Source organism: Melanotaenia boesemani, chromosome 18 (assembly GCF_017639745.1).
Source record: "Melanotaenia boesemani isolate fMelBoe1 chromosome 18, fMelBoe1.pri, whole genome shotgun sequence".
Classification (NCBI taxonomy): Eukaryota; Metazoa; Chordata; class Actinopteri; order Atheriniformes; family Melanotaeniidae; genus Melanotaenia; species Melanotaenia boesemani.
This window is the reverse complement of record NC_055699.1, coordinates 26,602,167-26,674,255: the sequence shown is the minus strand read 5'-3', so window position 1 is coordinate 26,674,255 and position 72,089 is coordinate 26,602,167. Positions and strand designations below refer to the sequence as shown.

The window sequence follows — 72,089 nt, the reverse complement described above, 5'->3', positions numbered from 1 at the left end:
TCTGTGTCCACAGCAGTCACACACCCACACACACACACACACACACACACACACACACACACACACACACACACACACAGGTTTCCGTCAGGACAGAGTGCACGCGTCGGAAAACATGGCAGCCAGCTGGAAATCAGACAGAAATGTGAGAGTTTTCTAGCTTCTCTCAGGCAGGTAGAGATGGAAAAATTTCTGAGTCATATTACGGCTTTAAATGGATCCAATATTCTTTGTAGGTTTTTTTAGCATCAACACGTTTTCTGACATCCGAACTTAAAGAATATTTAGAGCAACTGAATGAAACGCTTTCATCAGGACATTTAAAAAGTCCTGAGTGTTTCCATCACAGCGTTTCTGGCTGGGAATCTGGGAAACACTGGATTGTAGATGTCTCAGATCAGTTTACAGTAATCTGATTACTCCCAGATAACAATTTTGATTGTCGAGTGAATGCACTCAGTGTTTTATAAAAAAAACAACAACAAAAAACAGTTATCTGAGAATGTCTTTAATATTCAAGAAAAATAGGTGGTATTACATAATTAACTGTAAAGGAATCGATATCAAATCAAATCGATTTAATCGAAATTTAAACGAAATAGGTTGTTGTGAATCAAATCGAATCGATTCAGGAAATTAGTGATAATATCCAGCCCTAAACACTGTAGCATTCATATTAATGGTTCTTTTTGTTGGAAAAAAATAAATCTGCATTTCTATAAATACTTAAATATTCATTTATTTATTTTTGCCAACAATCAATTTTATGTTGCACAAATTATTTGGACCTGTTAAACAACAACACTTGGACACATACTATGCACAACATGCACAAACCATTTTATCAGTTTCCTTCACAAGGAACCACCCTGCTTAGTGCTTCTGTCCTATCGCGAAGTCCAACCCCTTCTCACCCTGCGTTGGCTGGTCTCCCCACATCCATGGCATCAAGCTGACAGCATCCTCCAGTGAAAGCAGGACTCTCAGTCCAGCAGTGTCTCTGGTATCAAACCCGCCCTCTGCTAACACCAAATCATCTGGTAAAAGTTTCTTTAGGGCTGTCAAATGATTAAAATGTTTAATCAGATCAATCCATCCATCCATTGTCTGCCACTTATCCAGGGTTGGGTCGTGGGGGCAACTGCCTAAGCAGGGAAGCCCAGACTTCCCTCTCCCCACCCACATTAACCAGCTTGTCTGGGGGGGATCCTGAAGCGTTCCCAGGCCAGCCGAGAGAGGTAGTCATTCCAGTGTGTCCTGGGTCTTCCCCGGAGTCTCCTCCTGGTGGGACATGCTCGGAACACCTCACCAGGGAGGCATCTAGGAGGCATCCTGACCAGATACCTGAGCCACCTCATCTGGCTCCTCTCAATGTGGACTAACTCGACTCGGATGACTGAACTTCTTATCTCTAAAAGAAGAGCCCGGCCACCCTGCAGAGAAAACTCATTTTGACCGCTTGTATTCGTAATCTCGTTCTTTCCTTCACTGCCCACAGCTCGTGACCATAGGTTATCTCATGATGAAGCAAATCAATTTAAAACTTTAAATGAAGAACTTGACAAAATGTAAATAAATTTAGCTAAAGTTGCTTTTATTAGGTCCAGAGCCAAATGGTTAGAAGAAGGTGAAAGTAACGCCAGCTTTTTTTGTGGACTGGAAAAAAGAAATGCAAAGACAACAATCTTTAAGCACAGATGGCAACATTACTTCTGATCACAGTCATCTTTCAATTTGTTCCTTCTATCTCAAATAACACACATCTGAATTTAATCAAACAAACTGTTCTGTGTTTGTAGGGCACATACAGCAGTTTGTTCCGCTGATTTTTGAAGACTCTAACATACTCTGTGATAATGACGTCTCATATTCAGAAGTTAATGATGCTGTTCATTCACCGAAGCTAATAAAATCGCCTGGAGGTGACGGCACTTCCAGCAGAGTTTTACTTTTATTTTTGGGACCTTATGAAAGAAAATCTGCTGCTTATGCATAATGAATGTCTTAAAAAAAGAGGACATGTCAATAACCATGAAACTAGGCTTAATAACACCAATGCCCAAACCACTAATGCCCACTATCTTAAAACAGCCTAGAAAGAAGTGAAGGGGGGCCTGAAAGACGTTTTCCACCTTAGCTCCACATTTAAAATGAAATGTCTTTAAAAAATGAATTGGCAGGAGTTTTTGATGGGATGCAATTACACAGTTTCAAAGCTACCAATAAAACTATCCATGTTTCATCTGCAAGCCTTAAAGGCCTGGAAATTGTGTTTTGTCCACAACTTTTCACCCCACAGATATACAGCTTGGAACAATGTCGATATTACTATTAAAAACAAAAGTTTACAAAATAAAAATTAGATTGATGGATGTATAATTAAATCAAAGATATATTTGATAATGGATATATATATACATATGAAATTTTTTTTAAAGAAAAATGATTTCCTGTTAAATACAGAGAATTTATTTCTGTAAGAAATTCCATCCCTACAGGTGTAACTGAGCCGATGAAAGGCCACAAATAAGTACCGAGAAACATAAGTAAGACTTTGCCCAAAGAAAAATCCTTCTGGAATTCACAATTCAGGAATATTGATTGGTGGAAATCCTGGCTAACGCCTTCAGTTCTGTAACTCTAATAAGATAAGTGCACTTCAAAATTCTACACATTTACCCCCTTAATGCCACCATCTCCAGGATGACAAGTATTAACTCTGCCCGTTCATTTTGCAAATCTGAACCAGAAACTATTTTACACGTGTTTTGCCGCTGCTCTCATTCTAATATGTTTGGGAAGGATTTCGAGAAATTTATTTTGAATCAAAGTGGTCTCTCTGTTTCGATCTCCCCCAAAGACATTATCTACATGATAAACTTCTAAACCACATTGTCAACATACTAATATTGATTGGGAAACTTCCTCCCCAAACATCCCAACATACATATCTTTCTCATTGAGCTTAATGTTTATCTAGCATTATTGGATATAAAGGTAAGTTCAAGTCACTCAACAAATTCAAAAGACAACTTGTTCTTAAATACTGAAAGTGTAAGTACACTTTTTTTGTCAGTTGCGATACTTAAAGTACAGCACTTTAACTGCCAATGCATTGTCCTCTATTAATTCATTTATTTTTCATTTTATATGATTATGTTTGTGCACCTTTCCTCCTGACTTGCTGTCATTTATGTTTGCATACGCTGTCAATTTTGTTGTTTACAATAAAGTTTCATAAAAAAAATATTAAGCTTGTTATTGCTAACAAGTCCAAAAAAGATACACACTCATTATATACAAAGTGAGATATTTCAAGCATTTATTTGTTATAATTTTGATGATCATGGCTTACAGCTTATAAAAACCCAAAAATCTGAATCTCAGAAAATTAGAATAGTGTGAAAAGGTTCAGTGTTGTAGCCTCCAAGAGCCACACTCAAATCAGCAAATTAATATGCAAAGGAGCATTTAAATGGTCTCTCTGACTGATGACAGTCAGTGTACAGGTAGGTGACGCTGGTGGCAGGTAAGTGACGCTAATGCTGTAGGTGACGTAGTTCCGGGGAGACGGCAGATTCAAACTAGGCGCGCCCAAACATTTATACTTTCATTCAATTGTATTTTGTGCCAGCCTAATCAAAATATTCTTTAAAGTAGGAAAATAGTGTCTTTAAAAGGTACACTCTGGAGCACAGCGAGGAGGATTTGGCCAGCCTGACAGATTTTATAGATCGTTGTTACGACAGAATCGTCATGGGGAAACCAAACAACACGTCCACCCCCTCCACCGCATCTAAGTCCAAGAGACAGCGAAATGAGGATTCACCTGGAGCTGTTTCACCACCGGGGAACGACTCAACAGATGTTCTGATCTCTATAGATAAGAAACTCAGTAGTTTTGATGCGCGTTTGAGCCTGGTAGCAATTCTCCACAAGGAGTTCCAGGCGCTACGTGAATCACTAGAATTCAGCCAGAAGCAGGTGGAAACTCTGGCTGTAGAAAATGCTGGTCTCAGAGAGTCGGTAAAATCCCTCACCGAGGGCTTGACCCGTCTCTCGGAGGAAAATAAGAAGATGAAGGAAACGGTGATCGATCTGCAGGCGCGTAGCATGAGAGAGAACCTGGTATTTGCAGGGATTCCAGAGCAGACGGAGGAGGACCCCGAGACCACGGTGAAAAACTTCATCAAAACCCACCTGAAGCTCCCGGAGGAAACGGTGAAAAACATCTCCTTTCACAGAGTCCATCGGCTCGGCGGGAGGAAACCCGGGTCCAGCAGACCAAGACCTATTGTAGCGAAGTTCGTCAGCTTCAAACAGAAGGAGCAGGTGAAGAACCAGGGCCGCGAACTGAAGGGAACGAACTTTGGAGTAAACGACCAATATCCGAGAGAGATTCTGGACCGACGGAGAGTCCTGTTTCCCATCAGGAGGAAATCCATCACGCAAGGTGCTCGCACTGTCATCGCGGTGGATAAATTATTTATTAATGGACAGCTGAACCGCGACCCGGACATCACTCCGTGGCTCTACTGACTTGGTATGTGCTTTAATTTTCCTGTTTTCTCACTAGATCATGTTATATCCATAAAACTGCCATAAAAGATAATTTAGTTAACAGTAAATCCACTGCCCTTCTCCACTACACTGTTCTCAGCACAGATGAGTTTTTTAAATTACTTTTTTTCTTTGGCACTGTCGCCCTTTTCACTCTTTACACTTCTTCTCTCCGACCCTTTAAGGGTTAACGGTAACACTTGTCATTATATTATATACACATCAGCACTTTTCATGATTCGCAGGAACGCACACAGAACAGCACAAGTGCACATACATCACTGTCACAACCAACAGGCACATACACATGCACGCAGAGAAGCAGTGGGATGCACGCACACACGCTTCAGTAATATGCATATAGCCCTCATTTCTGCGGTTGGTTCATGAACGAACTCACATTTGTCACTTGGAATGTGCGTAGAGCTGGCACAGGGGAAAAGAGGTTAAAAATTTTTAATCGTTTGCAAGAAATGAAAGCAGATATAATATTACTCCAAGAGAGTAATATTATCAAACTCAACAATAGATCTTCTCTCAACAACCCAGTTTCCACACGTGTATTCAGCTTGTTATAATTCTAGGCAGAGAGGAGTAGCAACTCTTATTAATAGAAGGTTAAATTTTGATATAGATAATACAATCATAGATCCAGAAGGCAGATTTATAATAATTACATTATCTATTAAAAATGTTAAGTTATGTATTGCAAATATATATGGTCCAAATGTAGATGATCCCTCCTTCTTTCACTCCCTCTTCGCCTCACTCTATGGTCACTCAGATAACACACTAATTGTAGGAGGTGATTTTAACATTATACTGGAGAAAAAAAGTACCACAGGAGCTCATCGAGTCTGGAAATCCTCAGAAACTATAAAACAGTACATGAAGGATTTTGGTCTCTGTGATGCTTGGCGCTCTCACCATCCCACACTAAGAGAATACACTTTCTTCTCTTCAGTTCACCATTCCTATTCTAGATTAGATTATTTCTTAACTAGCAGCTCGCTGATGAATGACATGTCAGAAATCAAGATCCATCCTATTAGCATTAGTGATCACGCACCACTATCATTCACTCTGAGAAGTAAGAGCAATACACCAGCAACTAGAAACTGGAGATTTAAAACGTCATTACTTAAAGATCCTGAGTTTATCAGCTATTTCAAAAGAGAATGGTCCTTATATCTGGAAAATAACGACTTGCCAGAAACTTCAGCAAGTGTTCTTTGGGAAGCAGGAAAAGCAGTAATGAGAGGGAAAATTATTTCCTTTTCTTCTCATAAGAAAAAGAAGGAAACTTTGAGAATTTCAGAGTTAGAACTCAGAATTAAATCCTTAGAGGACGCTTACCATGTCTCCCCAGAAGAACACACACTAAATGCTATAAGGAAAGCTAAACTTGAATTTAATGAAATAATAGATAAAAAGACGCAGTTCTTGGTGCAAAGACTTCGCTTGGAGAATTTTGAGCATGGAAATAAATCTGGAAGGTTCCTGGCTAATCAGTTAAAAACAAACAAGGAGAAAACAACCATCTCCTCTGTCAGAGATCCAGAAGGAAACATCAGCCACGACCCTGACAAGATAAATAACACTTTCAAAGACTTCTATAAAACATATATACATCACAACTAACTACAACAGATGACAATATTGATAAATTTCTTAGTAACATTAATCTTCCACAATTAAAACATGAAGATAAAATGGTCTTGGATTCCCCCCTTTCAGTCGGTGAACTCCATGAAGCTCTCCAGCATATGCCCAATAATAAAGCTCCAGGTCCAGATGGTTACCCAGCAGAATTCTACCAAGAATTCTGGACAACGTTGGCACCCACTTTCTACAATATGATATTAGAAATAAAGGAAAAACAAAAAATACCTTCAAATATGAACCTAGCCAATATTACTCTACTATTAAAACCAGGTAAAGACCTGACACTTCCATCCAGTTACCGTCCAATTTCATTAATAAATGTAGATCTCAAAATAATTAGCAAAGCTTTGGCCAGAAGAACAGAAAAAATAACCCCTCTAATAATACATCCTGACCAAACAGGCTTTATTAAAGGTAGACATTCCTCTACTAACATGCGTAGATTAATTAACATCATAGATTATTCTACTCTACATAATCTGGAATCCACAGTAATTTCTTTAGACGCAGAAAAAGCGTTTGACCGAGTAAACTGGAAATTTTTATTTGCAACGTTGAACAAATTTGGGTTTGGGTCATCTTACATAGATTGGATAAAGATATTATATAACAACCCAAATGCATGTGTGAAGACCAATGATCAAACCTCTCCAAGCTTCTGTTTGCAGAGAGGCACTAGACAGGGCTGCCCACTTTCTCCATCACTCTTTGCTATTTTTATTGAACCCCTAGCTGCTGCCATAAGACAAAATAAAGAGATTAAAGGAATCCATGCCAAAAATATAGAACACAAGATAAGTCTTTATGCTGATGACGTATTACTCTTTCTCCAGAACTCACCGATGTCTCTCCCCCAGACAATCACACTTATTAACACATTCTCATCAATATCTGAATACTCTATTAACTGGTCTAAGACTATTATTATGCCCATCAACTGTGACCTACAAAACATACCCAATACTACAATACAGTCTGGAAACATTAGATATCTAGGCATAAACATTTCCCCCAGGCTTTCAGAACTAACAAAGCTAAATTATGTCCAGCTACTTAAAGCAATAGAGGATGATCTCTCACGGTGGAGGCGCTTACCCATATCACTCATGGGGAGGGTTGCCACAGTTAAAATGATGGTTCTATCTAAAGTAAACTACCTGTTTTCAATGATACCCACTAAACCATCCTCCAGTTGGTTTAAGTCACTGGACTCACATATATCTAAATTTTTATGGAAAAATAAGCCTTCACGTATCAGTCTAAAAACTTTACAACAGACTAAAGATAGAGGCGGATTGGAGCTACCCGACTTTAATCATGTTTTCTTAGCTAACAAGCTGCAGTATATCTCCAAATGGCTTAAACCTAGCAGTCTGGATGAAACATGGTTAGATGTAGAGCAAGCATTGTGTGAGGATGTGTTTATCTCTGATCTGCCATTCATCAGCTCAACCATCAAAACACATAAGTGTTTTAAAAGCATCAATATCAGTTCCTCCTTAGTGGCTTGGTGGGATTTTCTAAAAATAACCAAATCCTCACTTTTTCCATGTAAGTTTACACCCCTCTACACAATATGGAATCAGTAGCAAAACATTCTTAGAATATCACCAGCTTAAATCTATTATATGTAAAAAATATACCATTAATCAATTAAACTTACAGCTACCTATTAGGGTGGCAGAATTCATGAATCTCAATGCCCCAAAGCTATTATCAAAAACATATAGACTATTATCTAAACTAGAAGACTCAATCTGTCTTCCAACTTCAAAATGGGAGGGTGACTTATCCAGTAACTTTAATAAAGATAAATGGTCACAAATATGTTTAAACACCTTTAAAATGACTAAAAAGGACAAAGGATGTTCAGGATGGGTCTGTCACAATCAAACATCTGCACACACTGCAATGAAAACACACCAGATAACTACCTCCATGCCTTGTGGTCCTGCACACCTGTCCGCAGGTTCTGGCTTCAGGTATGTGTGGACATGTCAACATGGTTTAAATGTAATATTCCTACAATCCCCGCACCATGTCTACTAGGTGACTTGGGTGACATTAATATGGCAATTAACTCTGCACACATGATACGCACAGCATTATGCATCGCAAAGAAAACTATCCTTGTGAACTGGAAAAACAAAAATAATCTGTGTATTCAGCAGTTTAGGAATCTCTTAGTTGACCACATCAGTAATGAGACAATGTCTGCCTCCTTAAATAACTATTCGGCTGAATCTCATTCCTTCTGGTCCCCTGTGCTTAGTTCCATCACTTAGTGTAGGTGGAGGACTGTGACCTCGTTGTTATGGGGGTTTGAGAAATGGCCAGGAGTGACTGGTGGTTGCGGGTTCTTTGTGGTTGCCCGTGATGCGGGACCGGGCTGCTCTGCGGTGGGGGTAGCTCTGAGTCTGTCCCCGTCGGGGGCTGTGGGGGCCAGCGGTTGGAGTCGCCTCGTGGCGGGGGGTGAGGCCACTGGTGGTGCCTGGGTTGGTGGGCGTCGGTCCTGAGCCGGGTGGCCGGGCTATTCTGGGGCGGGCTGGGCGGGGGTTCTGGGCTCTGGTGCCTGGGGGTGGTCCTCCTCCCTCCGGGGTGGTGGGCTCCGTATGTGCCTGGGGTCTGGGCCTGCCCGGATGTGCTGCCATGGTGTGGGTTGGTGCATGCCCTGGTGTCTGGTTGACACCCTGGGACCCAGGGTATGGCCCGGGGGCAGGGGGGGTACAGGGGTTTGAAGGAGGGCTGAGTGGGATTCGGGGGATTATAGGGGGAGGTGCTGGGGTGTGAGACAGGGATGCTTGTATGTTGTGTGTGTGTCTATACTGTGGATGTTTGTGTGAATGGGGGGGTATGTTTGTTTGCATATGCATGTGTTAGGATGAGTGGGGGTGTGTCTGGGGAGTGAGAGTGGGAGGGTTGGATGCTGTGCGAGTGTTTATATTTTTTGGGTGGGGCTGAGAGGGCATAGGTGAGTTATGATGAGTAGGAGTATGCAAGGAAATAGGTGTGTGCATGTGTTTCTGTGTGTGGTTGGGGCGGGGTTAAGTGCACTTGTGGGGGGGGGCTTGAGCGGGCCTGGGGGTGGTGGGCCGTGGGTCTGCCGCTGTCCCCATCCTCTCATTCCCCGTTAGGGGTGTGGGAGGGTGGGAACTTTCTGGGGTGGGTGGCGGCTCACTGGCTGCGGTCCCTGAATGGCCCGGTCGTGGGGGGCGGCCTCTCCTGGCCTGTCTTGCCCTGGGGGGCCTCCTGGGGAGCAGGGGTGCCTAATGCCACTAAAGGCTCATCATCCAGAGGGAAGTTTGCTTCCCTCTGGACGTACATCCCCGGACCCCTCTTACTTCCCGCTCTCTCTGTCTCACACACACACACACACGTAGGGAGTTGGGAGGCGTGGAGCCATGCGGGGTGGAACGGAGGAGACCATTCAGTGGTCTCCTTGGATGCACCCCGTGGCTGCTCACCTCTCAGTTTTAATTGCACCTAGACACCAAAACACAAGAAACACAACACACAAACAACACCTGGGGGGCATGGCATGCGGTGCATGGCGGGCGGGGCCACCTAGGTGGCCTGGCTCGCGGCTCATTGCAGTCACTGCCCCTCAATTTTAATTGCACACAACACACACTACATAAACAGTCAGGAGCGGGGAGGGAGAGGGTATTGGGGACCTCTTACGCCCCTGCTCCTCCTGTGTGTGGCTGGGGGCGGGCGGGTGGTGGGGGTGGGGGGGGGGGGGGTGATGGGGCTGCCCCGGGGCCGGGTCCCGGGATGGCTGCACTGGTGGGCTGCTGGCTCTATGGGGGTTGGGGCCCGCTGTCCGCTGGTCCGCCTGGGGTGTCCCCCACGGGGCATGGTGGGAGGGTTGGGTGTGGCGTGATTGTGTGGTGGTGAGCGATTGTGGGTGCGGCACGGGGGAGGGTGTGAGTGTGGGGTTATATGGGATGCAGGTTGAAGTAGATGGGGAGTGGGGGGAGGGGGCCGATAGCACCCTGGTTCCCGGGGTGTGCGGCTGGAACATCGGGGTGTGTGCTGGCCTACGCCGGGTGGCTGTCTGGGGGGGGCCTGGTCCTCCTGGGCATGTTGCGGGCCCTCTGCCTTTGGGGGGTGGGGCGGCCGCCTCTGGGCTCCTGGGGCCCTGGGCCCTTCGCTTGGGCTGCCCTGGGTGGGCCGGTCCCTGGCGGGGCCGGCGGCTGCTGATCTTGGCCCACTGGGGCCTGTGCCCCGGGACTGTGGGGGGCTCTTGCTGGGGCTCTCCTCTGCCGCCCTTCGGGTGGGGCTGGAGTTGTCTTTGTGGTGGGGTGGCATGGGTTGGTGCTCCGGGTCTGCTGCTGAGGACCCGGCCCAGGCCCTGGTCTGCCTCTGGCCTCCGTGGGGGCGGGGTCGCATTTGCATGATCTCACTCGCCGCTCTTCATCACTGATCATTCCTTGTTTCTCATGCTCTGCATGCTGACACAGTCACTGAGTTGTCTAGTGGGTCTTTAATATTAAGCGATAATTATTAAAAGGAAAGGAAAAAAAAAAAAATTTGTATTTTTCCTGTGAGTTAGTATCTGGTCGCTGTTATGTCTTTTTGATTTGATTTGGTTATTATTTAAAAACTCTTAATGACTGGCAGCCCTGTTTTTTTTTTTTTGTTTTTTTTTTGTTTTGTTTTGTTGTTTGTTTTTTTCTATGTGTGTGTTTCTGCTTTTGTAAAAGTTGTAGGAAGTTTTCTGGTGTGTTCATGTACAGGTGTAACAGTTTGTTGTCTGGTGATGGTGTGGATTGAAGGGACGTTTTCCTTCTGTCTGTGATCTTTTTGTCTCCTTTCTTCTTTCCCTTTTGCTCTTTTTTTGCTATTTTCCATCTTTTTCTGTCCCCTCCGGTCAGGTCCAGCAAGATTACATAGATTCCATGATTCAAAGTAAATAAATAAATAAATTAATCACATTATCAAGAGGAGCCTTACCCATAGGCCTCCCCTTGGTAGAGCAAATTTGTTCAGCACGATACAGCAACCAGATTATCATTTTGCTTGCTATGATGCTGGACAGGACAAGTTAAAAAAAAAAAAAAAAAAAAAAAAAAAGGTCTCTCAGTCTGTTTCAGTAGAATCACCATCATGGGGAATTGCTTCCAGAGCCACCACACAGATGGAACCTGGACCTGAACACAACGTCAGAAGAGTCTTACCTGGACTAAAGATGTCATGGTCTATGTTTTTGGTTTTTGTCATGTTTAGTTCTGTCATGATCATGGTCTATGTTTTTGGTTTTGTTGTGTTTAGTTCAGTTTCCTGTTTTGCTTGACTGAATTGGTTGAATGAATAAAGATAAAGATTATCTAAATTCTGCCAAAGGCTCTAATGACCTGAAGATTCTTGATCATGTTATTGTCTTTCTTCCTTCTAGTACATCTGAGTAGATTTAGATTCAGAGAGAACAATACTGAGGTAGAGACAATGAGCGGTTGATCAATGTAGCATTTAGGAGCCCCCACCTTTGTAACTGGGATTTACTAAAAATTTGAGCCAACAAGTTTCAGAGCCAATTGTCAGTACAAATTCACTTTCCCTTATGTGTTCTGCATTTTCTGTTCCTGGCTCATTAGCTCACCTGGTTTCATTACTCATTCACGTCACCTGCTCCTGATTACTCCCTCTGTGTATTTTTACCCCTTTGTTTTCAGTATCGTTGTCAGATCCTTGTGGTTTAATCCCTGTAGTGTGTTTTTTTTCCTGTTCTGGAAGATTGGAATTAAACCTTTTTACCTTCACCGTTCTTCCCAACAGATGGTATATTAACCCTCTTTGAATATCTTCGTCGAGAAGAGGCTAAGAGCTCCCTGACCAGTGTGGACCGAGACCCTGCGCCCTTCAAACTTCGTCCCACAAGGTCTAGAAGGAGGAGGCCATCCAGGCGCCAGGAGCGGAGGCCCCGCATGAGCATAACCTCAAGTGAACTGGTAGGAGGGCTCCTTGGGTTGGACACAGAGCCAGAGCAGTCATCTTTCCTGGGAACCAGATTGGATTATAGGACATCTCCACCCAGATGGCTCAGCTGGCATGCCTCTGTTTGCACTTATTTAGCAGCCACCAAGGGAGGCCAGTTTAACGCCTCTAATGCAGCCGCCGAGGGGGTCAATCAGGGCACTCCTTCTAAATCGCCCAAAAAGGGGCGCACTTGAGAAGGATTTGGCAGGGTTCAGGAAAATCCTCCCGGCCTCTGTCACCAGCTCCAAGGCCCCCGTCTCCAGTGTCACCTCCAGTGCTTCAGCAGTCCATGCCGGCACCCAGGTCCTGTATGTGGGTCCTCACCTCCGCCACACATGACAAAAGAAAACATGAACTGGTCTGCTTAGCAGTGGTCCAAAGGGCTCTTTTCTGATAAGAGCAAAATTTGAATGGAAATCCAGGTCCCAGAGTCTGGAGGAAGAATGGAAAGGCAACAAAACAAGACTCTTAAAGTGCAGCATGAAGTTTCCACAGTTGGTGGTGATGTGGGAGCCATGTCATCGCCGGTGCTGGACCACTGGGCTTTATTAAGTCCAGAGTCCCCGCAACCATCTACCAGGAGGAGCACTTCATGCTTCCTTCAGCAGAAAAGCTTTTTGGAGATGCTGACTTTATTTTCTAGCAGGACTTGGCACCTGCCCACACCGCTACAAGAACCGGAACCTGGTTCATAAACCAAGGGATTACTGTGCTGGATTGGCCAGCAGACTCTCCAGACCTGAACTCCATAAAAAATCTGTGGCGCATTGCCAAGAGATAGATGAGACACATGAAACCAAGCAATGCAGAAGAGCTGAAGGCCGCTATTGAAGCATCTTGGTCTTCTATTACACCCCAGCAGGGCCACAGGCTGATAACATCCATGCCATGCCACACTGAGGCAGGACTTCATGCAAAGGGGGCTCAAACCATGTGCTGAATTCAAATGCATGACTATATTCTTCAGATGGTCACATTTCTGCATTCAATATCCATTGTTTATTGGTATAATATATATGGGGGAAATATTAACACCTTGCAGTTGGTTCTTTAGGCAAGACGCTTAACGCTACTGCCTAACCACCTCATTAAACAGAGTGCTATTGAATAGAGAGACATATCAGCCCAGAAGTTGCAGACAAGGTCTGCGTCAGGTACTGAGAAACCAGGGTACTATGGCAAGAAATGGGCTACTAGAACACAGAATAGATGCCACTGGACACGAGATGTGATCAAGGCACTGTTGGAATGCTACTACTTTAGTAACCCTAGTAAACAGGGTTACATGAAAAGAATGTTGGATATATGGATACTTCAATACCCAAATTCTACACTGACACTGAAACATAAAGTAACTCAGTGTTCCAACATCTGCAAATGGCAACTGCTATCACAATTAGATATTGAGCACCAAGCTCAAAACACAAGGGCTGTTAGAAGATGGTCGGATAAGGTGTTGGTGAAATTACAGGGATGCTTTGAAGCAACAGACTGGCAAGCACTCTGTGAGCCCCACGGTAAGGACATCGACGGGCTCACTGAGTGTATTTCACACTACATAGATTTCTGTACTGATAGCATTGTCCCAACACCGACAGTCTATTGTTACCCAGATAACAAGCTGTGGGTGACAAAAGACATCAAAGCCCTCCTCAAGCTAAGGACAATTACAGGAGAAAACTGGAGTGGAAAATCCAACAAAACAACATGAGAGAGGGTTTGGAGCAGTATGAAGACGATTACTAGTTTTAGGCCATCCAACAGCGGAGGAGGGTGATGAGGACAGGGCCAACGAGCTAAATATGTTTTTTAACAGATTCGACTCTGCAGCGACTGCTCAGCCCCCTTCTAACTCGTCAGAAGCAAACCTGAAACCCCCCGCCACACCACCATCTCGCCCTCCCTTTCCTTACTGCACCTCTGCCTATGGTGATAGACCTGACAATCCTCAAGAAGACTACACTCAGGTAATAGGCAGCAGGACCGGATGGGGTGAGTCCCTGTGTCCTTAAAACCTGTCCCTCCCAGCTCTGTGGAGTCTTACACTAAATCTTCATGATGAGTCTGAGGGGCCATCCCCAGAACACTGGATTGCAGCAAAACCCCAAAAGTATTTTAGCAAACCACCCTTTCATCCCCACGAAGTCAGGGATTAGCCTCTATGAAACCGATCATGTCTGAAGCCAGGTACCAACATGGATAGGTTTGAGTCCTATGCCGTCTGCGGTACTGTGCAGACAGCGAAGCCACACAACTAGAGGATATGAACCTGAACCGGCTTCTGTGCCATGTGCACATAGCCTAAATCTACAGAGGGTCCCAGTGTGTTGGAAGACGTCATGCCTCGTTCCTGTATCAAAGACCCCATGACCCAGTGGCCCCACGGGATTACAGACCTGTGGGACTGACTTCACATGTCATGAAGTCCCTTGAGAGATTCATACTGGATCAGCTTCAACCCATGGTTAGACCACATATGGACCCCCTTCAGTTTATATACCAACCTCGTCTCAGAGTTGAGGACGCCATCATCTACCTGCTCAATCGCGTCTACACCCACTTGGACCAGCTGGCGAGAACTGTGAGGTTTATGTTTTTTACTTTTCCAGTGCATTCAGTACCATCAGGCTGACTCTCCTGGGTAAGAAGCTGACAGCAATGCAGGTGGATGATTCTCTGGTGTCCTGGATTGACCAGGAGGACCACAGCCCCACAAGGGACGGTCCTCTCCCCCTTTCTTTTCACCCTCTACACATCTGACTTCAGCTATTTCACTGAGACCTGCCACTTTCAGAAGTTTTCTGATGACTCTTCTATAGTTGGATGTATCAGTGGAGGAAATGAGGTGGAATATCGAGCTGCTGTGGGCTCCTTTGTCACTTGGTGTGAGCAGAATCATCTGCAGCTTAATGTGACAAAGACTAAGGGAACTGATTGTGGATGTTAGAATATCCAAAACACCAGCGTCACCTGTTTCAATACAAGGTGTCAATGTGGAAGTGGTGAAGAATTACAAATACCTTGGAGTGCCAATTGACAATAACCTGGACTGGGTTAAGAACACTACTGCACTTTACAAGAAGGGCCAGGGCCATCTCTATTTTTTGAGGCGGCTAAGGTCATTTAACATCTGCCAAACACTGCTTAGGATGTTTTATGAGTCTGTTGTGGCCACTGCTATCCTCTATGCTGTTGCATGCTGGGGCAGCAGGCTGAGAGTTGCAGACACAAACTGAACAAACTGATCCACAAAGCCAGTAACGTTGTGGGGATGGAGCTGGACTCTCTAAGGGTTGTGTCGGAGAGGAGGATATTGTTCATAATAAAGACCATACTGAACAATACCTCCCACCTGCTTCACAACCTGCTGATCAGTCACAGGAGTACGTTCAGTGAGAGACTGATACCACCTAAATGCACTGAAAATCCACTGAATGACACAAGAAATCCTTCCTACCTGTGGCCATCAAACTGTACAACTCCTCCATATAGCAACAACATCCGCTATTATACAGTTACACTTTGCACTACATTTACATTTTTATTGTTGATCATATTGATAATACTGTACATATTACTCACTGGCAGGATTTATCCTTTATTAGTTTATATAGATATCATAACTAATTTGGGATTTTTCTTATTGTGATTTTGATCTCTATCTCATCCTTTCTTTATTTGGTATGGAGCGACTATGTGCACACAATTTTCTCCAGGATTAATAAAGTATTCTGATTCTGATGAATTACAAAACAACTGGCTTGAGGGATAAGATCATGGCTAAGATGAGAGTCTGCCAAACCCAACAACGATGAGCAATAATGAGTGAAGTACCATCAGAAAGTCTTCTAGCTGATGTGAATGTAGCAATAAGAACAATCCCTACTGCGACCATCACAGAAACCAATGACCTGATATACAGTACAGCAGTAGTGATCCTGGAGATGCTTGGTCAACATGATATCAATATAAAGGGCAAGAAGGAGGTATCGTGGAGGAGGAGGTTGGAAGCCAAAATCAAGGCAACTCAGAGGAAAGTTAATCAACTGTCAGAGGTCCAGAAGCTTACAACCACAACTGAGGAGATACACAAGAGAAATAGAGGCCAGGAAAATAAACAAGCTATTCTCCACTAACCCAGCTAAAGTGTACTCCCAGTGGCAGGGTAATACCAAACACGCTAACTCACCAAGGCTGCAGACTGAACAATACTGGAAAAACATATGGGAGATATTACATAACAATGAAGCACAGGGGTTAAAAGAACAAAGAGTGGACCACAGCACCCTCCCTGGACAAGGCCCAACAAGTCAGTTCAATGGTAAGAACAAGATCCCGGCAATTAATGCTGGCTGTCCAAGCTATGGCCTGCCAGTGATCAGTTACCCTACTGGGATAATAAGCTGACCAAAGGAGAAAATTCTGACCACAGATGTTAAAACATGGAAGCTGTTCACCATGCATAGAGGGTTCCACCCCAAATCCAGTGTCCAGAGGCTATACACTAAGCACAAAGAGAGAGGCCAAGGACTAGTGAGCATCAGGGCCATATACAAGATGAAACATCCAAGATCCATCAGGAAGATGGCCCCAAGGAATGAAGCACTGAGTGAATGTCTCAGGCAATGGAACCTGGAGGAGAGTGAAATGGAGGAACCATCATGGGAGGACAAGCCCATTCATGGGATGTACCACCGACAGATAGCTGAAGTGGCGGATATGAACAAGTCCTACCAATGGCTAGAGAAGGCTGGACTGAAGGACAGCACAGAGGCGCTAATCATGGCAGCACAGGAGCAAGTCTTGAGTATCAGAGCAACCGAGGCCCAGATATACCACACCAGGTAGGACCCAGGTGCAGGCTGTGGAAAGAGGCCCCTGAAATAATCCAGCACCTCACAGCAGGGTGCAAGATACTGGCAGGCAAAGAATACATGGAACGTTATAACCAAGTAGCCGGCATACTGTGCAGAACAATCTGTGCAGAATATGGACTGGAGGCCCCTAGGTCACAATTGGAAACACCTCCCAAGGTGGTGGAGAATGAGAGAGCTAAGATCCCGTGGGACTTCCAGATACAAACCGACACAATGGACCAACCAACCGGACATAGTGATCCTGAATAAGCAGCAAAGGAAAGCCGTAGTGATGGATGTAGCCATCCCCAGCGATGGAAATATCAGGAAAAAGGAACACGAGAAACTGGAGAAATACCAAAGACTCAAGGAAGAGCTGGAGAAAGCCTGGAAGTTCAAGGCAACAGTAGTACCAGTGGTCATCAAATCACTGGGGGCTGTGTCCCCGACGTTGGAGAAGTGGCTCCAACAGATACCTGGAGAGCCATCAGACATCTCTATCCAGAAGAGTGCAGTCCTAGGAGCAGCTAAGATACTGTGTAGGACCCTCAAGCTCCCAGGACTCTGGTAGAAAACCTGAGCTTGAGATAAACAGCCATCCAGCCTACCCAGGGGAGATGGGAGGGTGGGTAAGGGAAGAGTTCATATATATATATATATATATATATATATATACATATATATGTGTGTGTGTGTGTGTGTGTGTGTGTGTATAGCAAAACTAATCAGGTGTGTTGGAGCAGAAAAAAATCTAAAGGCCTTTTTATGCTCAGCACAGAAGATGGATATTCTGATGGATGGACAGTTTTGTTCGTCTCCTGCATCGGTTACGCGCATAATTTTATCCGTTTTCAGGGAGCTTGGCTATCCATTGTTTGACAAAGAAGACAGAACAATACCACTGGAAACTGTGGGGGCAGTGCTGAGCAGAATAGCTGATAGACCAGCAAAAGAAACAGACCATGGAAGAAGAGGAGGGTCAGGAAAAGAACAAAAAGCAGAAAAAGAATGAAGACGAGCACAATTGTAGAAATGTGCGAGCTTTTGGAGAAAGATTTAATGCAAGTGTTAAGGGCATGTTGGACAGAAAAACGTGCACTTGTTGGTGCTGAAAATCTATACAGTAGTAGCGGTTTAAAAGTTCCCATCCAAGCTGAAAGCCAGCCGAATACCTGCTGGCTTCCAGCCCAGTTCCATTCCAGTTCCAGCCAGCTGCCTTCCAACTTCCAGCCGCCAGAGAGGCCCCCTCCTTCTCCTGGGAGTGTCGATGTTTTAATCAAACTCCACCCATTCCTTGTAATATAGGGTAGACCCAGAAGATGGCGCTTCTCTCACAGACTTCTCATCGCCCGTAGTCTGTCAGATTTTATCTGAATTTACACTGACCGGCAGAGGCGCCACTCAAAGCACCTCTGATGGCCAGTCACAATTCATAAAAATGCATAAAACTTAATACATAATCATCGTTTGACGTGGAATGTGAAATTGTAACATGCTTGTGCGCTGCCAATTGTTTTATTCAGAAATGAATGCTAGTAGGTTAATAAAACCTTTCAAATACTGGATCACAGCCCCTAGCTCTATTCTCAATAGGATGTATTTATCATACTGATTAATCTTTTAATATTAGCATTATTAACATAGACAAATCAGATTTGGATCAAGCAACACAGAATCTGTTTGAGGTAGCTAGGAAGGGTTATTTTATTCTCATATTATTTATTTCACCTCCATAAGAAGACAGGGCGACAGATAAAAGCCCCACGCAGGATCGGAGATAATTTCTTCCACTTCAATGTGTCTAATCGCGGGGGGACATCCAACACTCGCTGTGCTGCGACTTCCTGCTCGCCGGGAATCCCGATTACGTCACCCCTCCAGGTGGGCTATTCCCCGACACGCTCTGATTACCATTCCAAAAGGTACTGTATGCAGCCCCCAACTTGAACATGCGCCTTCTTCAACATTCGCACTTGCTCCAGAAAATTACCATCTCTTAGGCTCCTCCACCACCACTTTGACTGTGGATTGATACGTAAATGAGCCGCAATGAGGCAGCTGAACAAGTGACCCAGTTTTGTGATTGTTGCACATTGGGTAAGAGTGGTCAAACGAGTCCAGTTTGTGTTGTCATGCTACCAGAAATTCAGTATGGCTAGTCGGTCCTAATGCAGTGAATTTCCATGTTAATGTTGCCAAATTCAATAGCATAGCAAGAGATGAAAAAAGAAACAACGATATTTCTTCAACATGTTAACCAAAATATTTACCTCTTAAAGCATAAACCAAGTATTTACAACAAGCAGTGTGCTTTTTAACGTTAACGTGTGCCATAGCCTACTGCACCGCTGTTCCTCCTTCCAAGTCTTCTTTTTTATTATATTGTTGTTTTATCATCTGAATATACTACAACAACACAGAGAAAATATATGAAAGTTTATTTTACGCTGGTATTTGCGCAGCAGAGTTTTCTGCCGCCGGATTTGTAGTCCAGGAACGGAGAACACAGCTGCTGCCAGGAAAGGTGGATTACATTTTGTTAAAGCACAGCAATCTCCGAGTAGCCTATTATAAATACCCTCTCAGTGGCAAAATAAAACACACTGGTCTGGTTTAGTCTTCACTCTGAAATGGTTCAGTCAGAGGAATATAAAGCTGTTTTAAAAATGTTGAGCAAGCTTAAAATAAACATTCATAGGCTATCTATGTGTTTTAGATTAACACAATGATAAAACAACAATAGGCTATAATAATGGAAAAGAAGCGGTGCAGCATGGCAATGATGCGTTAATGGCTCGGGTCGCGGGTTAAACATCAGTCTGGTTCGGATTTAAATGGAATAAATACATTGGTGACGAGTCAGGTTCGGGAGTCATTCTAACGGGTTAGGGCAGGTATGCGTAGCAAAACAGAACCGTGCAGGACTCTGCTCTAAGCAGTTCGGACTTGGTTGACCTGGAACCATTTGACAATAAAATCTGGAGCCATCCTGCAACGCGCTCGCTTAGGCGTCCAGTTAAACCGTGTTTATTCAACCAGTCCCTACTTCATTGCATTCATTCTTTCCTCATAGCCTACGTGCACATTTTTTTCAAGATTGTTTATGTCAGTTTTGTTTTGGAAAACGAAAAAGGAGTCTTTGCGCAGAACTTATAACATTATTCTAATCTTGCCACTTGCCTATTTTATTATTGTGTATTTTTGTAATAACATGTAAATTCACTGCATAGGAACCAACTAGTCTACTGAATTTTGTGTGACAACACTAACAGAACTGTTTTGACAATGCAACAATTACAAAACTGCGGCTCATTTACTTATCAATCCATAGTCAAAGTGGTGGTGGAGGAGCCTTGGAGATGGTAATTTTATGGAGCAAGTGCGAATGTTGAGGAATTTAGCCTTTGTTCAAGTTGTGGGCTGCATATATGCAGCCCACAACTTGGTATACCTTTCAGAATGATAATAAACAGAACAAGACACACCAAACCAGGAGCTAAGACCACGAAGTTCAGCATCATGCTTATCTATCTTTGGCGTTTTTACACCAACATTTTTATACACTGGATAATGATAATAATTATCGATTAAAGTCACGGATAAAACTGCTGTTGTTAAAACACACCCATCTCTTACAAAATCTAAAATGTAAAACAAAAAAAACAACAAACAAAAAATCTGGATCACTGTAGAAATATCTTTATTCATTGCTGATCATCTGGCCATTGAAGCGTTTTTATTTGGAATTGGGAACAAATATTTTCCACCCTGTTATATTCTGTTCCACTCTGTTATGTTCCATTCCACCCTGTTAGTAAGGTGTTTTTTAATTTTTTTTTTTTTTACTAAAAACATTGAGGACTGTGAACCTTGTTGCACCATATTAGGAAGTGAGGAACATTAAATTGATTTTGCTTTTCTGTTCCCAGGTCAAAAGGAATGTAATTATCTCTCATTTGAAATACTTGATTATGCTTTCCTTCTTGCCTTTGTGGAAACAGAAACGTGATAATCTCTCACTTGAAAGCAAGCTGGGCGTACAATAGTGTGATGACGATGAAAACTCACACGACCAATGCTCAATAAAGGGTACATGAAAATGTGAGAAATGGTCAAAAGCACAAATACCGTTTGTGGTGAGTGAAACTATACAGCACAGTCCCTAGCTCTTTTCAAGCACACTCCTCCCCCCAAGGAGTATGCTTGAACAGCTAACGGCAGGTAATGGCTGTGTTTACAAATGTAAAGGTGCTAATTGTTGGCCATTGAATTGTTAATTTCAAACCGGGCAGCCTTTTGGTTGTACTCTGGGCATGGTAGAGGGGTAAGAAATCTCTGGGTTTTCTAGTGTTAAACACTGGAAGCGTCGCCAGCGGTCTTTTGATGACCGCCAGTCACGCTACCATGCTTATAGTGTATTAAAAACTAAACGGCTGAACCTGGTATTTTAGGACTTTTATTATATAGTTGTTGTCTATAGTTTTACCTGCTTACTTGTTTGGAAAAGTAAACACATCAATATTTACGAGCAGTTTAGCACGTCTAAACTTCCACAGAGCCGCTCAGGGAGACTCTTTCTCAGCCAAACTGTCGTATATCACGGCTATGGAGTTGTAATAAATGGCCGCCCTACTCTGCTTCTGATTGGCTGTAAGATCACAAACCCTGTGTGATGATAGGCTGCTGGTTCCTGTCATTCCTACCAGCCTTTGCGCATGTGCCTGCTTCAGACAGCAGGCAGGCGGCTGTCCCACCACTGAGACACAGTTGTATGACGTTTTATCACGTTTTATCACTAGATCGCTATGAATAAAATCCAGGGACACTTCATTTCACAGTATAAACCATTTATTTACTTATCTACTTAGGATAATAGCACTTTGAGGCCTAATTCAGAATATAGGTTGGGCTGGGTCCGGACTTTTGTGATCCCTGCTTTACACATTATCAGTATTATGTTATTTTTACCTGCCGATATTACGTTATGATTTTGTCAATATTCAGTTACGCAGCAGCTGTATCAACCCCCACTGTGAATAACTTACATTGCAGTCAAATGACCGCTGGCAGCGCTCCTCGGGATGTTTAGAAAGCTCGCTGCTAGTGACATTCACCACTTAGCCGACTTGAGGAGGTTGTGCTTTGCCTCATAACACCATTAGCTACACATGTCGGCTTTTTTGATACATTTATTTGACGCCATTTTCAAATCAAATCATTTTTTAAATGTTGGCAAAAATGCAACAAATGAGCGACACAGCTCATTATAAACTGTTTAGAGAGCAGCAAGATCAAATCACTGCTCCTCCCCGTGGACAAAAGAGGGATTGCAGCTGTTTTTTTACTTGGGCTGCTTAGGGGCAGAGCCTCGCTGACGACGTCATTGCGGGGGATTACATTACCCCCACAGACCTGTGAAGGATCGACCAAGGATCAGTCAAGGACCAGTCAAGGACCAGTCAAGAACCAGTCAAGGACCCATCATGGAAACAGGGGAACTTTTAAACCGCTACTACTGTATGATTATCCAAATTCCTGGTTAAAAACTCCAAAACATCCAGCTATTGGAGATATTGCTACACGACACACTTAGCCGTCGTTCAGGGGCAGCAGGCAGTCTGGAAAATAAAATCCCATTTTTGGAAAGTCGATTGAAACATTCAAAGGCACAACATGGCTGTACCGTTAGTTTTTTTTTTTTTAGTTTTCTTTTTATTTGTTTTTGTTTTACATGAAAAGCTAGCTGAAGCAGCTGAGCCTGCTTTGTCTTTTTGCCACCCACCAACGCTGGCGTGCAAGTCACGTGATCAGCTGAGAATGGTCCATACTCAGAGATGCTGATTTAAGAATGACCTGCAGTGGTCTCTTTTTTCAGAGCTGTATATAAAAAATACATGTTTGAAAGCATTCAGTAATCTAAAATGCTGTTTAGAATTATGATGATGGGAGTGGTTGTCTTTGGATGATTAGAGTCACTGCATTGGCTCCCCGTGTGTTTCAGGATCAATTTTAAGGTTCTCTTACTGGTTTTTAAATGTCTTAATGGTCTTGGGCCTTCTTATCTTTCAGATTTCCTTTACCTTATGAACCCTCGCGGCTCCTGAGGTCTTCCGGTACTGGCCTCCTGACTGTGCCTAAAGTCAGGACACATACTCATGGAGAGGCAGCTTTCCAGTGGTATGGTCCTCCTCTGTGGAACAGCCTGCCGGAGGAGCTCAGGGCTGCGAGAATGTTAATGTTTTTAAGAGCAGGCTCAAGACCCACCGTTTTAATTTAGCTTTTACTTAATATTTATTCATTTTATTTTTATTTATTTTATTTCCCTAGCCTATTTATTTTTCTATGTTAACCCATTTTTATTTATTCTATGCTTTTATTCTATTTATATTATTTTTAGGTTATTTCTCCAGTGTTTCCTCGGAGGTTGCTCTCTGCACTGGGGGCTTTCATCGGCTGTGGCTGCTGCGAGTCCTGCAGGTTCTTTTGGTCTGGTTGGGTGGCTCCTCTGCCTCTCACTTGGCCGTGTGCCCTGGGTCGGTGTCCTGGCGGTCGTGGCCTGTGAGCAGCTCCCAGTGCAGACGGCTCCCTGTGATAGTGTTTCCTTACCTGGCTCATCTGTGCTCAACCTCACATTAGTCTTTTAATATGTGCAAGTATGTGTGTGTGTATGTGTATGTGTATGCTTGCTTGTACATACTGGTATGTGAAAGGACGCGGGGAGGGAGGGAGTTGTGTGTGTGTGTGTGTGTGTGTGTGTGTGTGGTTGGGGGGGGCTTGTTTAAACCATGGAAAGCACTTTGTGCTGCATTTTTGTATGAAAAGTGCTTTATAAATAAAGACTGATTGATTAATTGATTGATTGAATCCTGTCAAAAAACAACCACTTTTATCGCTTCTACTGAGCAAATGTGACTAGTTGGTCAAACAGCTGTAATAAAACAAGACTCCAGTTAAAGTTGTAGTTTGAGCCAACAGTCACATGGTGGAGGCATTGAGCCAAAATTAGCGTCCTTCTGTGCTTGTTGCCGGTGTTCAGGCAGGTACAGGAAATTCAGTCTTAAATCTGATGCAAACATCTGCACCGTGAAACCTACAAGCACGTGGAAAATCTGATGTGTCAGCACTGAGTCAAAGGTTTCTGGGACAATCATCATCATCATCATCATCAAAGAATCAGCAACATCCAGATCTAAGTGTGAAAATAGGTTTATTGCACTGTATTGAAAAATAATTTTAAATTATGAATAAAAAATAATAACAATGGAAAGGAGCTGAAGGAGTCAGGGACGCTTGTCTTTACACACACACACACACACACACACACACACACACACACACACACACACACACACACACATAGCACAAAAAACGACATTATACACATCTTACATGGTCAAAATAAGACACCAAATGGCCAGGATGGGACCATGAATCACTACAAGGAGACGCATGAAGTGATCTGTTCAATCAATAAACAGCCAGTAAGATGCACCAAACAGGCTTAAAGATGCAGGATGACACAGAAACAATCAAAATTAAGACCAAATAAAAAGTATAAAAATGGTACAGATCTTCCCATTTGCTGGTCAGTTTATTTCTTTCATTCGGGGTCTTTGGTGAAGTGGGTATTCAGGAGCTGGCATTTCTTAATCTGATCATGTAATGTCATGTAATAACAGCTCTGTGATTACATCTAGTCGTTTTCTACACCCACCTTATTCTGTTTATAGCATAACAATAACGACCCGACGACTAAATTACAAGTACTTGGATATTTTTTACTACAAAACAGCGCTGTCATTGTAATGTCGCATCATCGTCCAGCTGCGCTCGTGACAGTGATGGGTGCCCTTCCTTCAGTTTCCATGTTTTCAATCTACAGTTAGAAAAAAACTTCTCAACAAGCCTAGTCTGAACGACTCACGCGTCTTCCTCTGCTTAACCCGCCCACATATAAAGCTATATTTGTTTTGATTGGTTCAAAGTCAAGCTGAGGCCACTGTGCGATGATTTGATTGGCTTCCGTTCCTGTCAGTCACCCTGTTCACCGGCAAGTCTATGCAAATCACCGCCTAGATGCGGAACAGCGAGGAGAGCAGCGGGCAAGCTGTTCGAAGAGGGGGCTGAAGACTATTGCCCTATCTTTTTAGTTCAAGTTGACATTACCGCAACCCCCTTTTGAGCTTTTTTTTCTTTTTTTTTTCTTTTTTTCGATTTGAACCAGGCTAAATACTGAACCGCTGTAAAAATGGCGCAGCCAGAAAGCAAGAAGATATTCTTTGAGAACCTGTCGGGAGCGGACAAAGCCATCGCGGTGCTGACAAGCGGAGGTGATGCTCAAGGTAAACTGTCACAGAACCTAAGACGTGCCGTATCAGCGCGGAGAGGCCCGTAGAGGGCGAAAATTCACGTCGCCAGCAGTGTGATGCTGTGGTGTCTGGGGAGCGGGGAGGTCCTCAGCGGGAACAACATGTTCGGAGAGGACAGTGACAACATTTACAGTAAAATACCAACATTTACAGTAAAATACCAGCAATATGTTGAGTTCAGCCAGAAAACCCGGCTGTTAGCTAGCAAGCTAACATGACATGCTAGCTATGTCGTCATAATGTCATTAATCTGGTGCGTTTTAACAGCAGCAATTCAGGTGTCAAGGTCGAGCTGGGGTTTTCCTCTATTACAGCACAATATCACATATAAGTATTCAATTCATTAATAGTTCAGTTTATTTAAATTAAGAAGTGAAAGTAACAGGAGAGCAGGGACTACTTATGCTATGCATGGAGGTGTAGAGCACTTAGAAGGAGGAGGAAGTTTCTAGATGTAGTTTTAGAACTATAGGGATGTGAGAGATGAAGGTTAGACGGCAGAAAGCGGCCTGGCGGTGAGATGCCTGCATCCTGCGTACGTGATGAGCGGCACCCAGCCTGGGTTACGTCTCCTCCAGCTGGTGATATGTCAGAGAGGAAACCCTGGTCACGTGATCACACAACTGTACATCCAGTACATTTGTGTCATTGTTTTGTGTCGGAATTTACAACGTCAAAATCCCCAGAATCTGCTTTTCTTAACTTTTTTTTTGTAGTTGAGCTGCAGTAACACATTTTCTCATTGTGGGATTAACAAAGTTTTATCTTATCTTATCTTAATATCTCACTTTGTATATTAGTCTATATATTAATTTACATTTTTAAGTTGAATTACTGAAATAAATTAAGTTTTGAGTTTAACTTGTCTATATACTCTACAAGTACCTTGGAATACCACAAGCAAATGGCAACCATTAAGAAACCACAAGGAAAGCTGGCACAGGAGTGAGGCAAGTCCTGAGAAGTCAGCTCAATGGCAGGAACAAGATCCGAGCAATTAACAGCTATGCCCTGCCAGTGATCAGATACCCTGCTGGAATAATAAGCTGGCCAAAGGAGGAGGTTCAGCCACAGATGTTAAAACATGGAAGCTGTTCACCATGCATGGAGGGTTCCACCCCAAATCCAGTATACAGAGGCTTTACACTAAGAACAATGAGGGAGACCGAGGACTAGTGAGCATCAGGGCCTTATAGAAGATGAAACACATCTTGTACACAATGGGAAACACCTCCCAAGGTGGTGGAGAAATGAGAGGGCTAAGATCCTGTGGGACTTCCAGATATAGACCGACAAAATGCTAGTGGCCAACCAACGAGACACAGTGATCAAAGATAAGCAGCAAAGGATAGCCGTAGTGATGGATGTAGCCATCCCGAATGATGGAAATATGATAAAGGAACACGAGAAACTGGAGAAATACCAAAGACTCAAGGAAGAGCTGGAGAAAGCCTGGAAGTTCAAGGCAACAGTAGTACCAGTGGTCATCAGAGCTCTGGGGGCCGTGTCCCCCACACTGGAGGCTCCAACAGATGCCTGGAGAGCCATCAGACATCTCCATCCAGAAGAGTGCAGTCCTAGGAACAGCTAAAGCTAGGTTCACTCATAAAGCTTATCAGCCTGTTTTTGTCCTGATTTTGCTTTCCAGACCAAGGACGGCAAACATCGATTATCTTACATCTTATAGGTTTTTCCTATAAAATGATCTTGTGGTCTGAGGTGTGTTAAGAGCAAATTCATCCCGACAATCAGAAATATTCAATCTTCATTTTTGTTAAACATTTGATCACAACAGATTTCCGGCTCGGAGGACTAGATTGTAGATCGGATGTGGGACAGCATCGTTACGTGTGTTGTTCTGTGATGCCACCACACACCATACCATTTTTATCCACGTGTGTGAGGTCTCGACCAGATAAAACATCTCATCAGAGTACAGTTTTGTATACAATGGGGGAAATAAGTATTGGACACGTCAACTTATTTCTCATTATATTTATTTCCAAAGATGCCATTCATGTGACATTTCTTCCAGACACTGGTATTAACTCAAATAATCCACGCATGAAAAGAAATCACAAGATTCAAATCCATAAATAGTGATTATGTGGAATTAAGTGCAATAACACAGGAAAAAAGTATTGAACACACTATCTGAGACTCGTTTAATACTTTGTGGAGAAGCCTTTGTTTGCAATGACTGCTTCCAGACGCTTCTTGTATGTATGAACTAATCGCCCACACTGCTCAGGTGTGATTTTTGCCCATTCCTCCGCACAGATTGTCTTCAAATCTTGAATATTCTTTGGTGCCCTCTGGTGAACCCCTATCTTTAGTTCTTTCCACAAATGTTCAATCGGATTTAGGTCAGGTGATTGACTGGGCCATTCTAACACATTGATTTTCTTTTTTTTAAACCATTCGAGAGTCAACTTTGCCGTGTGCTTCGGATCATTGTCCTGTTGAAAGGTCCAGCCACGTCTCATCTTCATCATCCTGGTGGATGGCAGCAGATTCATCTCAAGAATGTGCCGATAGATGTTTCCATTCATTGCTCCTTCAATTATATGAAGTCTGCCAGTACCCCGAGATGAGAAACAACCCCACGCCATGATGTTTCCACCACCAAACTTCACTGTTGGTATAGTGTTATTTGGGTGATGTGCAGTGCCATTTCTCCTCCAAACATGGTGTGTAGTATGACAGCCAAAAAGTTCAATTTTGGTCTCATCTGACCAGACAACATTCTCCCAGTATTCCACAGGCTTATCCAGATGCTGTTTAGCAAACTGTAAACGAGCTTCAACATGCCTTTTTTTGAGGAACGGAGTCTTGCGGGCTGAACGTCCATAGAGGCCATGGCGGTGGAGTGCATTGCCTATCGTTTTCTCTGTAACACTTGTACCTGCTGCCTCCATGTCTTTCTGGAGCGCTTTCCGGGTGGTCCTTGGCTCTTTGAGAACTCTTCTGACCATCTTTCTGACTCCCTGGTCAGAAATCTTGCGAGGAGCTCCTGTGCGCAGCCTGTTGATGATAAGGTGATGCTTCTTCCACTTGCGGATAATGGCCCCAACGGTGCTTACTGGAATACTCAGATTCTTTGAGATAAGTCTATAACCAGTTCCATTCTGATGCTGAGCAACAATCAGGCTGCGAAGGTCTTGAGAGAGCTCCTTGCTTTTACCCATCATGAGATGTGTCTTGTTTGACTACTTAGTAAAAAAAACAACCTGTTTATAGGGCCATCAATTAGCACTAACCCAGCTGATGTTGGTTTGCACTTATAGGAAGTACAAAGACTAATTACTTTCAGGTTTGAGATGGTATGGTGCCTTTCCTTGCCAAACTATACAGCTTTCCCATGGTGTGTTCAATACTTTTTTCCTGTGTTATTGCACTTAATTCCACATAATCACTATTTATGGATTTGAATCTTGTGATTTCTTTTCATGCGTGGATTATTTGAGTTAATACCAGTGTCTGGAAGAAATGTCACATGAATGGCATCTTTGGAAATAAATATAATGAGAAAAAAGTTGACGTGTCCAATACTTATTTCCCCCATTGTATATATCGTCTTACCTTTGCTGTCTTGCATAAATTAAAGCCACATTTATTTAAAAAATAAATAAATAAATAAAAAGTTTCTTATTGTCTTTTGGGAGCAGTTTCCCTCCAAAAATCCAGATGTTCTGCCCATCTGCATGGGTTTTGACTGGCAAAGAGAAACGTCGGTTCTTCTTCTTCTCTCTTAAGTTCCAGACAGAAAATGTCTCTTCATGTTAATAAAACCTGATTACATCAGACGCACTACTGCAGCAGGGAAGAGAGACACGGACGCCATGTTTCTGTGGTCAGCAAATGTACATTTTTTTTCTTCAGGGAGTTGCAGTGTGGTAGATGACTCACTAATGTCCACTGAAGTGGATCATTTGCAAATATGCTGCCCTCATCCATGCAAAAGCTTAAATAGATGTCCACTGTTCATTTTCTAATTCATAAAAATGTGACCTTCACAACCTTTGCTGCTGATTTATGGAAAACCACCTGTTGCTGTGTAACATGAGAAGAGTTCATGCATAATTCAGTTCAGTTCTGAAACGACAGTGAAGACCACATCCAGCACCTAACGGGCCCCTGAACGCGGCAGTGAGGCTGTGGTATGCATGGCGGGAGCCGAGCGCAGGAGTCAGAGGGTATTGTGTGGCCTTGGCCAGAGAAAGTGTCAGTCATGCAGAATGAGAGTTGGAGCTGCTTTGGAAAAGACTCGCAAACCTTCGAAAGAGAGAAGGAAGCATCCTGTTCACGCTCTGATTCAGTGGGTTAAACAGGCGGCGCACTGCAGCCTGGTTATATAAGGAGGCGAAAGGCTGAGCATCAGTGAGTTGGTTCTCTGAGCAGTACTGTCTGTCCTGCTGTAAAACAACAAGAAAGAAAAAGCATAGTTGCTTAGTAACAAGGCTGCAACCGTTTCTGAGAAATCCCACAAAGTTCTGCTGCTCTCAGTGATTGAAGAACCATCTTTTATCCCCCCATTGGTGTTCAGGTCAACTCCTCACACAGCAGAGTCTTAGTTAATGAAATGAATGAACTGCAGAGTTACTGGAAGAGTCGCAGAGAAACCTTCTGACCAAATATGGCTGCGCTCTGTGATGAGGGACAAACAAACTGAGTAGAGCTGCAGAAAGGCAGTAAAACACAATAAAACTTTAAAAATGTCTTTAAACCTGGTTGCTCTGGTGTTTGGATGAAAGTCATCTGTGGCTCTTTTTTATGGCTCTTCTTTTGCAGGGATGAATGCTGCTGTTCGTGCTGTGGTTCGAATGGGGCTCTACGTGGGGGCAAAGGTGTACTTCATCCATGAGGTGGGCCCTTTTCTTCATTTCATGATTATATAACATGTTAAAACACGATACTCATGCACCCTCCTGCTGGGTCCTCTCCAGCTGAACCGGGTGATCCTGGACCCCGGACTCGTTGCCACGGCTACCTCCGAGGTAGACAGCCGTGCGCACTCACGCTCGTGGCCTGTTTAGAATCACTAATTAATCTCGCATGCATGACTGCTGGAACACAGAGAAAACACACGTGTTCTTATATCTGCACAGGGACAGGCTGCAGGTGTGAGGAGCCGAGGGGACCCGGATCTCCTCCAGCTCGTCTTTACCAGGGAAAGTGAACCGGATCATTCTGGATAGAAATGTCCAACAGACTTAAACACACCTCAGCAGCCTCCATGTTTAACTCCGTGCAGCAGATCTGAACCAGCCTCAGCGCTCTGCTCTGTGATGGTGTGCTGTTACATAACCGACCTGAGGCATTAGCGAAGCCTCATATGACCCCCCCCAGCTCAGCGGCGTGCTCGTGCTCGTGCTCGTGCTCGTGCACGCTTCCTTCTGCCTGTCTGCTTTGTTTTAATTCCTTGATGTGAAAACAGTGATTTAACTCTGAGTGAGGCTGGAATAATGAGCTCATCATGCTTCATGTTGCTTATGTGTTTGGTTTTATTTACTAAGAAGCTCATGCTTTGTTTTATCAGGGATATCAGGGTATGGTTGATGGTGGGGAGAACATCATTGAGGCCACGTGGGAAAGTGTCTCCAGCATGCTACAAGTGGTGAGTTATGAATGTTAACACCTTTACTACCATTAATATAGAGATGAACCATTTTAAAATGAAAATAAAAGTAGACTTGACTCAGAGATGGGCTGCTGGGTCCTTCTCCATCCTTCCTCCTACTCAGCACTCACACGGCGGCCACCACGCTGGACCACCACCATGGTGAGGAGTACACACGGCCTGGGTTGGCTGGTATGGAGGGGGGAGGTCTGAGCATCAGTTCGGCCGTGACCTTCATGCCTGCCACTCAGAGCTCGTCCACACCACACATCATGTCTGTTCTAATCCATCACGTTAGCTCAGACCTGAGCTGTAAGTAAATGTCAGTGGAAAAGGGAAGGTGTGCTGGTGGTGGTTTGGGTCTATGTAGCTTGGGGGTACGGGGCCTGTTAGCATGCCTGGGAGCCCCCCCACCCCCTTCTTTGTGTGTCTCAATCCACATAAGACTCATGGGGAGAAGATAATAAAGACATTATTACAGTGTGTGCAGAATTATTAGGCAAATGAGTATTTTGATCACATCATCCTCTTTATGCATGTTGTTCTACTCCAACCGGTACAGGCTTGAAAGCCTACTACCAGTTAAGCATATCAGGTGATGTGCATCTCTGTAATGAGAAGGGGTGTGGTCTAATGACATCAACACCCTATATCAGGTGTGCATAATTATTAGGCAACTTCCATTCCTTTGGCAAAATGGGTCAGAAGAGAGATTTGACGGACTCTGAAAAGTCAAAAATAGTGAGATGTCTTGCAGAGGGATGCAGCACTCTTAAAATTGCCAAGCTTTTGAGGCGTGATCATCGAACAATCAAGCGTTTCATTCAAAATAGTCAACAGGGTCGCAAGAAGCGTGCTGAAAAAACAAGGTGCAAAATAACTGCCCATGAACTGAGGAAAATCAAGCGTGAAGCTGCCAAGATGCCGTTGGCCACCAGCTTTGCCATATTTCAGAGCTGCAACATCACTGGAGTGCCAAGAAGCACAAGGTGTGCAATACTCAGGGACATGGCCAAGGTAAGGAAGGCTGAAAAACGACCACCACTGAACAAGACACACAAGATAAAAGGTCAAGACTGGGCCAAGAAATATCATAAGACTGATTTTTCTAAGGTTTTATGGACTGATGAAATGAGAGTGAGTCTTGATGGGCCAGATGGATGGGCCCGTGGCTGGATCAGTACAGGACAGAGAGCTCCACTCCGACTCAGACGCCAGCAAGGTGGAGGTGGGGTACTGGTATGGGCTGGTTATCATCAAAGATGAGCTTGTGGGACCTTTTCGGGTTGAGGATGGAGTCAAGCTCAACTCCCAGTCCTACTGCCAGTTTCTGGAAGACACCTTCTTCAAGCAGTGGTACAGGAAGAAGTCAGGATCGTTCAAGAAAAACATGATGTTCATGCAGGACAATGCTCCATCACACGCATCCAAGTACTCCACTGCGTGGCTGGCCAGAAAAGGTCTAAAAGAAGAAAAAATAATGACATGGCCTCCTTGTTCACCTGATCTTAACCCCATAGAGAACCTGTGGTCTCTCATCAAATGTGAGATCTACAGGGAGGGAAAACAGTACACCTCTCTGAACAGTGTCTGGGAGGCTGTGGTTGCTGCTGCACGCAATGTTGATCGTGAACAGATCAAGACACTGACAGAATCTATGGATGGCAGGCTTTTGAGTGTCCTCACAAAGAAAGGTGGTTATATTGGTCACTGATTTGTTTTTGTTTTGTTTTTGAATGCCAGAAATGTATATTTGTAAATTTTGAGTTGTTATATTGGTTTTCCTGGTGAAAATAAATAAGTGAAATGGGTATATATTTGGTTTTTGTTAAGTTGCCTAATAATTATGCACAGTAATAGTCACCTGCACACACAGATATCCTCCCAAGATACTAAAACTAAAAAAGCCCCACTCCAACTTCCAAAAATATTCAGCTTTGATATTTATGAGTCTTTTGTGTTCATTGTGAACATAGTTGTTGTTCTATAATAAATTTAATCCTCAAAAATACAACTTGCCTAATAATTCTGCACACCCTGTATTATTATTATTATTTATGTTGGTGTCATGAATTCTGTTATTATGACTATTTTGGACATTCATACATGTGTAAGCTCTCTCAGCAGCGTGAGTATATCTGGTCAAAGTAAAACCAGTTCAGTTCTGATGTTTAATGGAGACATTTCTGCGTCTTCATCAGGGCGGGACCGTCATCGGCAGCGCCCGATGTCAAGAATTTCGTTCCCACGAGGGACGCCTGAAGGCAGCACACAACCTGGTGCAGCGCGGCATCACCAACCTGTGCGTGATTGGTGGAGACGGCAGCCTGACGGGGGCCAACCTGTTCAGGGAGGAGTGGAGCGGGCTGCTGGGGGAACTGGTGGAGCAAGGTGACGCAGCAACACCACGTTACCAGCATCTAACGGCCACTTTAAGGAGATTTTAAGTTTGTAGGAACCAGTGGTGTCAAATTCCTCTTAGTCCAGCTTCCACATTTAGAACAAACTGGTTTCCAGTGGGTCGGACCAGTAAAATAACACCATAATAACCTGGAAATATTATAAATTATATGTACATTTTTATAACATTTTATTTGTAATTTATTAATATTAACATATTTTATTCTATTTATTTAATATTTTAATATGTCTTTTTATAAAGACTGTATATGTATATCCGGATCACGCAGGTCATCATATCTGCATTATAATGAACTCAGACTTGATTTGCTCGTCTTCTAAGAAGCACATGCGATACACAGATTAGTTTTTATTCAAATATAACATTTACTTTTATTAGAATGTTACACTTATTTTAATTACAGTATTGCAGTTAATATCTTCTAAGTTATTTTCATATATGATGCCAGATTGGACCTTCTATTGGGCAAGTTTTGGCCCATGGGCCATATGTTTGACACCCCCGAGTTAGAACCTCAATCAATCCAAAACTTCCTGGATGTTTCAGGGCTGATTGAAGCTGACGCCGTCCAGAAGTACTCGGCCCTCCACATCGTGGGGATGGTGGGCTCCATCGACAACGACTTCTGTGGAACCGACATGACCATCGGCACAGACTCGGCTCTGCACAGAATCATCGAGGTGGTGGACGCCATCATGACCACGGCTCAGAGGTGAGACAGAGGACGGCATCAGACCTTTGCAGGTGGGGACATCAGTCCTGAACTCACTCAGCTGCTTATCTTTCAGCCACCAGAGGACGTTTGTGTTGGAGGTCATGGGCAGACACTGTGGGTAAGAACCAGAGACAGAAATGTTATTCCCCAGCAGGATCCAGAGACGGTGATCAGCTGTGTTCATGATGGACGTGTCTGTTTATGATGTCAGCTACTTGGCCTTGGTTAGCGCTCTGGCCTGCGGGGCGGACTGGGTGCTGATCCCTGAAATGCCTCCAGAAGACGGCTGGGAGGAGAAGATGTGTCAGAAACTATCAGCGGTAACTCACACTGCTTCCTCAGCCACACTCTCAGATTTCTGGAATAATTCGGGAGATTCCCACAAGCTCACAGAAACAGATTCACACCACAAACCTGGAACTGTAAAAGTACAATTACCATTTTTAAAGGAAATAGAATTTCATTTCACAATAAAAGACCGTTAGAGTACTTTTACAGATTTATCATAATTTCACTAAAATGTAATAAAAAAACGGTTAAACTGCTAAATTAAAGTTTAACCCTTAATCCCTAAATTTATTTACAAAAAATGAATACATAAAAATAAGGGAAATAAAACTAATAAAATAAATTATAATTAAATATAGAGTCATTTTAATTTTAAAAGGAAATACACTTTTATATATTGTATTTTATTCATATATAATTATTTATACTGTTAATTTATGTCATAATATATATATTTATAACTGTATTTTTTCAGCTCTTACTGTATTTATGGTTTATTTATGTGCTGATGTTTTTTATTAAGCATTAAAAAGTGTAATTTTACTGTGGCGGGTTCAGTCTGCTGATGTTTAAGTGTTTTCTCTGCTCTGAAAACATGCTGATGTTCCATGATTCAGACCCGTTCCAGGGGCACGAGGCTGAACATTATCATAGTAGCAGAGGGAGCCATTGACAGGCACGGGAAACCTATAACTTCTAGTTTTGTCAAGGATGTGAGTATCTTAGCGTGGAGGAAGGGGAAGCCAGAAGCACGGAGAGCCGCCTGATGCAAACCTGCCTCATGGTCCGGATTTACAAACCACCTCCATCTACTGTCTTCCAGCTGTTTTTCTTTATCCTGTAATAACAGTGCTGCTGTTAACGCAGAGTCATCATCATCATCATCATCACGTGGCCCCCGTGCTTCTGAAAGCCCACGTCACAGCCACCCTCTGAGTTTTTCTGTCATGTTGTGTCTCCACCACGCCCTCATGTAGAACCGCGCAGGGATGAAAAGGCTGAATATCATAATAGTCGCTGAAGGGGCGATTGATCATAACAACAAAGCCATTACCACTGAGTATGTAAAGGATGTAAGTATAGATGTGTGTGTTTCCTCTCCTGCTGCCCCGGTGTGGCTTTGACTGTCGCTGTGTTTCTGAAACGCTCTGTCAGGCACACTCGCTAGTTTGGGAAGGCAGCTTCACGGTACTGGACTCTAACTGCTGTCACACATCAAACCAGTAGCTTCTGAGCCTGGCACTCTAAATTTAGAGGGATTATCACACAAACCTCCAGCTAACTGCTTTTTACCGGCACCTCCTGCCCGGTGTCCTCTGTGGGCTACGAGCTCTCTGCTAACATGACTGAAAAATTAGAATGGCTTGCTTGTGCTTTGTCGTTTCCCCTTCTCTCTCTTTCTGTTTGTTCTTGTGCAGAAACATTTCAATCACAACTCTGTTTAATGATTGGCTGCATGCCTACAGCTGATCAGAGATCAGTTTCCAGATTCCTGCTGAATCCTGTGTTTTATCGTCACAGCTGGTCGTCAGATGTCTGGGTTTCGACACTCGGGTCACAATCTTGGGCCACGTTCAGAGAGGAGGGACCCCGTCTGCCTTCGATCGCATCCTGGTAGGTTCCTGAGGTCCATCCATAGACGTGATAAGACAGAAATAATCAAATATTCGCCCGCACATCAGGAATTATTTGCTTCACATGAGAAAAATGTTGTTTTTTTTGTTTTATTTGGTATTTTCTGTTTTTTTGGGGGGGGGGCAAATTGATTAAATGTTAATCAAATAATTAGAAACCAAGTGTTCGCTATATGAATTATTTAATACATTTTTACCTTAAAACTCACTGGGCCTCATTCACCAAACGTTCTTATGTTTCGAGTTCAGCCTCAGCTTCAGATTATGAAGCTAAAATGGTGTAAAGTGAATGTATGAATAGATATAGCAGCATAAAGGCCGAACAGAAGCAGAAAGCAGAATTTATTACTAACAGAACTTTGTAGAAATAACACACAGATCAACAGTGACCAAGCCTTTTCTCATCTGCATCGCTCTCTCAAGTCTTGGCTTTCAGGAGAAAAAATAGTGGTGCTGAAACAAAAACACAACAGAAACTATTTCCATGTTTCCACTTTTTCCTCATTTCCAGTTATTTCTGCTACTATTTACCTGCTATCCTCACTAAACCAACTCCAGCTCAGCTGCTTTTTGGTGCCACCGTGCATCAGAAACGTCTTCTTGGCTTCATTCCAGCCATAGAGGAGCATTATTTTTCTTCTTTTCAGACACACATAGAACTTTCTGCTCACTGGTTGATCTTTGGCTGCTCCTGATTGGACATTATTGTCAATTTAAGCTTTCTGATTGGTGGAAAGTTTGAAAGGAAGTGGCTTCATCATCATTTTCAGGTCTAAATAGAGGTCTCTTAGCAACACAGTAGTGACAGTGATCTTTTTATGATGAAAATGTGATAAATAATGCTGTTACCATGGATCATTGTCGATTTACCAGATAGTCTCTGAATAAACACTACATTTAGTCACCACGGACAGATGTCATGGACAGACCATGGAATGGAACCGACAACGAATTGAACACCCAGCACTGCCACAGATGGACCATCAACACTGGCAGTTGAAGAACTGCAGAACTGCATCTGCGGTTCGATCAAACGGACAACAGCAAGGGGCTTAAAATCCATCAAGGCTCAAAGAAATGCCTTAGCAAGCACAGTAAGGGGTCTTTCATTGATCAATACTTCTTAAGAAGTCGGTCAACTCAGCTGAGTGAAGCCCGGAGGCAGGAGACTTACTACATTCCTCAGGGTATCAGTACCCCAGATGAAGCTACCTGAGCCACGCCGCCCCTAAGCTACACACTGCTGTTCCAGAGATGCTGGTGATGGTAGAAGATCTTGTTTTAAGGGTTAAATTTCACTGTTAATGTTACTTTTACTTACAGAGAGATCAGTAATCACCAGTCCAAAAGAGTTTTATTATAAAGTACAAATCTAAGAAGATTCATGAGAAGAAATTGGTGAATGAGGCCCATGTGTTTGGAGTAGCTGTGGTTCCTGTTTCCAGTGTGTGAGGAGAACCTGCTTCAGGTTTTAGGTTAAGCTCATTAACAGATTTGTGGCTCGGCACGTGGTGAAACACTCAGACAAATCCCTCCATGATTTCTACAATCAGATTCCACAAAGGTAAAAAAAAGGTAAAATGAAATGTGTCTGTGCGGATGCAGGCCAGCCGTATGGGTGTGGAGGCGGTTCTGGCTCTTCTGGAGACCACGGCGAATACCCCGGCCTGCGTGGTGTCCCTGTGCGGGAACCAATCGGTGCGCCTGCCTCTGATGGAGTGTGTGCAGATGGTAAGTCCAGAAAAGCCACACTTCCAGGACACACTCACTCATTTACAAAGGAAGCTGAATAAAGAGAGGCAGAGAGAGGACGAGGAAGTGGAGAGATGATGAAGAGCACAGCCCGTCGGGTTCAGACCGGCTCTGACGTTCACAACAGAGCTGCATTGTTTGTCTGGTTAATGATCACCTAAAGAAGAGTTGGCAGCGCTATGATGTAACAAGCTGTCCTCTGATTGCTCCCACAGGACTTCCTAGAGCAGACTGTTTGCTTTTTCTTCTCTGTCAGGGTTAAACCAGACACAGATATTTTATTTCTCAGTCTGAATCCCTCTGTCTTCCTCAGACTCAAGAGGTCCAGAAGGCCATGGACCAGAAACGGTTTGAGGAGGCCGTGAAGCTTCGGGGCAGGTAGGATTAAAGGACCAGTTCATCATTTATACGACACCAGTTCATGCCAAAGTCCTCTGAAAACACAGTCCACACCAATCCACTTTATGGTCCACATCAGTCCAGTTTATAACTGTGTTCATAAAAATAATCACAGAGCTAACAAAACCAACAGACTGAATCAGAACCAGGAAGGAAAATCTGGTCACCAGGCCAGACTTAACTATAAGATTGATCAGAAAGGACAGTCAACTTCCTGAAGCCAAACTGAGAGTTGGTTATGAAGAGAGGGGTCCGATAACCGGAGGTTCTGCCTCCCGGATCCGAACTGGGAGCCGGTTCCAGAGAGAGGGGTCCGATATCCGGAGGTTCTGCCTCACGGATCCGAACTGGGAGCCGGTTCCACAGAGAGGGGTCCGACAACCGGAGGTTCTGCCTCACGGATCCGAACTGGGAGCCCGTTCCACAGAGAGGGGTCCGACATCCGGAGGTTCTGCCTCACGGATCCGAACTGGGAGCCCGTTCCACAGAGAGGGGTCCGACAACCGGAGGTTCTGCCTCACGGATCCGAACTGGGAGCCGGTTCCACAGAGAGGGGTCCGACAACCGGAGGTTCTGCCTCACGGATCCGAACTGGGAGCCCGTTCCACAGAGAGGGGTCCGACATCCGGAGGTTCTGCCTCACGGATCCGAACTGGGAGCCCGTTCCACAGAGAGGGGTCCGACATCCGGAGGTTCTGCCTCCCGGATCCGAACTGGGAGCCGGTTCCAGAGAGAGGGGTCCGACAACCGGAGGTTCTGCCTCACGGATCCGAACTGGGAGCCCGTTCCACAGAGAGGGGTCCGACAACCAGAGGTTCTACCCCCCGGATCCGAACTGGGAGCCCATTCCACAAAGAGAGGTCCAATAACCGGAGGTTCTGCATCCTGGATCTGAACTGGGAGCCGGTTCCAGAGAGAGGGGTCCGACAACCGGAGGTTCTGCCTCCCGGATCTGAACAGGGAGCCCATTCCACAAAGAGGGGTCCAATAACCGGAGGTTCTGCATCCAGGATCTGAACTGGGAGCCGGTTCCAGAGAGAGGGGTCCGATAACTGGAGGTTCTGCATCCCGGATCTGAACTGGGAGCCGGTTCCAGAGAGAGGGGTCCGATAACTGGAGGTTCTGCCTCCCGTTCTACTTTTAGAACCTCTAGGAACCACCAGTAAACCTGCAGTCTGAGAGTGAAGCTCTGATGGGAAAATCAAGGCCTGACATGAGGTTTGTTCTGGGTGTGGACAGATGAGGACTGGTGTGGTCTCATTATGTTTTAGTTTGTTTGTTTGTTTTTTTTACTAAAAAGCCTGAAGCTCAAAGTGGGGGAAATAATCTATTTTCTAGGAGCTTCCCTCAGTTTTCATTTCATCAGAACTGTTTGTTTGTTTTGCAGGAGCTTTGAAAACAACCTGAGGACATACAAACTGCTGGCTCACCGTAAACCAGAATCTGAACTACCGACTGTAAGTCCAACACAGAAAACCAACTTCTACACAAACACTGACTGCTCAGAGAGCCGGTTGTTTCTACAGGGTTGAAGGGTTCTCACCAGCAAACTGATACCTTAAATACTTTATTACTATGTCCTAAGGTTCCACCTTCAGATGTTGACTCAGCTTCTGCAGTTCTGATCAGATCTGCTGCTTTTTTGGGATATTGCTGGTAAAACAGTCCTAACCCACGGATGAATATTAATATGTGGGTGTTGGACTGTGGAGAGCGTATTTCTCAACACTGCTTCATCACGGTAGCACATTATGGTAGCTAACACTGAATCATTCCTCTACAGAAAATGTATTGTGGTCAGATTAGTTTATGGTAGCTAATGCTAATTCATTCCTTCACAGAATATTGTGGTCGGATTACCTTATGGTAGCTAATGCTAATTCATTCCTTCATAGAATATTGTGGTCAGATTAGCTTATGGTAGCTAATGCTAATTCATTCCTTCATAGAATATTGTGGTCAAATTAGTTTATGGTAGCTAATGCTAATTCATTCCTTCACAGAATATTGTGGTCGGATTACCTTATGGTAGCTAATGCTAATTTGCTCCTTCATAGAATATTGTGGTCAGATTAGCTTATGGTAGCTAATGCTAATTTGCTCCTTCATAGAATATTGTGTTCGGATTAGCTTATGATAGCTAATGCTAATTCATTCCTTCATAGAATATTGTGGTCAGATTAGCTTATGGTAGCTAATGCTAATTTGCTCCTTCATAGAATATTGTGTTCGGATTAGCTTATGATAGCTAATGCTAATTCATTCCTTCATAGAATATTGTGGTCCGATTAGCTTATGGTAGCTAATGCTAATTCATTCCTTCATAGAATATTGTGGTCAGATTAGCTTATGAACGACGCTTCCAAACACTAAAACAGTTTAAGTGAAAGAGTCCTTTTACAGGCTGGGATTCTGTAGCCTAAGACTAGCATCCACTTAGCCACAGCAAGAGAGGAATTTCCTGAGGTTAGCTGTTGAGTTTTGTTCGGGCCCAAGCAGAAGACGCTGCATTATATCGCTGTTGTTTTGAGTGGAAGTGAAAAATGTTTTGTATCTGAGGCGGGAGAGTTCATCCTCTTTGGTTTAAACATCAGCAACAGCTGCCTCTGATATTCTCCATGTGTTGTTTTTCCCTGTCTGCTATGGAACCATGGTTTGTGTGTGGTCATGTGACTGAATGACTACACCTGACTGGTGAAACAGTCATGCGGAAGATGCAATAGCAGCATTCCCTGGCAAAAGAATATATAAGTGATGTATGTATATATATATATATATATATATATGTGTGTGTAAATGAAGAAAGATTCCCTGCATATGGATTCCCTGCAGGACATCAACAGCTGTGTTTCTCATAAAGCTGCAGTCAGAAAGATTAAACATTTGATGTCAGATTACGTTGCGCTGCATGGTGACCCGTAGCTCTGTCTTGAACCCTCAGAGCAACTTCAACGTGGCGGTGCTGAATGTCGGGGCCCCGGCAGCCGGCATGAACGCTGCCGTGCGCTCGGCTGTTAGGGTGGGAATCTCTGAGGGACACAAAATGTTCGCCGTCAGCGATGGATTTGAGGGCTTCTACAAAGGACAGGTGAGGAGATTTCATGTTCTATGCATGGCTTCCATGTTTCTTATCAATAACTCAGGGAAAGAATTGGCTTAGCTTGATGAGTAAGAGCACAATCACCGGAGAATAATCAGGGAAACCCCAGGGATAATCTGCAGATTAGTATAAACCAATTTCCCAGACTGACTCAGCCTGAGCAGCTGCAGTACCAGAAACCCCCAGCAGATGGCAGCAGAGGGCAGGAAGAAGCCTGCAGCAGCCAGGAGAGGAACAGATTTAGGAGTTGGGAGGATTTTCACCCCATCTGACCAAGTTTTCAGTTAAAGGTAAACATCGGTGTGGTCGTCCAGTGAAAACCTGGACTAGAATCTAATCTGATTATAAACATTTCTTTGTTTCAGTACTGGTAGAACTGGTTTCATATTCCTCCCACAGGTGAAAAGAGCTGGTTAAAAACATTATTATGTATCTTCATGAAAATGTCTCAAACACCTCAGAGTTCAATGCTTAGTGGGATCAGCTGAAATAAAACCAGACTCCTCCACACTCCTTCCTGTTTCTGCTGTATGTGAAATCATGTCTCTGGTTTTCACTCAGACTCCAGGACTCACTGAACAACTTTACGTATGAAAATGAAATAATCCAAAAGCAACATTATTCATTAACATCTGTGTTTTGGTGATTTAATTAACATTCAGAGCACTGAAGCAGCCAAATGTGAGTCAAACTGAAAATAGTTGTGTTTTTTATTTGGGATTGAAAACGTCACGTTTTTTTGTGTTCTTGTCGTCCCTTCAGATAAAGGAGATTAAATGGGCTGATGTTGGAGGATGGACGGGACAGGGGGGCTCCCTACTGGGAACTAAAAGGTAAACCTGGAGTCCACACCTGCATTTATATTTATATGACCACGATTCAGTCACCCACCATCCTCTTCGTCATCCTCTTGATTGGCTGATTAGATATTCGTGTTAACAGGAATTTGAACCGATACCTGATGAAGTGGACGGTAAGAAATATAAACAAAAATAATAATTTCCATTTGTCCTCCTCAGGACTCTTCCTGCGAAGCATGTTGATAAAATTGCTGAGCAGATGAGAAAACACAACATCAACGCTCTGCTGGTTATCGGTGGATTTGAGGTTTGTTTAAATTTTTAGCTTGAACACTTTTCCTTATAAACTCTTTAATGATGGATGTTTATAAAATTCCTACAGCTGGAACAGACTAATGTTTAAACCAGATTTGTGCTGTTTATGAGTTAGTTGATGTTCTCCATCAGTCCTACCCCTGTTCCACGCCAGCACACCACCATCTGGTAGAAGTGTATGTAACCATGCTTCAGCCATTTCTCTGCAAGACAAAGTTGGTTCATTTTGATTTTAAATCCAAACCTCGTTTCCAGAAGGGTTGGGAAGTTCTCTCAGCAAGTAGATCAGCCATTTGTTGTTTATTTGAACCTTCGTGTAACAGACAGGGTTACAGTGGAAATAAGTTCAGTTTTATTCTCATGAATTTAAATAGGGTGATGTCGTTCTGGAAGATTGTCCAATCAGTGGCTGGTAACAGGTAAGGTGTCAGTATTGGGTATAAAAGGAGAAGCCATGTTTCCAAGCAATGATGGGTCAGAGGGAAGAAAGAGGGAGGGGGGATGGATGAGAGGATTAATGAAATGAAATTTAAAGTTTATTTCTCCTAGAGAGAAACTGAGTAAGGGAAAAAGGGGAAAAGAGATGATGTGTGGTGGAGGCGTGGCTTCCCAACGGAGGCGTGTCTTCTTGGTGGACAGGGTATCAGAATCGGATGTAGGTTATTAATCCCAGACTGGGAAAATATTGCAGCATTACAGAAAGACAAAGACAAAAGAATAAAGCTCAGTGGAGGCGTGGCCTTCTGAAATGAGGAGGTTAGCTTCACTGACAAAACAGAAAAAAAGATAAACAAACAAAACAAAATAATAATTTTGTTTCTGTTGAATAAAGTTTCAGAGGAGTAAATGAACAAAAACTGTTTTTTTTATTAATGTATTTATTCATTGCTTATCTTTATTTAATTTTTTATATTAGTTTAGTTAATATGTTTTTTCTTTATTTTTTACTGTATTTATTTTGTTTTTATATGATTTAAAATAAATTCAGGTAATGCAAATGTACAGAAAACTGCTTCTGCAATTTTTAAAATGATTTTGTTTTTACCTAATTCATTATTTATACTTTTTTTTCTGTATTTATTTACATATTGTTATTACTATTTATTTATTTTCTAACTGTGTTTAAGTTCATTCCTTTTTTCGCTGTTTGACCGTTTTTATGGTGTTTCCCAGCCTTTCTGAAAACGAGGTTAGTTGAGGATTGCAGTAAAAAGTGAAGCAGATGTGATGATTTTTTCTCTCTGAACACAGTGAAACCTGCTTTTTTTCCAGCCATTTCACGCAACCCTGTTTAGGTGCTCACCAGCTTGTATTTTCCTGTGATGTGTGCAAGTAAAAATGAGTTTCCTGTGAATATCTGAGCGTGTTTTGGGGCTGAATGTGGAGTGCTTCCTGTCTGTTTCGCTGCTGTCCGCTGTGATAGACCCGGCCTCTCCCCTTGGCACCTCCCACTTCTGCCTTTTCCTTCCTTGTGGCCTGTAGCACCTCTGAACCCAACTCCGCCTGCCGCAGTTCCACCCCGCAGACACGACTAAAGCGATTGGCTCTGCCCTGCAGGCCTTCCTGTCTCTGCTGGAATTGTTAACGGCTCGTGGGAAATATGAGGAGTTCTGTGTGCCCATGGTCATGGTCCCAGCCACTGTCTCCAACAATGTGCCTGGCACAGACCTCAGCATTGGCGCTGACACGGCTCTAAACGCCATCACTACTGTAAGTGATGGGGCCTGGCGACACGTTTAGAACACACACACACACACACATTGAGCTGGAAGAAGGGAGCAGCATCCCTTCCTTCCTGAGCAGGTAAGTAGCTCAGTGACAACATGGAGGCATGCTTTGAGGTGCACAAGCGTCGTGACCGCCATGTTTGCTCTGCCTGCCCCCCCTCGTGTTCCTGTCTGTCTCCTCCCACATCTTTAACATGAAATGGGTCAACAGAACTTCAGATTTGATGTTTTTTAGCTGCAGACTCCAAGATAACATGTATTACAACAGGAGTAGGTAAATCCGGTGTGTTAGTGCAGGAAACATCTAAAACCTGCAGCACTGCGGCTATCCAGGTCCAGACTTGCCTACCCCTGTTCTAGAAGAAAAAAAATTATAAGCATTTAACCCCAATTTCCAAAAAGTTGGGACCAGAATCTCATTAACTCACATTTTATCCCCAGAAAATAAACAACATCTCAGATGATGAAACTGAGACGTTTTACCATTGATGGAAAATATGAGCTGATAGTGAATCTGATGGCAGAAACACGTCTGGAAAAAGTTGGAACAGGAGTAACAAAAGGCTGGAAAAGTAACTGGAACAAACCAGAAACACCTGGAGGAGCATCTGACAACTAATCAGGTTACCTGGCAACAGGTCAGTAACATGACTGGGTATAAAAGGAGCATTTCAGAGAGGCAGAGTCTCTCAGGTGGAAAGGTGGACAGAGGTTCACCAATCTGAGACAACCTGGCTCTAAAACTATGGAACAGATTTAGAAAAATGTTCCTTAGACTTTGAAGATCCACCATCTACAGTGTAGAATATCACCAGAAGATTCAAAGAATCAGGAGGAATCTCTGTGTGCATGGGACAAACCTGGATGCTGGTGATCTTCTGTATTAAAAGCTGACATGATTCTCTACTGGAAACCACTGCATGGACTCAGGAAGACTTCCAGAAATCACTGTCTGTCAACACAGTTCACCCTGAAATCCACAAATGCAGGTTAAAGCTCCATCATGCAAAGAAGAAGCCAGATGTGAACAGAATCCAGAAACCTAAAACTCCAGCAACTGTTCTCCTCACTTTCCAGACGTTTACAGACAAGTGTTAAAAGAAGAGGGGATGCTACACGATGTTAAACATCGGCCCCACCACCACTTTGAGTTTGTGTCTGTGATCAGTGGCAGGAGCCAGACCCGGTGTGCTCTGCCTCTTATGTAAGAGCTTCAGCAGCCTGAACTCAGGGAGATCTCCCAGGCTTGGGCTGGGAGGTCATCTGGGCTTTTCGCTGGTTTGGTTTGTGTTGTGTTCCACATACATTCCCCTACTTCCATGCACTACTTGCATCACTGATTTAGACCTTCACACGTTTGAATGAAAAATTTTCCTTAATTATGTTTTTGTAAAATACCGCCTTGTGCCGGCCTCCCTTTCTTTTGCAGCCATTGAGCCGGGCTGTAACAACCCTGGAACTACTTTTTCCAGACGTGTTGCTGCGTCAGATTCACTAACAGCTCATATTTTCCACCACATGGTAAAATGTCTCAGTTTCATCATCTGATGTGTTGTTGATCTTCTACTGGAAATAAAATATGAACTGATGAGTCTTTTTTTTTATTTTACTCAGATGACCAACTTTGTTTAATTGGGGGTATAAATACAAATATAAAGATGAGTCAGCATCTTGGTCATCTTCATCCTCTTCCTCCTTTGTCCATGCTGCTTGTCCTGCCTGCAGCTGATTGCTCCACACTGCGTCTCAAACACAGACGTCCTTCATGTCTCCTCTTCTCTGTCTTCACGTCTGTCTTCTGCACTCCTTTCTTCCTTAAACCCTCCCACTCCTCTCTGCCAAAGGGAAGCCACAGCGGCTATCACACGGAAAAAGCCGGAATGGCAGGATTCGCTCTCATAACCGGAGAGACTTCCCCTCTCTCCCAGTAACCGCCCCCCCTCTCGAGAGGCTCTAACTGGTTTTTCTGTTACCGACGCTTCAGGCGCTTGAGTGTCTGCTGCAGCTGTATGAGGCTCGTGCCACCTTTGAGGAGTTTTGCATCCCGATGTGTATGCTGCCTGCCACCATAAGTAACAATGTTCCCGGCACAGATCTAAGTATCGGGGCAGACACGGCCCTCAATGCTATCGTGGAGGTAAGACAGTCCGGACCGCCGCCGACAGCTTTCATGGCTTTTCCAGCATGCTGGAGTCCAGTGCTGATAATCAGCAAACAGTCAGGCATAGCATTTTCTGCATCAGATGAATATTTCCTGACTTTAATCCACTTTTCTTTCTGTTTTCTGTGTTCCTAAAACTCACGAAGCAGTCAGCTGACTTGTTTCTGATTAGCAGCACCGGCTTCCAGGACTCAGATGGTTTATGATCGGATATGTTCCCTCGCAGTCTGCAAGACTCCAGTCCACTGAAAACAGCTTTTACATACAACCTGAGCTTGACATAAATTAATCAAATGAACTTTATTTATACAGCACCATATACACATACAAACAACCTGCAAACATAAACATTTATGGCACTTAAATGACTATAAACAGATAAATAAAAGCATTAAAATACACATAATTAAAACAAATGATAAAACATATAAAATCTATATCAAAGAAAAATAGGTTAAAGTTTGTCTAAAACACAGAGACGAAGAACCAAAACCAGTTTGATTTGTGATTAAAAGATAAATCCTGATAAAAAAAAATGTCCAGCAAAATGTACTCCACGCTTCCTGCAGTCGTACTGGGAACCATCAAAACTTACTCCAAGGTTCCTCCAGTCGTACTGGGAACCATCAAAACTTACTCCAAGGTTCCTCCAGTCGTACTAGGAATCAGCTCCAGCTCTTTGGCTCAACCAAGTACTGAATAAGCTGTGTGCACTTATGCCCAAGTTGATATTGTTTGATGAATTTGTGAATTTGTATTTAAACAAAATGACTCCAGCACTACATGACAGCACCTGGGTCCAACTAGACTCCCAGTAGTGTGACTACCACTAAATTATGACGTCCCATTTGTTTGGTGTTGTTTTTACTATCATATGTAAGTCGCTTTGGATAAAAGCGTCTGCTCAATGACTGTAGAATAGAATAGAATCAAAACTTACTCTATGGTTCCTGCAGTTGTACTGGGAACCAGCAAAACTGACTCCAAGGTTTCTGCAGTCGTACTGGGAACCATCAAAACCTGCTCCAAGGTTCCTCCAGTCATACTGGGGACCATCAAAACCTACTCAACGGTTCCTGCAGTCATACTGGGAATCATCAAAACTTACTCCAAGGTTCCTCCAGTCATACTGGGAACCACCAAAACTTACTCAACGGTTCCTGCAGCCGTACTGGGAACCATCAAAACCTACTCCAAGGTTCCTCCAGTCATACTGGGAACCATCAAAACCTACTTAACGGTTCCTGCAGTCGTACTGGGAAACATCAAAACTTACTCCAAGGTTCCTCCACCAGTTGTAGGATCCATCAAAACTTACTGAACGGTTCCTGCAGTCATACTGGGAACCATCAAAACTTACTCCAAGGTTCCTCCAGTCGTACTGGTAACCATCAAAACTTGCTCAACTTTTCCTGCAGTCGTACTGGGAACCATCAAAACTTACTCCAAGGTTCCTCCAGTTGTACTGGTAACCATCAAAACTTACTCCAAGGTTCCTCCAGTTGTACTGGGAACCATCAAAACTTACTCCAAGGTTCCTCCAGTTGTACTGGGAACCATCAAAACTTACTCCAAGGTTCCTCCAGTTGTATTGGGAACCATCAAAACTTACTCCAAGATTCCTGCAGCCATAACAACCTGACATTTCTGGAAACAAGTACAATTTCAAGATTTTACTTTACACATTTATATATTTTATTTATTTTCTATTTATAGTTTTATCATACATAAATCATATATATAAAATGTATATTTATATATGAACATATATAAATATAGAAGACAGTTTATTATTTGTATTATTATTTTTATTTATAGATTTGCTAGATTTTTAAACTTCATATATAAAATATTTTGTTTATATATATATTATATATCTACAAAATCAGACATTTAACCCTTTGATGGCTCTTGCAACAAACCAATTTTAGTTTTTATTTTATTTCTTTTTATATAACTATTTTACTTATTTATTTGCTTTAATTATGTTTATGAATACATTTTTATCAGTTCATTAATTATCTTTATTCAGTAAACGTCATTTACTCAACATTTAATTGTATTTAATATTATTCCTGTCTTTTTATTTTATTCCTGATTTTTTCTTGTATTGATTTAGTTTATATTTGACTAGATAAATTCAGGCTTTAGAGGTTAATCCCAGGAGCTCCACATGATGATCAGAGGAACTTTTCCAGATCTAGAAGTTATTTTAAATGTACATATGTGTACATTTTTACACGTGTGCAGTAATTCTGACCACCTGAACGGACTCACCTCATCGTACAAACTGAAGTCAAAGATGGAAAAGATGGAAGAAGTCTTCCTCCTGAAACCTCACCTGGAAACATTAGAGATTACAGTTACTTTTATTAGAACATTAGTTACTTTTATTACAATATTTAAATATTAAGTTAATATCTTGAACCAGTCTAAACCGATCTCAACTGGTCTCAAGTAGATCCCAGTGTAGCTGTTCTGGTCCACTTCTGAGCTCTAACAGGACCAGAACAGAGAAAAGACCTTCTTACCGTTTTCTCTGCTTCTGACTGTCTGAGTTGGTTTCTGTCAGACCTGCGACCGCATCAAGCAGTCGGCCAGCGGCACCAAGAGGCGGGTCTTCATCATCGAGACCATGGGGGGCTACTGTGGCTATCTGGCCACGGTTGGAGGTCTGGCGGCCGGCGCCGATGCAGCGTACATCTACGAGGAGCCGTTTGACATCAGAGACCTGCAGGTGAGACCACGTTTACACGGTACACCTGATCAGCCAGAACACCATGACCACTAAACCTGGAGGTTGGCCCTGGTTTCCGTTAGCAGCATGTGACATGAGGAGGATCAGACTCATGAAACTGGAGGTGGAATTAACTCTGATGTCGGTGTTTGATGTGGGAAGGGGAGGATTGTCCTCTGGGCCTACATACCCTCTCCATCTTTGGTTTTTTATTACCAACCGGACTTCACCAAGATGATCTGATCTTTGTTTCTCACTTCATCCAACAGTATTTACTTTTTGGGCTCTAAAAATGGCAGAAATCATCATTAAAGATCAAAATCTATTTTATTTCTAACCTTTTAGGACATTTAAAACTGACAAAAAAATCATTTCTCAAACACGTATTTGATAGAAAATAACAAATTTCTAGTTTTACTTCCACAAAACAGCAGCATCATTTAAATAAATCCACATTTAAAGGGTAAAAAGCATTAAAGTAGTTACATAATCTGCTAAAAAAAAAGAAAAGAGGACTTTTTTGTCCTCTAATGACCCAAAAAGTGGTAAATTTTTCTTTTTGACCCTTAAGAAAAACGGAAACTGGAAATTAAAAATTCCTCAAGAGAAAAACTTACGCACAACATCTGATGGAACTGGACCAGACTAGAGAGCAGAACCTGAGGGAAAAGACGAAAAATGATGACCTACAAAGGTCAAAGATGTGTTTGATTTTTTGATCCTGGAAGTTTTAATAAAAATCATCAGTCAGCTGCTTCCACAGACTCACAGATAAACTCTGTGTGCTACAGATAATCCACCTGTTCTGGTTTTATACAAACCGGATTGTTAAAACCTCTTTGGACCTGACTCCAACATTAAATAATCGCCATGGAGATGCTGGCATAAAAATCATATTATTTACTCTTTTTTTCTTGAAAGATAATCTGTTTTTTTTTTCCAAATGTTCAGGCTGATCTGTGGAAACTTGCACGGCACCACCTGCTGGTGGAGGTAACCACATGCACCTTTTTTTACAGGCCAACGTAGAACATCTGACTGAGAAAATGAAGACCAGTATTCAGAGAGGACTGGTCCTCAGGTGAGAACCACATGATGACAAAATAGACTCCACATCATCTTTAACCCTTACAACTCCACCAGATCTTCCCACGGCGCCATCACCTCCGTCCTCATCAGCGTCTCAGGAGCGGTAGCTCTGTGGGGCTGAACAGTAGGGGCCAACGTGGAGCTTTGGGAGACTTCACATAATTTTTGAGTAAATCTAGAGTTACCGACTAAATTTAAAGTCGTTCCAGTCTCTCATGTGGGATTTTTTCTGACCTAATCTGCCAGTAAAAGATGAATATAAACATCTCAACATGTCTCATTTGCAGGAACGAGAACAGCAATGAGAACTACACCACCGACTTCATCTACCAGCTGTATACAGAGGAAGGGAAGGGGGTGTTCGACTGCAGGAAGAACGTTTTGGGACACATGCAGCAGGTACTGGAGACCCGTTTTTACTTCGTAAATGAATCTAAAAATTATTTAGGTCCATAAATTTTACATTTTTGTTCTGAAAGTATGCAAATCTCCAGCTTGCTTGGTGTCTGTAGTATTTTGTTTCTGGAGATTTCCACAAAGATCAAAGAAAAGTTGTAAGGATGCAGATTTGAAAGACAGAAGAGAAAACGTCCTGATTGGTCCGACAGGGGGGAGCGCCGTCGCCGTTCGACAGGAACTTCGGGACCAAGATCTCGGCCCGGGCCATGCAGTGGCTCTCCCAGAGGCTGGTGGAGACGTTCAGACGAGGTAAGGTGGATGTTTCCCCCGACCGGGCCCTGGTCCTGGTAGCAGATCCTCCTCCCTGCAGAGACGTGACCGTTGTGAAGCAGATCTGTCATGGAGTCAAACATTTTTCTCCTCTCAGAGGAAATTAAATATCCATCGTTTGATCAGACAGAAATATCTGGAACTGTGAGAGAAATGATGAAGTTAAAACTCCTCTTTGTTTTTTATGTCTCGATTCTCTGACACATGGATGACATAAGATGAAGGTAAATCTGTTTCCCCCTTTCTTTTTTTCTGCTGGCTCCATGACCATGTCATGTTTTTCTGTAGCTCCCCGTGTGTCATGTTGTCTCGTACATGTGGGGCTCACGTTTATCTGCAGCCAGCATGCGGAAGGATTTCCAGTCCGCCCGGAAACCGAGCATGGGCTGCATGGGAAACGTCTCCCCAGTTACATGTCTGTCTTTCACGCTTCAGGTTCTTCAGTTTGCTTTTAGTTTGGATTTCTGTAGCACCACCTCATCATCTTTAGGTTTTTATTAGTTTTATAGTCATAACTCACTTCCTGTCTTATTGTACGACTTCAACTCCAGAGATGTTGGGACTTAAATAAAAATGTAAATAAAAACAGATTTCTAGATCTCGTCAACATCTTTTATCCCCAGCAGAAGAAAAACAACGTATCAGATGATGAAACGGAGACATTTTAGCATCTGATGGAAAATATGAGTTATTAGTTATTTTATTTATTTATTTTTGTGGTGAAGGGTGTCTAGACGGGATGAGTTATAAAGATGGAAAAAAGAAAAACCGAACAGAAAGCAGGGAGGAGGAGCGTGGTTTTAAAAAGTGAAACAAAAGGATGAAAATAAAAAGAGTAAACATGTACGGTCTCTAAGATGGAATGAAATATAAATTAAACTGTAAAATCTGACACTAATAGTAATTGAGATAATATTGATAACTAGTAGTGATTACAATAATTACACTTATAACCATGACCACGATAATACATAGTAATAATAATAATATAGTAATAAAATAAAAGAAAAAATGTTAGTATAAAAAATTTATAATAATAATAATAATACTCTCATCATAACAGAAGTAATATTGCTAGTGGAGCGGTCATAGTAAATACGGATAACAATGATAATGACTAATAGCTTTGATCAAACTGTTTATGTGATAATAATAGTTTCTCTACTGTCTGGGCTTCATTTCTTTGGCTGTAATCATTGTAGTGAATGAACGTGATGTTTTCTGTCAGACGTTTGTGTTCCAGCTGTTTCCAGACGTGTTGCTGCCATCAGATTCAATATCAGCTGATATTTTCCATCACATGGTAACACGTCTCCGTTCCATCCTCTGGTGTGTTGATCTTCTACTGGGGATAAAATAGGAGGTGTTACGTCTCACGTGGTCCCAACGGCTCTGCTTGCATCTTCCTGTTTCCACCTCTGATGTTTGTCCTGTTCCAGGACGAGTGTTCGCCAACTCTGAGGACTCCTGCTGCCTCCTGGGGATGCGAGCCAGAGCTCTGGTCTTCCAGCCTGTCGTGCAGCTCAAAGAGGAAACGGACTTCATGTACGTATGTCGCCGCCCTCCGTCTCAAACTGGTGTGAGCTCTGGTTCTTACTGGTCTGTTTGCGCCTGCAGTCACAGGATCCCCAAAGAGCAGTGGTGGCTGAAGCTGCGTCCTCTCATGAAGATTCTAGCCAAGTACAAGACGAGCTACGATGTGTCCGACTCGGGCCAGATGGAGCACGTCATCCACACCCGGCCCAAAGAGTCGGACGCTTCCGTTGCCATGTGAACCCCGAAGCAGACGTCTTCATTCCCCGTTCCAACCCGTGACGTGTCGCCCCGGTACTCCTGTTGTCAGACTCACCGGTTTCCTGTGTTTCCTGGTCGACCTGATGTTGTAGTGTTAGCGTTTGTAAACTGCACTTTTCTCTGTCTCAAGTTGCGTAGAAGGGCTCTGATTTCAGAGCTGCACACGGACAGAATAGAAACTATATCTGAGTGTGAGGCTGGGCTTATTTCTGTGAGTCTGATGCTACACAGTTCCACTGAAAACTAATATTTATCTTCTTAACATGCTTTATTTTGCTTGTAAACATGATAATAATAAGTGTGCTGTAGGCACTGATGCACCAACAGGTTAGATGTACAAGAACAACAGATCCCTGATGAATAAAACCCGACTTCAGGCGTGGAACCTGGTCTTTCTTCTCCTCTACTTTCACAGGTTCTTAATTTCGATGGACATAAAAATAAAGATGATTTTCTTTTTCATTCAGTCACAAACAGCCCAGGTAACACCAGTCTGTACACATCTGTAACATCTGGGACGACCCGTCGCTGGAGTTTTATATCTGTCGTAAACACCAACATCAGCATAAAGAACCCCACCTGTAGATCAGCAGGAAGAACTCCACCTGTAGATCAGCATAAAGAACCCCACCTGTAGATCAGCAGGAAGAACTCCACCTGTAGATCAGCATAAAGAACCCCACCTGTAGATCAGCATAAAGAACCCCACCTGTAGATCAGCAGGAAGAACTCCACCTGTAGATCAGCATAAAGAACCCCACCTGTAGATCAGCAGGAAGAACTCCACCTGTAGATCAGCATAAAGAACCCCACCTGTAGATCAGCATAAAGAACCCCACCTGTAGATCAGCATAAAGAACCCCACCTGTAGATCAGCAGGAAGAACTCCGCCCCGTAGATCAGCAGGAAGAACTTTGCCTGTAGATCAGCATAAAGAACCCCACCTGTAGATAAGCATAAAGAACCCCACCTGTAGATCAGCAGGAAGAACTCCGCCCGTAGACCATAGCAGTAAAATTACAACATAATAACCTGGAAATAATGTTGTACTCTAAAGAAGTAGAAGTACAATATTAAAATACTTACATTTAATGAACTATCCTTTTAGAAAACTTTATGAACAACCTAAAATTTCTGGAGGAAAAAAAGCTTCAACAATTTTCAACAATCAACCCACATATATATGTTTGGAATACTATATTTTTATTTTATACCCTTATCTTTATTTTACTCATATTTTATTAATTTATTTAATTATTTAATTATTACTCATTTCTAGCTTCCAGATCAGCATGGACCTATAAAACCAGAGAAAAATCCAGAGTAATCAGAGTAACTTTTCCAGACCTAGAAGTTATTTTAAATCTACATGTGATTACAGTTACTTTTATTAGAGTATCTCAGTTAAAATCTTCTGTGTTGCTGACCACAGTCGTCCTACAGCCTATTAATAAGTTGCATTAAGGACGTAAAGACGTCAGTAAATAAACATGAAGTCTGACGGGGTCAGTGTGAGGACACGGACCAGATAAATCCAGCATCTACTTCCCGGATGAGATGATGAGGATCCGCCTGCATGGTAGACCTCCAGCAGATGGCGCCAGAGTACCGCCATGACCACACCATTCCCGGTTCACCGGGTCCATGCTGACACGGATTCCCTCCATGATTGTATGATTGTCCACTTCTTCTCCTCCCAGACTGAGAACATGCTGCCTTATTACTGCTGCAGATTAACGCTGGGAGGCCTCGTGCACGAGCACATGTGCAGCCATAATTAGGAATTAATCTTATCATTGAAAGAAAATTTTCAATTTCCCATCGGTGTATTAATTGTGTGTACATGTAATTGGGCTTTTGGTGGCTCAATGGAGCTTTTTTTCCTGAGCTAGCGGAGTAATTACATCCATATATGGGCGTTTGGAGCCATCGCTCTGACTGAGGAGTGACGTGAAATGTAATTTGAAGAAAAAGCTTCCTGAATCACCTTTACTCCCTTCAGACTGTCCAGGAATAATTATCATCCCAACTTAAAGCGGCATGTTGGAGGAAGTCTTGCTTCTCTTGGCTGTAATTTCCTGAACCCCGGCGGCCACATGCTTCACCATGGAGGCAGTTTCTACTTCTCTCTGAGCATGAAATTAGAAAATCCAATAATCTGGGTTGATTTAAGGATGCAAGGGGAGAGCATGGGGTCATATGCACACAGGTAATCAATACTAATTACCATTTTATTTCTTTTCTTCTCCCATCACAGATGAATGGGATCTCCCTGGGCTGATTAAAGGTTGCAAACGAAGGGTTCTCACCTCCTGCTTCTCATCGCAGGCCGAGCTCATGCTCACTAACGTTACCTTCATTTAATTCTTCATTGTCTTCACACGAGGCCCCAATTATCAACCAGCTGTGAATCTCCAAAATAGCTGGTGCAGGTTGACCTTTTAGATTAAAGGAGAATTCTGTATCTCTCTGCACTTGTTTAAAGAGCCTGCTGCTGCAGAGCTGTGAAGGCATCCAAACCGGCTGTGGTTAAAATAAACTTTTCTTTTAATATGACTCACATGTGACGTAATGAATGAATATTTATGGTAAAATAAATCTAAACGAGCCAGTACTGCGTCACTGCAGGATGAAACAGATTTTTAAACTAACCTTAACCCCTTCATCACCAGGTCTATTTTCCCTGCCTCCTGTCAGAAATAACAAACCCAAAATAAATGAGGTAGACCTTCCCAGCTACCAGGGCTGTATGTTTAATCCTGGTCTCTACAGAAAGGTGAGGCATGTGAGATTACTACAGATGTGTGTTACTGTGTCGGAGTAAATTCACCGGGAACACAGTAGAAAACAGACCACAGTGCATGTCTCATATTATCAGCATCTGACTTCATGAAGCCAAACAAGTTACAACGCTAGACGGGAACTTCTCATCCTGAACACAAAGAAACCCGATGAGTACTGTAGAAATAAACTCATATGAAGCAGATGTTTTATTAAAGCAGAATCTCTCATCGACAGCTCTGCTCGCCTGAAGCAGTTTGCAGTTTCCTGGTTTAAACACCTCATGCTGTAGCAGAGGAACTGATTCCTTCTGTCGCTGACATGGTTTAACTATAGTTAACCAAGAAGCAGCCAGTAAACTAAAGACTATTTCAGAGCACATTTCTTAGTACAGTATGTTTCTTTGTAAGCATTGCATGTCATAGTGACATTGAGAAACATTTTGAAACCTCTGTCCTAAAACAAAACCACATTACTTTCAGTAAAATAAAAAAAAAAAAATAATAACATCCCAGTTGATCCAGGAATGAGTAATCCTAGGAATGAGTAAAGTAATCCCAGGAATAAGTAAAGTTGTACTAGGAATGAGTAAAGCAATTCAAGGAAGGAGTAAAGTAGTCCTAGGAATGAGTAAGTAGTCCTAGGAATGAGTAAAGCAATCCTAGGAATGAGTAAAGGAGCCCTAGGAATGAGCAAAGTAATCTTAGGAAAGAGTAAAGTAGTCCTAGGAATGAGTACAGTAATCTTAGGAAAGAGTAAAGTAGTCCTAGGAATGAGTAAAGTTATCCTATGAATGAGTAAGGCAATCCTAGGAATGAGTAAAGTAGTCCTGGGAATGAGTACAGTAATCTTAGGAAAGAGTAAAGTTGTCCTAGGAATGAGTAAAGTTATCCTATGAATGAGTAAGGCAATCCTAGGAATGAGTAAAGTTATCCTATGAATGAGTAAGGCAATCCTAGGAATGAGTAAAGTAGTCCTGGGAATGAGTAAAGTAGTCCTATGAAAGAGTTAAAATAAGATCTTTATTTGTTTAACAGGTGCACAAAGGAAAGATCTGCGATGGTGTTCCTGCACATGTTTAGGGTGAAGCAGGCCGTCTTACAGTCCCGTGTCCCTGCATACTGTGGACGGTTGGTGCTAATTTTCTGACCTGGTTTATGGTGAGGAACAGTTCTGTGTGTTGGGAGGTGTGGAGGAGGAGGTGGCTGTAAACTTAAGGTGGTTAATGTCTGATGAGGAACTGTGCTACAGTAGAAGGTAAAAAGTGAACCTGAGCAGGTTTCCAGGTGTTACGCAGGTAAAAATCTCAGGAAGCCATCGGCCGATGATGATGATGGAAATCTCTATCGATGGTCAGTCAGTAGGATCCAGGGATCGCCACCACATTCACCTTAGAACCACCATGAGGATCCAGAAAGAAGTGAAGCCCAACATAGTCTATGATAGGAAGAGTGAATCCTTCACTATAAAACCTCCTTCATCTCCATGGAAACCAGCAGGACCTTCATGGTTCATTTCAATCAAAGGAAGAGTTTTTAGAGCTGGAATCCAGCTTTTTTCACCACAAAACAACAACAGTAAGACATGATTTCTGGTTCTGGCTGCTCGCTCCAGAGTTTCTGTCCCCCAGTGATGAGACAGACATCTTTGTAATCAGCAGAGTCTCTGCCTTACATACGACTCCTTGTTTGTGTGGAGACATTAGAAGAATCCCTGAAGTGGACAGAGCTGTTCTCATGGTTTTCTACATTCCCATATAACTGCTTGGGGTTTAAACTGTGTTTGGTGTGGATGTCAATGCTTGGTAGAGTCTTTTAGCTGAGTGTATCCCCGTCATGTTGCTATGCTACGTTAGCATTGCTGCTATCTGCTGTCTGGTATCTCATGCTGCCTCCTGTACAGGGGGATATTGTCAAGAAGAGGTTAAAACAAGTCCAGCAAGTCGTCCTCCAGTTGGAGCTGAAGCTCAAAAATGCTCATCATCGTGGAGGCTCTGAGCTGGTTCCCTCTTATGCCCACTTATTAGCACAACTTAACTTACTCATTATCATCATCATCTGCTGTAGTTTGTTGGGAAAACGATGAGTGAATTCCATGTGAAAGCATTTTCTTTCCTTTGCTCTCTCACTCCTGGGACCAGACAGGTCTAAGGAATGGCGTTCACACACTGATGAAATTCGCTCTGCACCATTTCTGATGTTAATCTTTGGATGGAAGTGACTTGTATCTTTATTTACTCGTTTCTGTGTGACGAATGGCCAGAGCTGGTAACCCCCCCTCCCCCAGTTTAACGGGGGGCTGGGGGCTCGGGCTGGCAATCCGCTCAGACTGCAGCTCAGCATTGATGTATTGGAGTTAATATCTTCCTGACATTTCTCAGGACAGATTTTCATCACGGGATTCATCGCTACTTTTGGGGCTGTGTGATAGATGAGTCGGGACGTTCATTTTCCTCTCCTCTGCTTGTGTAGAGGAAAGATGTGCATGTGAGTGTGTGTGTGTTGAGATGCAGGGGTGTAAATCTTTGCCTGAGCTTGTGCACGCGTGTGTGTGTGTTAGAGGAAAATAGAGGGCAGCATTAATGGAAGTGACGTTAATTTGACAGAGCGCTCACTAACATGCAAAGTCACTCGCAGTTCATAAGAATAATATTAACTTGGCATTAACGCGCACGGTTGTCTGTTGCACCAGATGTCTGTCTTTCTGGGCCATGATGAGCGTGCACGGCGGTAAAATTCTCTCTTCTGCGATGGCTGCATGAGATGCAACCAGACGGTGAAAAGGCTGCTCATCTGAAGCCCCTCTTCCCTGCAGATCTAGCTTGATGAACTACCAACATGCCCTTGAGCAGAGCAGCAATGTGCACACATAATAATATTAAGTGTAGCCAGTGGAAAAGCTGAAGGCTGTTTAGTTGCAGCCATTAACACTAATCAAAAACCACTTTACCTGATAAGAACTACAGGGGTCGTCGTCCAGCTTCCAAAGGCTCATCCCTCTCTGCTCGTATCGACTGGACTTAAACAAGGTGCCACTGCTGGAAACCACCGAGGTGATGAAGAGATACAGGTGAGGAAGCTGACTCACAGCCAGTCCAAACAAAGACGGTGTTTTGCTGACCCCAACAATTAGTCTGAGAGCAGTTGGGGACCAGAACAGGAGGAAAGAGGGTTGTCGTGGACGGACATGAAGCAGGAAGAGGATCAGGCTAACACACACACGGTATGGATCAAACATGTATCATGTCGCATCAGAGATGCAGAGACACCACCTCTGATGAACAGGCAGCTCTTCCTGGAGTCACATGAGGTCACCGAGAGACAACAATGCTGTCATCTTTCTTTTAAAAAATTTTTTAAAGAATTAATTGAGAATTTTTTTACTTTCTGCCAGAAAAATTTGCAGTTTTTCTGTTTTTCTTTTCTTTTTTTTTGTTAGAAAAGTTGGAATCAATATTATCGATATTAGGATCGATCCGCCCGTCTCGTGTGAAAACGTGGCGTGGTTGAGGACACGCCCATAAATCCGGACGTTCAGAAATAAATGAATAACTTTTATATATTTTTATGCATGTTTACAGAAATTGTATATTATAAATATTTTAAAGTATCTAGAGATGTTTATTAATATATAATTTGTGTGTATGAGTATGGAAGCATCCTACCTGCAGAAACCTATTTCAGTTTGATTTCTGAACAACTGTGAGGTTATTTCTGAGGACCGTACCTACAGGTTTTCAGTTATGTGTGAATTCATCATCTTTAAAGTACTTTTTGGAGGTAAAAAACTGTGAATTGTTTGAAAAATATGTGCATTTTTCTGTTTTAATGGGGTAGCACAGACTAGTCGATGTACCTTTAAATTCAGCCTGCCTTTTGATGTGGTGGTTCGTTTCAAGGCTCGTTTATGAACTACACTCCTCTGCGGGCGGAAAACACCGGCTCTAGGACCGGAGAGGATGTGGTGTGCATGCCAGGCCTGTAGAGGGCGGTGAAAGACATAAAAAAAAATGCTTGTCAACCTTAAAGGTCCATTTCTTACCTACGTAAATAGCGACGTCCGTTTCAAACATCATACATTGCCGTTCTCATGCTCCCATGCATGTTTTGTGTTGCCATGGTTGTTAAGTCAGTTCCTCCACTAGTGGGCAGTGCTGAGGTCAGAGTTCACTCTGGGGATCAGACGTCAGGTAACGCATCGTAACCGCCCAACACGCCCTAAACATTCGCATACAGCGTTTCTTCAAAAACTTGTGCAATTTCTGCTGTTGTCCTCGTATTCATTCTTTTTCTGTTTTTTGTTCCCTTCATGATTCTCTTCTTCTTCTCTGGTTTGTTACTTTCCCTGCTCAGCACTGCCTCCACGATTTCTGGTGGCATTGCTCCGTTTTCTGCGTCAGGTGATGGATAGCTAAGCTCCGTGAAAATGGATGAAATGATGCGCGTAACCGACGCAGGACGGACAAAACTGTCTGTCCGTCTTCAAATCCATCCAGCAAAAATGGACCATAAAGGGGGATTTTACTTTCAATGGTAACTCGGTTACCATGGAAACAAGATGCCAACATTTTTATGTTTTACTGTCTCAGTGTCGTCGTGAAAACCGGGCCTTACAGTGTATATTTATCTTTTGTTACAGATGAACCTTCAGGGTGAATATGCTGTCCGTGCAGCAGCTTCCTCACGGCTTGGAGCAGTTTTCTGGTTTTGTCCTTCGTCTCGTGCCTCTCGGCCTGCGACTGCCTGGTCAGCTGGACCATTTGTGTCTGCAGACTTTCTGAAGTTCTCCATCTGTGTTTGAGCAGCCAGAAAAGAGAACCAATCTGGAGGTGGTCGGGGTTTGTAATGAGGGACCGTTTGCAGAGATGATGGTGTTGCAGAAGCAGAGAAGCTGCAGCGTCCCACTGCATCCTTTCTTACATGCATAATTCAGCGTAATATTTCCACATTTTACGGCCCTAAATATTCATGAGTGATAAGAGCTCAGGGCAAACTTTCCCAAAAGTTAGTGATTTGGTGGAAGCTGGCTTCCTGCTCCGTGTGTTTTGGCCAGAGTTGTTTTTGTCTTGTTCTAACAAGATGAAAATGGCTACGTTGCCGCGCCCCCGCACGCCGTGTTGTGTTACACCATCACCCGCAAATAAAATAATGAATTCACAGTTTGACACAAAAGGCAGATGAAGGCATATTTGAACATTCAAAGAGAGAGCAAAGGGAAGAAGAGGGAGACAACATTCCCAAAATTAATTTTCATCTCCAGGGTTCATGCATATTTAATAGAGAGCGCTTGAATATCATGGGGTAATTCTAGCCCGGCGTGCACACAGAGGCCGGGCTGCAGAGAGAAAATAAACGACCGTGATCGTTGTCATGAGCAATAACTCTCTGTAGAACCGGGAAACAAAATAGCCAGAAATGCTTTGATGAAGGAGAAGAGGAGGATGCAGAGGTTAAAGACGGGTGGAGTGATGGGCCCCTTGAATGCAGCTGCTGCTCCTCTGTCTTTGTTTCATGGTTGGAGGGGGGGTTGAAGCAGGGAACCATGGGATATGGGCTGCTGATGACTGAGTGACAGTAAGTTGACAAGCCCTGCGGACGATGTCCCAGGAGGTTCTCTGTTGCCCCCCCCATCCCCACCTTTCATTGTGTAAACACATCACAGAATCAGCACATGCGAGCAAGCATGCAGAGCAAGTGTCATCTCACACGTGCACACGTGTCATGCACATAAGAAATATGAAAACCTCTGAAGAATGCTGAGCCTCTAGTCTGACAGGGATGGCTCTAGATTTTGATTGGGGTCTAGGCACGGGTACAGAGGAGAAAAACAGTGACAGAAACCTTAAAAACATAGATTTTAGAAAAAAAATAAATAAATAAAAACCCAGTTCCAGGTTGGGTTACTCTATAATATGTAAATAAAGCAGAATCTCATCAGGTGATATTTTATTCTCAGTGGAAGATAAACAACATCTCAGATGATGAAACTGAGACATTTTACCATGTGATGGAAAATATGAGCTGATAGTGAATCTGCAACATGTCTGGAAAAGTAGTTCCAGGGTGATGTTCAGCATGGTGTAGCATCCCTTCTTCTGGGGACATCTGGGAAGTGAGGAGGCCAGTTGCTGGAGTTTTAGGAGAGGAATGTTGTCCCATTCTGGCCTGATGCAGGATTCTAGCTGCTCTACAGTCCTGGACCTTGGTTGCTGGATTTCTGCTTCCATGATGCTCCAGATGTTTAGTATTGGTGAAAGGTCTGGACTGCAGGCAGGCCAGTTCAGCAGTCGGACTCTTCTCCTGTGAAGTCATGCTGTTGTGATGGATGCAGGATGTGGTTCAGCATTGTCTTGCTGAAACCTGCAAGGTCTTCCCTGAAAGAGACGTCTGGATGGGAGCAGATGTTGCTCTAAAACCTCCATGTACTTTTCAGCATTGATGGAGCTTCACAGATGTGGAAGCTGCCCACGCCATAGGCACTAATGCAGCCCCATCCCATCAGAGATGCAGCTTTTCACCTGTCCACTGATAACAAGCTGGATGCTCCCTCTCCTCTTTAGTCTGCAGGACACGCCGTCCATGCTTTCCAGAAACTAGTTCACATTTTCATCCAGGTTTCCACTTTGCCTCAGACCATTTTAAATGAGCTTTGGTCCAGAGAAGACAGCGCTGTTTCTGGATCCTGTTCACATCTGGCTTCTTCTTTGCATGATGGAGCTTTAACCTGCATTTGTGGATTTCAGGGTGAACTGTGTTCACAGACAAGGATTGCTTTTATACCCAGTCATGTTACTGACCTGTTGTCAGTTAACCTGATTAGTTGTCAAATGCTCCTCAAGGTGTTTTTGGTACCAGTTACTTTTCCAGTCTTTTGTTGCTCTTGTTTAGGCTGTAAATCGACAAATGTTGGTGAGATGATGCTGCATTATGATCTAGAACATGTAGTAAAACATCACTTACACTTGAGGTTTATCAAATAAAAGTCAGTTTAGACTGAATATTTGTTTAAATTAGTAAGCCATTTTTTTTCAGGGGGCACCTGGTGACCCCCCTGAGTTTTTAAGGTGGCCCAATGTGGAATTCCATATCCTAAATTTATTGCACATGAAGAAAAGGAAAAATGAGGCATGAAACAGTGTTGTCATGCTGAACAGAATTTTAATCACCAAGCTGAGTCTCCCTTCTCTGCCGTGCCCTCCCAATTGGTCTGAAATAACAGTGGGATAAAAAACACGGAGGAAAATGAAAGGAGGCCTTTCTGAGGGGCAGATAGGCCCATGAAGTCATGGCGCCATCAGAGCGAGATTCACGCTTCCGTCGGAGCTCATTGTTAGCAGTAGCTGAGCCGCGTTCTTGCATGCAGGCGACGGAGGAACTCCTGCAAGAAGCAGAGCAGAAGATGCTGTTGATCTGAATAAACTTGCTTAATTAAGGCAGCTCTGCTCCCCAACCCCCATGCTGCCGCCGCCACCATGGCGAGCTCTCTGACAGCTCAGGGAACCACTAACTCATCTCAGCCCCAGAGCTCCGACATCCTGCTTTGTTTTATTTCCAAACCTGCTAAATTGAGTCATAAAGACTTGTAAAACAACAACGAGCCACGTTCCGTTTTCCTGCTCTTCGCCCCCTGCTTCCCCTTCCCGGGTCCCAGGTGGGCTGTTTGTCGACCCAATTAAAAGCCATGACACGTTAACAAGAGCTGGAGGATATTTACGGAGCTCTGACCTGCTGAATTCGTTAGCTTGATGCAGGTGAAGAGAGCGTGAGGCAGATCCGAGACCTGCGGATGGTCAACCTGAACATGTGGACCGGGTTGTTCTGAGAGCTCCATGTCGTTGCAGCACACACTATAAATCCCACTTTGGACAAAACAACAGTTCCATGCTGTTTATTCATCAATTCCTCCTCCTGTAACCCTTAACACGTTAACGGCTGTTTAACGAAGGCAGCAGAGTGAAAAGGGCTGTTAAACTCAGTCTAAAGCAATACTATGCATTAGATGTAATTTGGTGAGTGTGTAGCTCATAAATCCTCCTTTGCAGGGTGGTAGCTCTGCACCTTTGTGCTGTACGGGGGCAGAATCTGATCTGTAAAATCCTCCCTCCCTGAAGCTGCATTGGCTCTGCAGGACAATCCAGCCACAAAGAGTGCAGATGGAAGTTATACAGCCCTGTTAATGTGCAGAAAAAAGTGTGTGCTTTAGAAAATGTATACTGTATGTCCTGCAGCATTTAACAGCACCTCGGCGGAGATATTTCACACAGCTGCGATTTCTCTCCCTGTAGGCAGGGGGAGGGAACAATCCAATGTAAAAATTTAACATATATTAAACTTATTGTTCAGAGAAGAGAAATTCCAGCCGACATGTTTGACAGTGGGTGAAGTTGAGGGTCCCTCCGTGGGCGGGATTCTGCTTGGAAAGACTCATGTGCACACGCATGTTCTTGTACATGTGAACATGTCAGGTAACTCACACTTTCATCTCCTTCAGGACTCGGCCATGTGTGAAAGAGAGACACGCTCGGTGGGCTGCTGACAAAAGCTTTACATGCTCATGCTGTCACTCCTCAGCTTTCAGCGTCTGGACGAGGTTTCCACTCAACATCCTGCAGCCATGTTGGAAATCAACTCTGATTACCTGGTTTACCTGAACAGAAAGACAAAGTTGAAAAATTGATCATCGTCCTGATAGTCCCGCCTGACATGAACCCTCTGAAACTCTGCTGCAGAATGAGCGCCACCCACTGAGACGCCATAAGAACTGGAATTCCATCACTAAATGGGAACCGCCCTCGACTGGTTTTAGCCTTCAGGATGACCTGTGGAGCCATGTGGTCTAAGAAAGCCAAGTTGACATCAGGATGAAAGTGTAAGTTTCCTGTTTGAGTCAGAAGAAGACATGATCTTTCTGAGCAGGTGCAGATGTAGCCATCCAAATTCATCAAATCTTTATATTTCCAACTAAAACCACAACAGACCACACACTCGTATCTAACAAGAACTTTCAGGAAAACTTTTCTCTTGGCAACAACAATAAATCCAGTGTACATTAAACACTGAGGTGTTCCTGCTTTGCTCTTATTGCTGAGTCACACAGGGTGTGATGATTTTTTCCACCAATCATGGGATTGCAGTGTGTCAAGCTCCACCCTTTGGTGGTTGAACCCCCCCCCCCCCCCCAAAAAAAAAAAACATAAACTACTTTCCTTTCCTGAATTCTCTGTAGTAAACCGATCTGATCAAAGCATAATGAGTCCATTTCAGCAGCTGCTCAGTCAGCAGACTTCCAGTCCAACTGGGGGGGGGGGGGGGGGGGACACAGCACTCCTAAAGAGCTCATCAACAACTCCAGGCACTGTACGTGGTGTGCAGACTCAGTCTCTTCAAAACCCCCCACAACAAACGCATCATCATGGCTGTTAGGCCATTAACATGCTTACTGTCTGCATTCGTTACCCAAGAGGACAGGTGTCTTCTCTGGACGAGGTTCAGGCTGCAGAGAGCAGCAGGAGCGAAAGCTGAAGCTGTCGGGGTTTTTAGTCTCTGGCTATACACTTAACGAGTTTGTGTTAATGTGTGTGATGCATGCTTGCGCATCAACATGCACGACTGCAAGTGTGTGTTTGTTTTGCACTTCTCAAAAGGGGAGAGCTCTGTGGAAGTGTAATACCCTCATGTGATGGCTAGCAGCTGCAGGCAGGGAGGCTAATTCCATGCTAACAAGTCAGCGATGCCACATGCTTGTCCTTGCCCACAGCCCAGTGGGCTGGGCTCAAAGCACACCAATTAGCTAGCTTCACTCTGGGTCTGTCAACCCCCCCACGAAAAGTCACTCCAAACTTTCTCCCCCCTCCCTTGGAGGCTTTTGAATGAAGGAGGTCTGTAAGAAGAGTAAAGGGGATGCACATTATTAATCCTGCATCACTGACATGAAACACATCAGGGCTAAGCTGCTTCGCTAATTAGCTAAAATAGCTGTTTAGTGACAGACCATCAGCAGGAAAATAAAACCGTCTCTAAAGCAGGACTCACTTTAATTTCCTCCTTCTCGGGTCATGAGAGGACAAAAATGTCTTCTCCCAAAAAGCTGCTATAAACATGTTACAGACTCAGATTTTTTACCACTTTTTTCCACTCAGATATTTTAATCAACTTCAGTCCTAATTAGAATAAGACATTTATAATTATTTTAATTATTTTAATCCTTTAGATGCTAAATTGATCACCTGATGTCTCTTTTATAATAATAATTTTCCATAAAACAGATTATGGTGGCTGCAGATTTTATTTAAAGAAGAGGCTTATTTGATGCTTTTGTGTTTGCTTTATTTGTATTTGTGGTAGTTTTTCTTTCTTTTTTTTTTTTTTGTCAGATTTATGACTTATTACCCGTTCGGTTCATTGGAGGACAATAAAGTCCTCTGAAAACTGCTATAAAAACATTACAGATTAATATTTTTTTCCTTAAATCAATTTAATTTCTGATCACGATTCCAAATCTAACAAATATGTAATAATTCAACTTATTTTAACTTTTTAAATGCAAGTTTGATCACACAATGTCTCTGTTATTGTACAAAAAAAAAGATATTTTCCATAAAAGGTTTGGGAGCTCACTGTTACGTTATTCCCTTTTTTTTCTTTTTTTTAAGTCTTAAATGCACTAAAAATGGTCACAAAACTGATCATTACCCCCAATAGAAGATATCTCTTTTTGTGTATTTATTTTATAAAAAAAACAGTGAGATAATGTGATCAAACTGGCATTTAAAGATATAATAATAATATTTTGAATTGTGACATATCTGCATTATTAATTAGGAGTGAAGATGATTTAATGACTTGAAAAAAATTTTTGTCTGTTTTTACAGTTTTTGTTTTTGTCCTCTAATGACCTGAAAGGGTAGTAAATTTGTCATGTTGACCGTTTATATAAATTAGATTAGATTTTTTAAGAGACAGCACGTTCCTCACACAAAATCTGGGGAAACAGAAGTAGAAGTGAGGCTGGAAACAGAGGGAAAATGAGCTGAAGGAGAAAAAGGTCCTGCGGAGGTTTAATGGAGGCTTCGGGATGCTGAAGGAAACTTCCTGTTCTAAGGAAAATGTGGAGGTTTCAGGCCTCGCTGAGAAACCGACTTCACTGTGAAGGAGTTCCTGTGTGGGAGCAGCTGATTGGACGGTCATTAACGGAGCGAAGGCCATAAATATTGTTCTGAGGACACAGAGCTGATAAAAAGCTACAGGACGCACATCTTTTTTCCATCCTTCCAGCTAATCATCATCATCCCTTCATCCTTTTTCAGGTGATAAAATGAAACTACTCCGCTTCCTCTTCAAACCGCCCCCCACACCCTCCTTATCAGGCCCCCTGCCTGTTCTCCCATGCCCCAACTTCACTTGTTTCCATAGAAACGCTGGATAAAAAGTTACTTCCAGATTAAATCAAGGATTTTGAAGTGCTGAAAATGTTACAAGTTCTTTGAAATCGTGTTCCTCAAGTGCAGGATGATTCTCTATTTTCTGCTTCTAGTAAGCGGCCGTGTGCAGACGTCTCCACGGAAACAACCGGTTAGACCTGGACGTCTCCGTGGGACCGTCTGAACTGACAGCTTCTCTTTTATACAAGAACCTGGTGGGTTTCTGCTGAACCCATCTGTCAGCTGCCACTGTGGAGGTCCAGAGAAACATTTTATGCACAACACTGGAGTAATTGGCTCACTCTGCTGCTTCCTGCAGATGGAAACCTGACAAGTTGTCAGGTTTCCATCAACATGTCTTCATACCAGCTTCAGAAGAGGTTCAGCCAGGTCTGGATGTAGCAGAAACTGTTTAGGTCATGACAGAGGCATCAAAATTGACTATAACACTCTTGTGATGGGAACTTTGTTAGTAAGCATTTATTTAGTTATATTTTACAATAAGAGACTTTTTTTTGTGTATTTTTATTACTGAACACAGAACATGATGTTTCCAGCCTCAGCTTCTGATTAAAATGATGTAAAATGAATGTATGAACAGATATAGCAGCATAAAGGCTGACCAGAAGAAGAAAGCAGAATTTATTACTAACAGAACTTTGTAGAAATAACACAGATCAACAGTGACCAAACCTTTTCTCATCATTCTCTCAAGTCTTGGCTTCCAGGAGAAAAAATATTGGCATTGAAACAAAAACACAACAGAAACTATTTCTATGTTTCCACTTTTCACTCATTTCCAGTTATTTCTGCTACTATTTACCTGTTATCCTCACTAAACCAACTCCAGCTCAGCTGCTTTTTGGCGCCACCGTGCATCAGAAACATCTTCTTGGCTTCATTCCAGCCATAGAGAAGCTTTATTTTTCTTCTTTTCAGACACACATAAAACTTTCTGCTCACTGGTTGATCTTTGGCTGCTCGTGATTGGACATTACCGTCAATCTAAGCTCTCTGATTGGTGGAAAGTCTGACAGGAAGTGGCTTCATCATCATGTCCAGATAGAGGTCTCTTAGCAACGGAGTAGTGATAGTGATCTTTTTATGATGAAAATGTGATAAATAATGCTGTTAACATGGATCATTGTGGATTTACCATTGAATAAAATCAAATGGATCCAACTGCTTCTTGTAAACTTCTTCACCATAACCCATTAATTTCAGTCAGGTGTGTTGGATCAGGGAAATGCTGAAAACCTGCAGGACACCGGCCCTCAAGGACCGGAGTTTGACACCCCTTACCTAAAGGGTAAAATATCATCACAGTTTACCCCACAGTGTTACACACTACTGCTCCTGAGAGATTATTGATGATAGAACAGATGGACCCCAGGGAGATCTGGCGGAGCTTTATCTGGATGCATCAAGCATCTTTAGGGTTAAATGAGCCACAACTTGAGTAACAAACAACAGAAAGCAGAGTTACCTGCTGGTTCTCTTAACATATGAACAGTAGTGTCAGAGTTTAACAGAAGAAGCTCTGCAGGAAGCCGACCTGCTGCAGAACATTCCTCTCCTTCTCCTCCCTCCAGGTGGATTAGGATCGACCGGTGCGACTGACTTGCATGACTCGACTCCTTCGCCCGCCGTCTCAGGCGTGTCAGCGGCGGTTTAGCGGGTGTTGTCTGGGACGGCTCGCACTGATACTGTCAGTCACCGTGTTTTCCAATTACCATCGCCGGCACACCAACATGATTGCCTGATTGGCAGCGTTATTTCCATAGCAATTATTACGATTCTGATTATGTCAATCATTTCACTCTCTGCTCCATGTGGTATCACATACTCCAGCTACGACCCCCTCACACACACATACACACACACACTCACCTGTCTGATGGCTGTTTGAAGGTATTTCTCTCTTTTTTACAGTAGAAAAACTTTTTAAAAATTCATGCTCTGCGTGCCTCTAGCACTATTACCTTTGAGCTCGGTAGCTCACTGCAAATTACTAACGGCCTGTATATGGTCCCTATAATGATCATTTTCACTCTGTGTCGGTAATAATCGTGAGGTTGGTTCTATTTTAGTGCAAGCTCAGGGCTTCTGGTTTTATCTCGCTCCTTCTTGTATTATTCATGTCATCCTTGTGTCTTTGACTTTTCCAACAGCGCCCTCCATTTAGTCTACAATTACTACTATTACCTCTCCTACGCTGCTGGAGAAAAAAAGGAGGGGAAAAAGCTATTTTCTTCATTATCATCATCATCGCCACCATCATCATCTATTTACTACACGGTTTAATTAGCGAGCCATCAGATGAAAGGTCACCACTGTAATCAGTCCTTTGAGGACATGCTTTTTCCTCACCTGGCTTTACATGGCTAATGACCGCCGTGACTCGGACACCTGGTCTGTCCAACTAATCCCGTATCCAAAGGAACAAATGAACTATTTTTTGCTTTAAGGCCACTTTAAAGCAACACATATCCAGAATCAGCAGAAATGCATGGATTGGCATGGTTTTATTCAGGAACTCCTCAGATGATGCTTTATTTATTAAACACTGCTTCTGATTCAATTTTTCTTCCAAATTTTGCAAATGGCTTGAACTGACTCAGCCTGAATGTGCAATTTTCCTGCTCGTGTCAGCGCTCCATACTTGAGTAAATTCAGGAGCATCTTTTCTCAGTGATGGATGTTTTTTTATCTGCAATGGTGTATCTACAGTTTAAATTGACTGAAACATCAACAATTACATTTACTCCTCTCAGATTCAGTCAGATTACTGTTGAACCGCCAGAAATAAAATCCTGGGGACACACTTTACATCCGGCTGTTGGAGGTTATGTCTCTCTTTGCTTCACAGATGCTGGAAGACCAGGATTCCTCAACAGAGATAGTCTGGATTTTACTAACAGGTCTTTTAATTAGGCTAATGTCATGGCTGTTAAACTACAGACCAGCCTGAGCTCCATCCAGCCATCCAGCCATCCATCCATCCATCCATGGTTCAAAATGGCACCATCCTAACGGGAGCCTGTTGTAGCAGTTCTGGGTATTTTCTCTTGGTTTTGTACTTTTGTATTTTGTATTTTTATTGTTTTTGTTGCTTGCTTCCTATTTTTTTTCTTTATTTGTAAGCAAAGCAGCAAGATGCTTTTCAAATGGACTGGGCATTTTAATTGCACTCGGGTCTCTCTGGATCCCTGGGTGCCATGCCTGCAAATCCGCTGGCACTGTTTACACCTGCTACCGGCTGATGGGCGTGACGTACCCAACTCTCTTGGGCGGAGAGTGACCAACCATACCTGAGGAGCTTTAAAGGAGACAATGAGGCTGCAAAGCAGGTTTAAATGGTGGTTGAAGATGAGAAAGTTTAAGCCCTACATCCCTGCAGTCATCACTGGAAATGTTAGGTCATTGTCAAATAAAGTGGATGAACTAGAAGAGCTCGTAAGGACGCAGAGGGAGTACAGAGAGTCCAGTATCATCTGTTTCACGGCGACGTGGCTGCACTAGCAGATACCAGACTCTGACGCCACCCTTCCCGGCTTCCAGACAGTTCGAGCCGATAGAGACATCACCACAACCGGTTCACAGTGCTTGTGAACAACAGATGGTGTAGCCCCGGGCACGTCTCTGTTAAGAGCGGGTCTGCTACTTGGGCATGGAGCTTGTCACCATCGGGCTTCGTCACTTTCGCCAAGGGAGTTTACAAGTGTATCGCTGTCACCATTTTATTTTTCCTACTTTTAATATTTTATCCTATTGTGTCTATACTGGGGTGCTATGTCTACTTAATTTCCCCTTGGTAATCTATCTATCTATCTATCTATCTATCTATCTATCTATCTATCTATCTATCTATCTATCTATCTATCTATCTATCCATCCATCCATCCATCCATCCATCCATCCATCCATCCATCCATCCATCCATCCATCCATCCATCCATACCTCAACCCATGCTGACCATGTCCATCCCAATGGCCTCCACAGCCACCAGATCTCAATCCAGTAAAGCAGCCTTGGGATGAGGTGGAACGAGAGATTCTCATCATGAATGTACAGTGTTGAGTTGCTGCCATGTAATTGGTTGGTGAGATATTTGCGCGAAGTTAAACAGGTGGAGCTGATAAACTGGATGGTGGGTGCTTTTATTTACATTTTTAAAAGACCTTTGTTACAGGACCTCCTGTTGCTGACTGTGCTGAACAGCAGGCAGTCAGATGTTGAAAATCAGACATGGACTGTTTTATGTGTGGCACCGCTGTTGCCTCATTTAGATGGTAAACTAGCAGTCTGGAGTTTTAATGGTAGTGTTTAAACATGGGTTTATTGTCTTGCGGCATTTGCCTACAGCCAGTTAAGGCATCACCACTGTAGGCTGTGTCTAGTCCGAAGAGGCTTTACATGGTACCTTCTCCAGACCTGACATGCACCCCTGATACACAGTAAAGGTATGCAGAAGTACTCATGTTTCTGGATTTCTGGATCTTCTCGCTGAATTTGTGCAGTAAGCGCCATTTTTATTTGTTTGCACAGTAAATTTTTTAACAGAAGAATTATTTCTTCATTTATCGGCTGGCATTGTTGCTCTACAACAGATAATACCTGCCGGCACTGATGCCAGCCCTACTGCCACCTTCAGGTTCGGAGGAGAAACAGCATTACAACGTTGTAACACATGTTTGACCAGCATCAGCTACACCGGCCCTACCATACGCATACGCCGTGCCAGTATAAATCCAGCTTAGACAGTTGTTGAGTACACATTAAACAAAAGTCTCTGCTTTTTGATTAAACTGACAGAGCTGCAGCTTCTAATTCTACAAACATGTCCAAGTCATTTATCAACCTTTTTTTTTTAACATGCTATGAAGCTTTAATGACATTTTTTTCTCTCTTCTTCATTAAATTACATGACATTTCCATCTCTCTGCCTCTCTCGTCACCTTCCCTCTGCACTAAAGCTGTGCTGGAAATCATCTCTACAGCGTTCCATTGTGGCCTCAGGTTGACTCAACCTTAAGTTCACCCCTCCTACACAACCTGGTTTCCTCGCCACACTAATCTCCTGGGTGCATTTTACTCCACGCAGCTCGTTGTTTGTTTCGGGCTTTGACTTCCAACCCCGGGGCAGGTAGCAGTAATGGGTTATACTGGAAACAATG

The 72,089-nt window shown here is 43.2% G+C and overlaps 1 protein-coding gene across 9 annotated transcripts; it reads left to right on the top strand.

The window, feature by feature from the left end:
• The first annotated feature begins 25,120 nt into the window (after positions 1–25,120).
• Positions 25,121–53,091, top strand: pfkpa (phosphofructokinase, platelet a). 9 transcript variants are annotated; one of them, XM_041968134.1, is made up of 23 exons: positions 25,121–25,402; positions 30,221–30,294; positions 30,969–31,046; positions 33,251–33,440; positions 34,018–34,183; positions 34,260–34,304; positions 34,398–34,506; positions 35,452–35,547; positions 35,996–36,088; positions 37,714–37,839; positions 38,174–38,238; positions 39,647–39,716; positions 41,201–41,347; positions 42,122–42,192; positions 42,379–42,466; positions 44,032–44,184; positions 48,935–49,099; positions 50,119–50,180; positions 50,476–50,587; positions 50,797–50,896; positions 51,136–51,141; positions 52,357–52,462; positions 52,535–53,091. In XM_041968134.1, the coding sequence occupies exons 1-23, from the start codon at positions 25,309–25,311 to the stop codon at positions 52,689–52,691; spliced, it is 2,373 nt and encodes a 790-aa protein (XP_041824068.1). In that variant the 5' UTR covers positions 25,121–25,308; the 3' UTR covers positions 52,692–53,091. The 9 variants fall into 9 exon arrangements, with proteins under 9 accessions (XP_041824068.1, XP_041824073.1, XP_041824075.1 ...); XM_041968133.1 differs by lacking the exon at positions 44,032–44,184 and adding an exon at positions 46,186–46,338 and having other exon boundaries at positions 25,123–25,402; XM_041968135.1 differs by lacking the exons at positions 35,452–35,547; positions 44,032–44,184 and adding exons at positions 35,092–35,187; positions 46,186–46,338 and having other exon boundaries at positions 25,123–25,402.
• Positions 53,092–72,089: the final 18,998 nt, after the last annotated feature.

What these genes read in the sequence shown, in the direction of transcription:
- pfkpa (XM_041968134.1), top strand. Translation starts at nt 25,309, where the DNA reads ATGGCGCAGCCAGAAAGCAAGAAGATATTCTTTGAGAACCTGTCGGGA. An exon ending in TGTGTCAGAAACTATCAGCG is followed by an intron (nt 34,507 to 35,451) that starts GTAACTCACACT and finishes GCCCTCATGTAG; the next exon opens with AACCGCGCAGGGATGAAAAG. An exon ending in TGATGGAGTGTGTGCAGATG is followed by an intron (nt 37,840 to 38,173) that starts GTAAGTCCAGAA and finishes TGTCTTCCTCAG; the next exon opens with ACTCAAGAGGTCCAGAAGGC.